Genomic DNA, 60,948 nt, shown 5'->3' with positions numbered 1-60,948 from the left:
AGAGAATGCGACCAGAGTCTTGTCTTACCACACAGACCTAAGGGTTGACAGTGTAAAGGATAGGAAGTACCCTTCCAAAATTCCTGTTGAGCATGAGGTGCGGAACAAACCTGCCAAGTTTGCAGAACCTTGAAATAAACCATCGTCAGTATGTTAATGCCTCCAAGGGGCATACTGATGAAACTGGTTAGATTCTAGCACACACTTCAGCAGGACAAGCAGTCAGCTGCTGGCAGAAGTACAGACAGCTCTCCTTTGCATACCCAGTGGGTGATGCTGAGAGTTCAAAGCACCTTGGAGTTAAGAGTGCTACCCTGAAGAACAACAGCTTATAAACAGCAACTCTTCATACTGTCTAGACAGGGAAAAAGAAAAAAATTCCTTACTGGTTGCTAGGTTAGACAGAATTTTAAGAATTTATCTTGATGACTTAGAAAAATACATTTGTTTCTTGCTCTGATTTGGGTAGTACACGATCATAAAACATAAGTCTCTTTAAAAGAAAAAAAAAAAAAACAGAAGTCCACAGATGCCCCTGTGGTAAGTTTCAGGAAGTCCTCTGGGTAACAGTCAGGGTATCTTCAACAGCTCAAGGAGTGCACCAACAGCTCCAAAATAACCCTGAAAAAAAATGATAGACCACAAGTCAGATCATTTTTAAAATTATTTCTAAATACGTATGGGAAGTGTGCATGTGAGTACAGGTGCACAGAAACCAGAGGCGTCAGGTCCCCTGGAGCTAGAGTTAGTTAGACAGTTGTGAGCCACCCACCATTGGTGCAGAGAATGAAATTTAGGTCCTGTGTAAGAGCAGTGTGTACTGTCAGCCCGAGCCATCCCTCCAACCGCATGAGGTCATTTTTAACTCCCACAAGTATAATTACTATATTAAGTAAAGCTAGCATGTCCCTTTGACACCTGACCCATTTGGTCTCTGAGCACAGAGCACATGCAGTCTGGAGAGCCCTAAGGAACGCCCTTCAGGGAGGGCTGGATACTGGAAATGCCCAACAAGAAGAGTGGGCACTGCGGCAGCTGAGAGGAGCAAAGCTCAGATCTGGCAAGGATTTTGTTCTGGTTAGTTTTTTGAGCAGTGCTATCCCTGGGTGGGTAGGTGGTCCTGGGTTCCATAGAAAGCAGGCTGAGCAAGCATGAGGAGCGCCAGTACGCAGCAGCCTCCATGCCCTCTGCATCAGCTCCTGCCTCCAAGTTCCCACCTAGTTTGAGTCCCTGCCTTGGCTTCCCTCAAGGGATTGTTACCAGGGATATGTAAGCCAAATAAAACTTTCCTTCCCAAGCTGCTTTCGGTTACAGTGTTTATCACAGCAATAAAACCCTAATGAAGACAGATGGTGGCTGTCTGTCCTGGGGCAAAGGCTTGTCCATTTCCAACAGCCAAAGACTGAAGGAGAGAAAAGACACTTAGGCTTAATCCCAGAGGCTGAAAGTCTGAATGGTCTGAAAGGGAGGGGGAAGTGGAAAGAGTGCAAATCTGCCTGGACAGGAGGGCATCAGGGTGGAAGGTGAGTTCAATAACCTGGTCTACAGAGTTTCAGACCAGCCCCACTACTTAGGGAGACCAAGTTCAAAAAATAAAAATTAAAAAAAAAAGAAGGCACATGCCCTACTGTCTCCAGCAGTAAGGAGTGGGCTCAGACAGGAACCTGAAACAAAACCAAAAAACAAAGGACAAAAAATATTAAATGAGACAAAACGCTCAACAACAGAAAGCGAATGGCAGCAGGAATCGGAAGAGTCACACAAAGGACAGACTGCATCAGTCTCCAAGCAGGAGGTCAGACATTAAAGAGTTGTCAGAACAAACAACTGAATTGGGCTGTGGCTCAGTGGCAGGCCATCAGGCCAGAACATAAAGCTAGGGTTAAATCCCCAAAACAACAACAAAAACGGAAAGAGAAACAGGAAAATCCTCAAGTCCTGGTGGTGGATTCTAAAGAACACATTAAATATTATACCTAAAAAGGTCCCTGTCTCTCTATTTCTCAGTCTTTAAAAAAGGAGGAAGGCAACAAACTGTAGGAGTCACTTAACCAAGTGGGGACAGACTCAGCAACGGTCAGGATCCCATCACTCCAAACCCAAGGGACGCTCAGTGCTATGTGATGCAGGTTCTAAGTAAGTAGGTTCCCTGTGTCTGAGATTTATTTTATAATGAAATAACAAAGTAACAAATTAAAGAAAGACAGACAACACAACCAAGTTCTATGACGCTGAGTTCCACGGAAAACACAAGACCTACTACTGAGTAAAGAAAAAGGTCCTGGAACTCACTGTGTCTGGAACTCACTGTGTAGACCAGGCTGGCCTTGAACTCACAGAGATCCATCTGGCTCTGCCTCCCGAGTGCTGGGATTAAAGGTGTGTGCCACTACTGCCCACCTTGCAGAGTGCTAGAGAGGTATCCAGAAATCCACAGATACCTCCATAATAGACTTCTGGCAATGGTCGAGAGTGTGCCTGAGCTGACCTACTCTGGTGATCAGATTGCCGAACACCCTGTCATGATAGAACTCTCATCCAGTGACTGATGGAAGTAGATGCAGAGATCCACGGCTAAACCCAGGTGGAGCTCCAGAAGTCCAACCGGTGAGAGAGAGGAGGGATTATGAGCAAGAGATATTGAGACCATGATTGGAAAAAACACAGGGACAAATAGCCAAACTAGTGGAAACACATGAACTGTGAACCAATGACTGAGGAGCCCCCATGGAACTGGACCAGGCCCTCTGGATAAGTGAGACACATGGATTAGCTTGAACTATTTGGGAGGCCCCCCAAGCAGTGGGACCAGGACCTGTCCTTGGTACATGAGCTGGCTTTTTGGAACCTAGGGCCTATGCAGGGACACTTTGCTCAGCCTTGGTGCAGGGAGGAGGGGACTAGACCTGCCTCAACTGAATGTACCAGGCTGGGCTGACCCCCCCCCCAGGGGAGACCTTGCCTTGAAGGAGGTGGGAATGGGGGTGGATTGGGGGGGAAGGTTGGGGGGTGGGAGGAGGGAGGACAGGGGAATCTGTGACTGATAATGTAAAATTAAATTAAGTATAAAATAAAAATATTTTTTTAAAAAGAAAGAATAAAAAAGAAAAAGGTCACAGTAGGCTATTCAGCACTTGGGAAATTATTAAGTAAGAAAGGGGAGGCTTGAGAAGAAGCACACCACACCTCCACAACTGCTGAAGCAACCGCTGTGTCCTGTCAGGAGGGTACACAAGTGTCCCAGGACCCAGAGGGGCTGAAATCATGAAGGACAGGGATCAACATGCAAGTCCGAAGCCTGACTGTAAGCAAAGATGCCAAGAACAAACGGCCCAAGCTGGTGGAAGGGACAATGAGCAGGCAGCAAGAACAGCAGAACAGAATCCCGTGAAGGTGTGGCTACAGGCTGAATCCCCTTATCCAAAGGGCTTGGGACCAGACACGGTTCTGGTTGGGAATCTTCCAGACTTTAAAGTAGCTGCATAGACTTACTTGTGTACCACATCTAATCAAAAAACCCTCAAAGTTTCAAATTTGCTGCCCAGAGATTGTTTAGCCTGGAGGGGATATTATCCTATGAAACTAATTTCCATGTTTTACCTAGCAAAAGGTTCAACCTTTTGGTAGAAATTGTACAAGAGATAAATTACACTAAGATAAAACAAACTTTTTTTTGAGACAGAGTTTTTCTGTGTAACAGCTCTAGCTATCCTGGAACTCACTACAGAGACATAGTCTCAAAGTATAGACTAGGTTGCCCTTGAACTTGCAATGATTCCTGCCTCCTTTCCTGAGTGCTGAGATTACAGTCATGTGCTACTGTGCTCGGCATTTTTAATTCATAAAGTTATTATATTAGTAAATTGGTACTAATTGCTGTTAAGTTTCTTACAGTTTATAATCCTTCCCATATTCCTATTTCTATGATACTTGACCTATTTTATTTTGCTTTACATTAGAATAAAAACTGTTAGCTGGGCAGTGGTAGCACACCTTTAACCCCAGCACTTGGGAGGCAGAGGCAGGCGGATTTCTGTAAGCAAGTTTTAAAATAACTTTAGAACTTTTATCAAGCCATAAAACATTTAAATATGCACATATTAAAATCTCACTAATGTGCCGGGTGGTGGTGGCGCACGCCTTTAGTCCCAGCACTTGGGAGGCAGAGGCAGGCGGATCTCTGTGAGTTCGAGGCCAGCCTGGGCTACCAAGTGAGTTCCAGGAAAGGCGCAAAGCTACATAGAGAAACCCTGTCTCGAAAAACCAAAAAAAAAAAAAAAAAAAAAAATCTCACTAATGTTTGTGGTCACATTACTATCTAAGCTCCAACAACACATGAACTAAAACAACTACCAACCCACCACAGGGAGGAAGAGAAGCACCCATCCAGGGCTGCTGTCCAGCTGTCCCCAAACAGGGAAGAAGAGGCAGAGAGGCACTTCCCAAGACTGAGTTCATGTTGAACACCCCAACTCCTTTCCATCCTGGTTTCTAACCGTCTGTGTGTCATGTCTGTTGTTGTTGTTGTTTTTCTTGTTTTGTTTTGGTTCTGTTTTCAAGACAGGGTTTCTCTGCATAGCCCTGGCTGTCCTGGAACTCTGTAGAACAGGCAGGTCTTGAACTCAAGAGATTCACCTGCTCTGCCTCCCAAGAGTACTGGAATTAAAGGTGTGTGCCACCCGGCCTGGCCAGTGTTACATTCTCATTATAGTGTGGTTCCAGTGTGGAATGCTTTTATTATCATCTGTTCACTTCTAGAATATACATACATATGTAAATGATACTTGACATTTAAGAAAAAATGTCATGAAAAAGCAGAACAGAACAGATGGCTTGTTTAGTGCATTAGCAACACAGGGCAATGTCCATCAGTATCACCTTCCTTTGGCCTAAGGGTATAGCTGAATGACAAAACCCTTGCCTACCTAGTACAAAGCCCTGGGTCTTACCTGACACCACCAAAAAAAAAAAAAAATTTTTTTTTTTCTCTTTTAAAACCACTTAAACTGCTCATGCCCGTAATCTCAGCACTGGGAGGCAGCAGTTAGGGAGACTGTAAAAGTTCAAACCAGCCTGATTTATATAGCAAGTTCCAGGACATCCATGGCTACATAGGAAGGCCCTGTTTCAAACAACAACAAAAAAATTGCTTAAACTTAAACTAGCTGAACACCTACCTCATTACATTTGGTAAGAAATAATTTTCAGAAACAACAGTAAAAGCCCAAGACCACTGCACAGTTAGACTACAGTCCTTGTATTGATGAGAAAGTCCCTGGAAACAAGTCACTCACCTCATGCTCTGAAAACAGTGCTTTCAGCTGCCCCTTAGACCAGTAATCCAGAGCATATGCCAGAAGCCGCATGGCGATTGTGTTGACTCTCAGGAAATTGCCGACAAACACGACCTGGTTAATGTTCTGAGCACAGAAAGGTGGCAGTGAGTTCACACTCTGACTTCTGTTCTCTCATAAAGCTCCACCCAGCAGCATCATATAGTTCTCAGAGCAACTTGACTGGATCCAATTCAATCCAACTGGTTCCTATCTAATGAGATTTGATATTCGGACAATTCTGGGCCCACCCCAAGCTTGCCCCACCGAATGATTACGAAAAAGACTGTGTTAAATGTGATAAACAAGGAAAATGTAACAGCAAGCTGAAGAAAATGAGTAGAAGCCGATGACTGATTCTGTCCACCTGATTAGATTATAGACACCCTAGGGCATAGTGAGCACAACTCTAAGTTTGTGAAGGCACTCTGAGGGGAGAAAGCCAGCTGAGCAGCAGTATTTCCTCTCTCCCTCTCAGTCCTGGTCCATCCACTTGTGATCAAGAGCCTCACATTCACACTGCCACAAATACAAGCAATTCCTATGGCCATGCCTTCCCCACCATGAGTAAATTTTCTTCCCCTAAGTTGCTCCTGCCAGGATTTGGTTTCAGCAACATGAAAAGGACACCAAGGGCTGGGGAAACAGAGAAGGTGCTTATTCTACAAGCGTGAGGGAGGGCCTACACAGCATCTACATGAAAAGCCAGACTGGCTGCACATGCCTGTAACCACAGCACCAGGGTCCAAGACAGTGGAACCTGAGAGCTCAGTCTATTTCAGGGCAGTAGATGTAGAAAGATAAAGGAAGACATGCAGAGTCCTGCTCTGGTCTCCATGTACACAAGCATGGGTATGCACATCTGCACATTCACATATATAAGCAGAAAGCGAGAGAGACACAGAGAGACAGACAGACAGACAAGAGGAGAAAAGAGGAAAAAACAAAGAGAAAAGAGGGAGAGAAAAAAAGGAAGAATATCTGTTTTCTAGAGAAAATGAAACAGAAAAGCAATACAGAAAATTGGTACCAATGGGCCAGTGAAATGGCGTATCAGGTAAAAAAATGCTTACCTCAAAGCCTAATGACATGGGTTCAATCCCAGAACCCACATAAAACTAGACCAGATCTGTGGTATTGATTTTATTAATAAGAATTTTTAAGATTCATGCTACACAGAACCAATTCCACAAGTTGCCCTCTAGCATCCACAAGCATGCCATCACACACGGGCACTCCACCCCACATATACAATAATAATTATATTTTAAAAGAAATTGGTACCAAGAAATGAGGCCATTATTGTAATAACACTGTGGTACACAGGCCTTCTAGACCACTGGAGGGATGTAGAGGAGTCTGGAACCTGAATCACCCAAGAGATGTAAAAAATGGGCAATTTCAAAGAAAGGAGCATGAATCCAGGTAAAATGACTCTAATTGTTAAAGAGATTATTACCATTACAGAGAAACCAGGGATAGTGCACTAAGACAACAGAAAGGTACTCTGAGGTTAAAACCCCACCTTCAAAAGCTCCAGGGCACAACGGTGCAAACTTATTTGAAAAACTTTCATTTAAAAGATGAATGCCTGAACAAGGCCTCCAAGGGCTGCCCAAGACAGTGTTTTCCTAGGTTTCAGCCATCCAGCCACTCAGAGACTTCTGTCACTATTAGAGATGAGGCACAGCTACATCTAGAGCTGAAGGCAGGAGGCAGCAGGGTTCCATATAGTACTGTTTTGCAGGCATCACCATCAGAGTTGGGTTGGTAAAATGGCTCAGTGGTAAGAACACTTGCCTGATAAGCTGAGTTTGATTCACCATGTTGGAAGGATAGAATCAATTCCCAAAAGCTATCCTCTGATTTTACACAACCTTTGACGTGCAAGCGCACACACGCACACACACACACACACAAGTAAACAAACAAACAAACAAACAAAAGTTTTTGGGACAATCTAAGAGTTATGAGGTCACTGAAGTTTGCACCACGGCCCCAGAAAGCTAATGAGGCCAAGCAATGTGGGACTGGGTTGAATTCCCTCCCTACAAGGAGGCTCCAAGAGGTGACTATGTGAAACAGTTAGGTGAAGTCTAAGTTGCAATGTAGACTCAAAAATACTGGAGATGCCAGGAACATGGGATATTTGCCAAGGAAAACTAGATTCCATGTGAAGGCAGCTCAAGAGAGAAACTACAACCGCCGCCACCATAGCTGGAAGAGAATTCTGAAAGCCTGCAGAAGCCTAAATGATGCCATCAGGAGCCCGGTGCTGGGCACGGAGCTGCAAAGGTTGAAATTTATCCTGTTCTGTTACATAGTCCAATATTTCCCTGCTATGCGCCTGTATCTCCACTATAGAATGGAAATGTTTATTCTGCCTCATTATACTGGAAACTGTACTCTACATTTTGATTTGATAGAACCTCACCATTATGAGGGAAGTCTCAGAACCAACTTTGTTCTGCTTTGTTTCTGAGACAGATTCCCATTATGTAGCCTCAGCTGGCCTGGAAATCACACTGTAGACCAGCCATCTGCCTACCTACCTCTGCCACCTGAGTACTAGGATTAAAGGCATGGTTCTCCACGCCCAGCTTCAGAACCAAGCTGCCGTACTCAAGTAAATAAGGCCTTATTCATGCAAGCAACTCTGAGTAAATGCAGTGGGCCACAAACAACAACAATTAAAAAAAAGACATGTGGTAGATGGGGGATATGGGGAAAAGAAGGGAGGGGTTCTGAGGAAGACAAAATTGTTGACAATAAGGAGCATATGTAATGTGAAAGGAAGACTCTGCTGACACTCAGATGAACATGAGAGGAAAAAAAGACATTAAGGGTAAGGGGTGGAATGTTAGATTTAAAGTGAGGTGCTTGGGCGACAAGTTGACAAGGGATAACCTCCAAATGGGCAATACTAATTGTCAGCATTAACTGGAGTAGGAAGCATTAGTGAGGCACACCTTTGGTCTACAAGGGCATTTCCAGAGGACTAATTAAGAAAAGACTTGCCTTGAGTGTGGGCAACACCATCCTATAGACTGAAACGTCAGCTGAAGCAGCCTTCGTCTGTCTCCTGGCATACCCAGATGTAAATGAGCAGCCCCACTCCACACAGGTCACCCCTACAACCACGCCTTCCCTACCAGACAGACTCTCAATCTGGGAGCCAACATCAATCCTGCTCCTAAGGTACTTTGGTCAGGTATCTGGTCAAGAAGAAAATAACTAACCCCAAAGAGGGCTTGACACAGAGAAGCAAATTATGCAAGGTATGTGACAGCTAATAACAGTTCAGCTTCAACTGTGAACCAAGGAAGCAAAGTCTCAGAGCTGTCTAACAGAAATTCCACCCTTACATTCAGTAAAGCTGTCCAGCCATCAATGCTAAAGATTCACAAAAGGGACATCCCTGTGCAAAGCTCCTCAGCAATCTCTACCAGGATCCATAAGTATAATCACAATGCAGGATGATCAGAACAGTCACCCCCAAGTCAGCCCTGGATCAAGAATGAAACAACCAAAGAACAAGTTCAAACTTCAAAATACTTACCAGTCACCACTTCCAAAAAAACCAAAGGCCCAGCTCTATTTGAATAATTTATGACAAAATAAGAATCTGATCAAATATACAGCCGTGACCGAGGCAGGTAGCTTAGTCAGTAGAGTGTTTGCCATGCAAGTGTGAGGAGCTGAGTTGAGTTCCCCAGAATCCACCTAAGAAAGCAGGGGCAATGGCAAGTTTATAATCCCAGCACTAGGGAGGCAGAGACAGTCAGATCCCAAGGACTCACTGGCCAGACACCCTAGGCTAATTAACAAGTTTCAACCTTGTCTCAAAAATTAAGGTGAGCCAGTCATAGTAGCACACAACTTTAATCCCAGCACTAGGGAGGCAGAGGCAGCCAGATCTAGAGACAGCCTGGTCTTGATAGCCAGTTAAAAACAAAACAAAACAAACAAAAACCATGGTGGACAGAACCTGAGGAACACCCTAAGTTGTCCTCTGACCTTCACACTTGCACAAATACACACATGCACTTACATACACAAAATTCAGCTACAAACCATAATTTCAGGTTAAAAACATAATGTATGCACATCAACTAAAACTTTTAAAATACTTAAGCACGCCGGGCGTTGGTGGCGCATGCCTTTAATCCCAGCACTCGGGAGGCAGAGCCGGGCGGATCTCTGTGAGTTCGAGGCCAGCCTGGGCTACCAAGTGAGTAGAAAAAAAAAAAAAAAAAAAAAAAAAAAAAAAAAAAAAAAAAAAAAAAAAAAAAAAAAAAAAGTGAGTTCCAGGAAAGGCGCAAAGCTACACAGAGAAACCCTGTCTCGAAAAAAAAAAAAAAAAAAAAAAAAAAAAAAAAATACTTAAGCACAAGAAAAAGTACGTGATAAAAGGAAAAAATAATGTTACTCAAATGAAGTATTTTTTAAAATCTGGTATATAGTATCTTCTAAATTAAAATTTAGGCAAATCCTTTGGGCCTCGAAGTCTCCTTTTAAGGTACATGTCTATATTATTTGAAGAGTAACTTTAAACCAAAGTGTGTCAACAGGGACAAGCCATAACGCTGCACCAACTGGATCCTAGATACTCCTTCCTAAGGGCAGCCCATTCTTGGTTCTTTCATAGCCCTGTACAATGCTGCTTGACCTGAATGCTACAAGGCAGCACTGTAAAGAAGCTGAAAGCACGAAGACAGCTCTGCTGAGGTGGAGGGAACCAAGGTGGGCCTTCCTCTGACCGCTCAGTCTTCTCCCAGCGTCAGTGGCTTCCTGTGAATTCCTTTCCACACCTCAACAGCACCCAATAAACACAGCATCTAGATTCAGCATTGTTACCCATGATTCATTGCATCCCCCAGCTCAACTCTGGCCTCCTTTCTGAACCCCTTCTACTTTTTCCTCAGAAGCCATTTGCTCCTAGCAGTAAAGAGCACTCCTCTTCAAGAAGAGAAAAGATGGGGGGCGGGGGTGTCAATGAAGATGAATCTGTTCCTCAAGAGTGTAAAGTTTATATTTAAAGTCTTCCCCATGTAACTACATTTGGGCACTACTGTAAGAAGACAGACACTGTGTAAGGCTGAGGGGGGACGCATTTAGGAAAGTCAACATTTCCCCTTAGAGTAACAGAACAATCTCATGTTCCCTTACTTCATTAAGGGCACACATTCTTGCTATGGAGCCAATGTTGTTGGTGATGGTGATCAAAGTTGCTCTGGCAAGGTCCTCCTTACTGGCAGACTCTCTCTTCTCCTTGCTCATCATGTTTCCAAAACTGTGGTAGAGGAAAAAAAAATTCATTGCTGAAACAAAGGCAACACAGTCCAAGAGAACTTCAATGTTACGTTACTGTGACAAAATGACTTTACAATAAGCCTTTCCATTTTTTATTACAGAATGATAGAAGCATCTACTGAAGAGAGCTCAGCTTCAAACAAAAGTCCACAAAGCGCTCTAAATGAACAGGTAACATGCCCTGTCTTCTACTGAAATCCAACTTTAGTACCAGATAGTTTACTATCCGAGCAGCATCCTGCAGATCCACTGAGAAGCAACACTACCTGATCTGCCACTAGACTTCCATCCAGGAAGACCTCTCTTATCGGCAGGTCATCCCTACTGTGCAACTGTTCCACTTAGATAGTCCAGTCACATCTATCATAGAAACTTCATTTTATCAGCACACAGTACAAAATAGCTGAGTCCCACAGTGAGCTACTGAAGTTCCAGGCTGCCCTAGAAGGTAAATAAAAAGCTTCAAATTTATTGACCAGCAGAAGTGCTACATTAGTAACTGTGACCCAAACCCAAGAATAAAAAAGTGATGAACTGTGATCAAACGCTACAAACAAAACAGAATTTACATGATTTACTCAGCAAATACTTGCACATGAATGCTTTTTCTATTATTAAAACCCAAGTGCCCTTCTGTGCATGAAAACTTACACCTCTAATACCAGCACTTAAGAGGCAGAGGCAAGTTAGATCTCTAAGAGTTCAAGGCCAGTCAGGGTTACATAGTGAGACCTATCTCAAAAACAAAACGACACACATGTGCTCTAACACAAAAACAAAAATTACATCCCCAAGGGGGCTAGAAAAATGGCCCAATGGTTAGGAGCACTGGCTGTCCTTCCAGAGGACCAATTCCCAGAACCCACATGTCAGCTCATAACCATCTGTCAGTCTCTAACTTCTGTCCCAGGGAATCTGATGCCTTCTTCCGGTCTCTGTGAGTACCTGGAACGCTCATGGTGTACAGACATACATTCAGGCAAAATACTCATACACAAAAAAGTAGTTATTTTAAAAAATTACAACAAACAAAATTAAGCAGGTCCCAAGCTGAGCATAGTAGCACAGGCCAGCATCTCAGCACCAGAGAGACCAAGGCAGACCTGACCTTCACAGTGAAATCCTGATTCAAAAACAGCAAGAGGAAGAGGAGGAAGAAAAGACTTCCATATTCTGCAGAGAATTTAAAAAACAAAAACAAAGCCCACCAAACCCTAAAGTGTGTACTTTTTTTTTTAAAGATTTATTTATTAATTATGCATGCAATGTTCTGCCTGCATGTATGTCTGCAGGCCAGAAGAGGGCACCAGATCTCATTACAGATGCTTGTGAGCCACCATGTGGTTGCTGGAAATCGAAACTCAGGACCTATGGAAGAGCAGTCAGTGCTCTTAACCTCTAAGCCATCTCTCCAGCCCATCTACAGAGAATTAAAGAGAAATATACTTAACAAAAGAAACAGAATGCTTGTGTACTGAAATCTTTTGCAGTTGAAAGACAACCGCCACCTAAATAAATGGAAAGAAGCCCATCTTCTTGAACGAAAGACTTTACAGTGTTAAGTTGGCAATACTTAGGTCTACAGAGATAGCTCAGTGGTTAAGAGCACTTGCTCTTGCAAAGACCCAGGTTCAATTCCAAGCACCCATACATGGCTCACGATGGTATGTATTTCCAGATTGATATCCTCTTCTGACCTTCATGACCACCATACATACCCTGGGTACATATACATACATCCAAGAGAAACACACATATAAAATTTTAAAATAATAATTAAAAATAAAAGTTGGCAATACTCCTGAAACAGGTAAATAGATTCAACACTGTTCCTATCACTGTCTTCTTTGCAGACATTGTCAAGTTGATCCTAAAATTCATATAGGAAGTCAAAGAATTCAAAATAATCTTGGAAAGGAAGAACAAGTTAGAGGGTTGTGTCCTGTATGTTTACCACTTCTCCCTTAAAAACTTAGTACAAGGCTGCAGACATAAACAAGGGAATGTGGCACTGTTCTAAAGACAAATGTACAGAATAGAAGGAAGTTAAAAATCCAGAAATAAACTGAAACATCCAGAGTCAACTGATTGTGACAAAGGACTCCAAAGAATAGGGAAAGAACAGTCTTCAGCAGATGGGTCAGCTAGAACAAGAGAAAAATACCATGCAAAAGAGACTATGGAGCTCTATCATGTACCATACAGAAAAGCTAACACAGAATGGGTCATAGACATAAATGCCAAAGCCCAAACTATAAAACTCTTAGAAGCTGATCTTTACAATCTTGGATGAGGCAAATGACACTAAAAAAAAAAAAAAAAAAGCACAAGAGATAAATAAGTAAGAGGCTTCTGGCAGGGTTTGATAGCACTCACCTATAATCCCAGCACTCCGGGGGCAAAAGCAAGAAAAGGAATAAAAATCTGAGGCCAGCCAGGACCACACATTGAAACTCAGTCTCAAAAAAACAAAATGAAGGCTGTAAGTGTAGCCTCAACTGGTAGAGTGTTTACCTAGCATGAATGGGGCCCTACACATGATCCCTAGCACTAAATAATCTGGATGTATTGGCACAGACCTGTAATCCCAGTACACAGTAGGTAGAGGCAAAAAGCCAGGACATAACTAGGTCAAGGCCAGTCTGAGATACGGGAGACCTTGCCCGCCTCCCTTACCCCCCACCCCAAATAAACGTTAGGTATGTACTGCAAACACCATCAAGGAAGTGAAAAGAAAAAAGGGGGAGGGGTGTATCAATTATACGTGTGTGTATATATATATCTGTATATATGTGTATGTTATATGTGTACACACACACACACACACACACAAAGAACTTTTATCTATAACATGTAAAGAATACTTGAAGCTCAGCCAGTCAATTGTGGCAAAGCAGAGGCAGGCAGATCTCTGTGACTTTGAGGCCAACCTGGTCTACAATACAAAGTAAGTTCAAGGACAGCCAGGACTCAAAAACAAAAAACAAACAAAAAATTCTTGAAGCTCAATAAACAGAAAAAATAATTTTAATTAGCAAAAGGCTTCAACAGACATATTCCTTAAATGATAAACAGAAAAACAAAACTCAAGATTACAATGAGCCGCAGCCTGGTGGCATATCCCTGTTATTTCCAACAGTCAGGAAGCTGATACAGAGAGGATTACCAATTCAAGGCCACTCTGGCCTCTGCAGAGGGGAGACATAGCTCCACCAGAGGAAGGAAAAGCAAAGGCCCAGACATAGAGATGAATGGAAAATTCAGGGAGTAGATGAGAGACATTAGGAGAAAACTGAAGGAAGCCACAGTGGAGGGACTGTCTGTGTATCCTTTTGTGGGAGTCCTCTACTCTCAATGACCATCAGGATGAATTCTGCTTATGTATGACTTCTGCTATTTTTCCAGGCAACTGACACTGGGATGGATTCCCATGGTTCTCTTTTTCCTTATACCTTGCCGCTATGCCAGCTTCGAACCACAGGCTGCCTTTGTGCCCAGTGTCAATAATACAGTTTTAACCATCTGCATAGGGAAAATGAAATTACTAAAGTAGTTTATAAAAAGGGGTGGGTGGGGGCGAGTCCTAAATAAAAAGACAAAAATGTAGAATAAATTAATCTCTCTTAAGATGCTGGGGATGTAAAATGGTATGGTCACATTGGATAGTCTAGTAGTTCCCTCAAAAGACTAAGGTTACCATGCAGCATACCAATTTCAATTCTAGGTAGAAATAAGAAAATTAAAGCAGGTTATAATAGCACAGGCCTTTAACTTGGGAGGCAGAGGCAGAGGCAGACGGTTCTCGAGTTTAAGGCCTGCCTGGTCTACAGAGTGAGTTCCAGGAGAGCTAGGACTACATAGAGAAACCCTGAATCAAACAAACAAACAAAATAAAATAAGAAAAAAGTAAATGTCCATACAAAGACAAGTACACAGGTCTTCAGCACTATTCATGACAGCCAGAAAAAAATGGGAACATCCAATGTCTATTAACTAATAAATACATAAATATGGTATATTCACATAATAGATCACTCAACAATAAAAAGAAATAATTCTGTAAACATTGCACTAAGTGACATGAACCTTGTCATGACAGATCATACTATATGATACCATATATATATGAAATGTTCAGAATAACCAAATCCATAGAGACAGGGGGAAAAAGCAGCTTTGGGAAGGATAAGGAGTAAAATGGAAAAGTGACAGCTAAAGGCTGCAAGGTTTCTTTCTAAAAAGATGAAAATATTCTGAAATTGAATTATAGGAATAGCTATAAAATTCTGTAAATATAAAACAAACCACTAAATTACATATTTTTTTTTCAAAGACAAGTGCTTGTGTATACCAGACTAGCCTCCAATTCACTATGAAGCAGAGAATGATCTAGAACTCCTGATCCTCCTGTCTCCATCCCAGGACTGGGATTATAGGCATTTACATACCCAGTTTATACAGTGCTGGAGATCATACACACTAGTACATACTCTACTAGCTGAACTACCTCTTCAGCCCCAAATTAAATACAGATAACTTTATACATTACATATCAATGAAACTGTTTAATATAAAACATATACCTAATAGGATTTTAGTCCCATGTTTCTTATTAGGTACATATTCCCTTACCTTGAAGCCACAGCCCAGCCTGGCAATCCAAACCTTTCATAGTCTCCTCCATAAATGTCTCGAACTAATTTGTCCACTTTGGTGCTATCCCCACGAGATGCCATTTCAAGAGCTTCTTCAAAAGTGCTACAGCCAGTAAGAAGACAGCAGAGACCAAAGAAAGTTCCTCCTCCAAGACTATGATTAAAAGCAAACAATGTAGTATTTTTAAAACACAGGAATGGGATGTTAAGACTTATGAACCCCAAAATGATATTCATGTATCAGTCTACTCTTGCCCCAATTAAATCATGCATGATACAAGTAAGTTTGCAAGAAGATAAATATAAGTGCCTCATGAACATAAAATGCATCTATCCACGCAAGCTAACAAAGTAGAAAATATATATAGCCCATCTCCCCGTACACATTCCCAGTACAGTTTACTCTTGCAGAGTATGAAAAGCCTCAGGTACACATAAGTAAGGCCAACATACCCAACATCATGTTGGCACCTACTTTCTGTCTCCAAGTTGAATGACCTCTGACGTCATTCAAACACCTGTCACTCTAACCCACCAGACTCCTCTATTGAAATCACTTTCTTCTCCAAACTACGCTCATTTGTTAGCTAATACTATTAGGTAGAGTTATTCAAATCCTCAGTTCCTTTTTTTCTTCAATCTTGGAACCTTAGCCAAAATATTCATTCTCTTCTTTCTCCAATCCTCCGTTTTCAAATCATTTTTCTAGTTATAATACCTCAACTTCTAGATCCATACTGTCTTTGTTATTTTTCTATTGCTGTGGTAAGATACCATGACCAAGACAACCTATAGAAGAAACAAGCTTATTTGGGGCATACAGTTTCAGTGCTAAGAGTTCATGATCATCATGGCAGAGTATGGCAGCAGGCAGGTAGGCACTGAAGCAGTAGCTGAGAGCTCACATCCTGAGACACAACCATGAGGCAGAAAGAGCTAACTGGAAATGGCTTGGGTTTCTGAAACCTCAAAGCCCACCCCCTGTAACAAATCTCCTACAATGAGGCCACCCTTCTTAATCCTTCCCAAACATTGCCATCAACTGGGGATCAAGCATTCAAATATATGAGCCTATGAGAAGGCATTCTCTCATTCTACCCTGGTCCCCATAGGCTTGTAGCCATATCATAATGCAAAATGCACTTAGTCCCCCTCCAAAAGTCCCCATAGTATTTCAATCTCAATACTATTTCGAAGTCCATCCATGTCTCTTCCAAGATTCAAGGCAATCAAATAACAAAACCCCATGTAAAAGCAAAAGCAAAAAAAGCATATCACATACCCACAACATACAATGCACAGAATATGTATTACCATTCCAAATGGAAGAAAGGGGGCATAGTGAGGAAATACTGGACCAAACCAAGATTGAAAAACAGCAGGGCAAACTCCAAATCCACTATCTCTGTCTGATGACAAAGGACTTAGATGGCTCTCCCCTTTTACACACTTCTCTCTCTTGGGCTGGTTCCACAGCCTGTCTGTAGCCCTCCTTAGCAGGTATCCCATGGCTCTGGCATCTCCAACATCTTGGGATCTCCAAGGCAATCCAGGTTTCACCTTCACAGCTTCACAAAATGGCCTTTCAGGGCCTCCATATCCCTACTCCCCTGACACATGCCTGGCCTCAAGTGGTTTCCCTTAATCATGAAGACTCCACAACCACTTTACTTATATATTCTTCTTGAGTCTAAAGCCAGAACCAAGTGGATAACTCCGCCAATTTGGGCTGCCTGCTTGGGAAGAGACCTGGCCCCTTCTTGAATTACATTTGCAACAGCTTTCCTTTGTTGTTGGTTTTTTGTTCTTGATGCTGGTGGTTTGTTTTGAGCAGAAAATTTCTCAGGCATTTCCTTCTTACAAGTTGAAAGCTTAGCTGGGCAGTCTTGCCCTGAGGGCACCCATCCCTTTTATTTTAGTTACCACCAGGTCTCACCTTATCTTTCAACAGAGGCCTTGGTTCCAACATTAAATCTCCTAATGCTATTTTTCCACTTCAAACTGTGCATTTTGTATGTTTTTGTTCCCTTATTCTTTTGCACTCTAGATCTGCATAACAGCTATTGCTAATAACCACATTACATAGTATTAGGCTGTCTTGAAATCTTCTCAGAAAATTAAGCCATTATTTTTCAATTTTGCCTCAGACAGCTTTTTAGGACAAGAGCAGAAAGCAGCCACATTCATGCCAAAATATCACAAGAATGATCTCTAGCCCAGCTGCTAATATTGTTCTCCTCTGAAACATTTTTTGTTTGGTTTTTTGTTTGTTTGAAACAGGGTCTCTCTATATCAGCATTTCTCAACCTGTGGGTTGTAACCCCTTTAAGAGTCAAATAACTCTTTCACAAGGGTCACCTAACACCATGGGAAAACACAGATATTTACATTACGATTCCTAACAGTAGCAAAATTAGCATAGAAAATAACGTTATGGTCAGGAGTCACTACAACATGAGGAACTGTACTAAAGGGTCAGACAGCATTAGGAAGGTTGAGAACCACTTCTATAGTTCTGACTGCCTGGAGCTCTGTAGACCAGGCTGGTCTTGAACTCAAGAGATCTGCCTGCCTCTGGCTCCTGAGTGCTGGGATTAAAGGCATGCGCCGCCACCACCTGACTGACTCCCTCTCTGAAACCTCTTGAACTGGGCATCCATAGTCAACACTGCTCTCTGAACTAGTCTTCCAAGCTCTTACTAGGTTGGCCCTATTCAGCCCTGCTTACAGCATTTAACCACTTTCCTAATCCAAAGTCCACATACCACAAGTCTGTCACACCAATAGCCCAGCCCATTCCTTGGTACCAACTTCTGTCCTAGTTACTTTTCTATTGCTGTGGTAAGACACCATGACCAAGACAACTTTTAGAAGCATTTACTGGGGGCTGATAATCAAGAGTCCATGACCATCATGGTGGGGAGCATGAAAGCAGATAGGCAGCTTTGATACTGGAGCAGTAGCTGAGAGCTCACATCTTGAAACACAACCATGAGACAGAAACTTGGGAATGCTGGGGTTTTTGAAACCTTAAAGCCCACACCCAGTAACACACCTCCTTTAACAAGGCTGCAACTCCTAATTCTTCCCAAACATTTCCACCAACTGGGAGCCAAGTATTAAAACATATGAGCCTATGGAGGCCACTCTCATTCAAACTATCACACACACCATCCCATGAATATCAATATCCCTTGCCCTGTGGCATCCCCTGGTCACCTTATACCATCTTCTGGTATAAATGCATGTATGCACATGCTAAAGCATGTACGCATGAATATATACAAAGTCTACAGGTTTCAAAGAAAGGATTTCTCTTCCAAAGGTCTACCTGGTTAACTTCAGCTACTTTATATATGCACACCATAAACTATGGATGCAATGAGTCTGTTGAGGCAACGCTTAATGAAACAATGATAACAAAAATCCTAAGCAAAAGAGATTAAAAGAGCTCATGATGTCAGAACGTTTAAAGAGAAGCAGCATGTGCTTGCATAGTGTCAAAAATTTAAATCTTTCACAAAATTTTAATGGATGCTATAGGTATAGTTCTGTGATACCTGAGAATTCAGTAAACCTGTATCAAGTATAAACAATGACTTATATGAAGGATTTACCTGGTGCCTGTGACCCTCTTATAATTATCTTTGGAATACACTGCTAAGATGCTAACTCCTGAACCGATGTTCACCAGAAGCAGAGGGTATGGATTTTTCAAATCAAATGGCAACTTCTGACATTTTTCAGAATCAGCAGGATTTTCAAAGTAATAGCATTGTGACCGTCCATTGAATCCAACTGAGTCAATGTACAAAATTCCTTTTATTAAGCAATCCAGTTCATCCAGTTTGTGAAGTTGAAGGTCACCTATCTGTAATAAAGTAAGAATGTGATCAGACTTTCTAATAAGCCAACAATTTTTTAAAATATGGTCTTCTGAAACAACGTCTCACTGTAACCTAAAGCTGGCCCCAAATCCTCTTACCCCATCTTTCTAAGTGCTAAGACTACAGGTGTGACCCACTACATCTGGCAACCAACAGAAAAATTTTAAATTCCACTTAAAAAGACATCTCTACCCTGAAGGAACCATAAAAGCATGCCCATGGATGTGTAGCAGTTATACGTAATTTGCAGCAGATCTGGAGAAGGGAAAAAGGAGGAGGGACCGCCAAGACAAACTCTAGTTCCACAGATCCAAAGAGTCACCATCCAAACCACTGCAACTGTGGGGCTGTGTGCCAAAGTCACAAGTGAGCAGCAGAAACAGAACCTCTGTTGAGAGGGACGGTGAAGCAGAGATGTAGTTGAGGCCATGGCTTATCAGAGTACCCAGCACCTAGTAACAATGGCAGAATCCATAAAGAGTGACATGCTGGGATGGAAAGATAGCTCATTTGGTAAAATTTTGCCATTTCCACACACTCAGAAAAAGCCGGGTGTGGTGGCACACACCTATAATCCAGTGCTGGGAAGGTATAGATAGGGGAATAGCTGGAGCTCTCTGTCCAGATGGCCTAGTCTAATCAAGAAGCCCATGTGGATAGCTCCTTAAGACCAACACTAAGGTGGACCTGGAGATCAACATCAAGTCTTTCTCAATAGCTCTCTAGCTCATCTTTGGAGTCAAGGTCTCTCTTACTGAAGCTAATATTTACTGACTACCTAGACTGGCTGGCCAGCCATCTCTATTCCCTGCACTAAGGCCACAGGCACACACTTGGCTTTCTCATGTGGGTGCTAAGGATTCAAACTCAGGTCCTCATGCTTGAGCAGTAGGCACTTTACCCACAGGGCCACTTCCTAACATCCTTCTTTCCATGTAGTTTTCATCATAACATGGGAACATGACAAGGAGAAACCCACTGGGAGACTCTCACAAAGGAGTACTTGCTATTCCACTCCTTACCTCAATTCACAAATAGAAAAGAAAACACTGAAAACCAGCAAATAAGAAAAATCAAGGAAAGAGCATAAAACCTGCTGGGCATGTTGACACACACCTTTAATCCCAGCACTCTAGAGGGCAGAGGCAGGTGGATCTCTGTGAGTTCAAGGCCAGCCTAGTCTATAGAGCGAGTTCCAGGACAGGCTCAAAGCTACATAGAGAAACCCCATCTGGGGGGGGAGGGGGGGAGAGAGAGGCAAAAATCAGAAAAGACATAAAAACAGTGTAAACTCAAGTTCCCTGGAAAAGCCAGGTACATGTTAGAGATTCTACATATGCTACCTGGTTAGTTCTTAATTGTTCTTTAGTCCTCTCAATAGCCATCACCAACCTTTAGACTTAACATCCCTTAGACCTTCAGCTAAAACCTTTGGAATGTATTGACAGACCACTACTTAAGCTTAAGAATGTCATTAGACAACATCTAAAACCTAGAGCACCTGCCGACTGACTTCTCCACCAACGTATTTGGAAAGGCCCTGCTTTATAGCTTTTGTTCTGCAACCTCTTCCACAAAAAGATGTCATTCACATCGTGCAGGGCAGCTCAAATTTGTGTTGCCAAGCCTGGCTGTTCGTATTTGGTTCAGAATAAACTTAATTCCTGTGAAGCAAGAGCTATGCTTTATGTTGACAAAGTTAAAGGAAAACCTGCCTCAGTCAAATATCCTCATGTGGTAACATGGAAAGAGGTTACTGAAGACATTTTAAGTCTGTGTACATTGCACCCTTAAGGCTTGTTAAGGTCTCACACCTTTGCCACATCAACCCTCAAAAGATCTAGCTCAAGACCTTGCAGTGTTCACAAAAGGAAAACAAAACCTAATGCCCAGTGGTATACTGGCCTTAAGAGTTTAGATATGGTTGAGAAACTTGGTTAGCAAGCATATCACAGGCTGGGGCTGTATTTGCCTAGTTTGTGCACCACAGCTCTGCTGTCAGCTCTAATGCCTAAAAAGAACCACTTTAAAAAAATTGGAGCGGGGGAGGATGGGGATTTAGCTCAGTGGTAGAGCACTTGCCTAGCAAGCACAAGGCCCTGGGTTTGGTCCTCAGCTCCAGAACAAAAAAAGAAAAAGACAAAATAACAAAAAAAAATTTTGTTTTTCTTCATTTTTCAAGACAGGGTAACAGCCCTGGCTGTCCTGGAATTCACTTTGTAAACCAGGCTGGCATTGAACTCACAGAGATCCCCCTGTCCCACCTCCTAAACGCTGGGATTAATGGTGTGTACCACCACTGGCCGATCACTTTTAAATTTTTATTTTAAATTTTATGTATATGAGATTTTGCCTGCATGTATGTATGTATGTATACATGTATATAGCAGGATCCCCTGGAACTGGAGTTACACATGGTTGTGAGCTCCATGTGGGTGCTAGAAATCAAACCTGGGTACTCTAGAGGAGCAGCCAGTGGTCTAAACCACTCAGCCATCTCCCCAGCCCCCCATACCCCCAAAAGTACACTTTTAACCAGACATGCTGGAAAATAACTGAGGTGGCAGAAGAGAAACTATGTGGTATACAGATTAGAAGCATTTTTGTGGCCAGATAGTGTGCATACACATGTGGAGATCAGAGGACAACTTGTTATTCCTCAGGTGACATCTACTTTTTTCCTGATTCTTCACTGGCCTGGAGTTTTCCATGGAAGCTGCCCAATGAGCCCCAGGGATCCATTTGTCTCTGCCTCCTTAGTGCTGGGAAAATATCCAGGTAGTTTGCTTCTGAGATGGGGTCTATGTATCCCTGACTGATCTGGAACTTGACATATAGACCAGGCTAACCCCAAACTCACAAGAGATCCGCCTGCCTCAGACTCCTGAGGACTGCTATGGTGATGTATTATGTCCTCAATATATTATGCACCCTAATAAAGTTTATCTGAGTATCAGAGGAAAAAGCCAGCCACTATAGTAAACATAGAGGTCAGACAATGATAGCACATACCTTTAATCCTATCACTCGGGAAACAGAGATCTGTCTGGGTCTCTGTGAGTTCAAGGCCACACTGGGAACAGAGCCAGGTGTGGTGGTACAGACATATCTTTAATCCCAGCACTAACCATAAAGGTCTGGAAATCTGTACAGACAGACATGAAGTGACAGAGCTGGGCAGGAAGACAAAGTGATGTAGCTGGGCAGAGAGAGGAAATGAGATGCAGAACAGAAAGGAATATAGGCGTGGGTATACAGGAAGTAGGTCTCTTTGGCTGAGGATCTCCAAGTGGTGAGAATATGGCTGGCTTCTTTCTGCTTCTCTAATCTCTCGGTTTTAACCCCAATATCTGGCTCCGGAGTTTTTTATTAATAAGACCATTTAGCAATTCGTCTACATACTGCTGAGATTAAAGGCATGGACCACCACAGCCAACTTAATTTTTACGTTTGTGTGTGTGTGTGCATTTCCAAGAAGACCACAAGTGGGATCATACACCCTGGCACTGGAAGTGCTGGCAGTTATGGGCTGTTTTAACACAGGTGCTGGGAATAGAACTCAGGTCCTTGCCAAGCTACTTCTCCAGCCCACACACAGCCTTTTAATGTGGGTTCTAACGAACGAACTAAGGTGCTCCAAACACTTTACTGAATGATTCATCTCCCTAGCCCAGGACTAAATTTTTAATTTTTATTTTTAACTCCTTAATGAGATGTAATAATGGTACTCCTCATAGACACTTACTGTGCTTATCCCATACTCAAAGTTTTCATACTAAAGAAATGGTAAAATGCTATGCTGATACACATCAACATATTTCAACCAGATAAGAAGCACACTACACAACAATTGCCAGATAGCTAACACCTGACTGTCACTAGCTTATATATAATGTTCATTTCCCTCAAGAATATTTAAGTTCCATTAAAAATAAAAATGATTCTACCACTTGTAATTGGCATCATTTTAAACAATAAAATTACCATAAATTGTATATAAGCTAAAAAATGCATACTGTGAGAAAATCCTGCTCAAATTTGTATGATCCACCTCCAGTGGCACAAAAGACAGTGTGGAGACTTGAGAAGTTTTTATCTTTGCCCATTTGAATAAAAGCAGGCATGTCATGAGTGGGAAAGCGTATAAAGTGCAGATTGCCTTTGCGTCCACACAGAGTCAGGTCCTTCAGCTCAAGGTGCACGTCCCGAATTCCTGTGGATCCATAAGCCACATTGGAGGTCAGGTACTTGCGAATGCTTTTCAGACTCTCCACTTCCTCCTTTTCTTCCTCAGCAGTGATGTCTTTAGGTTCAAAATAAACCAGCTTGACTAGGGTTCCACCAATATCCAAGCCAAACCATGGAAAAACTAAATGGGAAAGAAAAAAAAAATGTCAAAATACCTTTTTCTAAAAATAAAAGTTTATATTTACTTGACTAGTAACTTATTCCATAGGCTATGGTTTCTAAGGAATAAAATTCTAAACTAAAGGTTTTGGGGAGAAGAAATGTGAATCAAAAATATCAAAGTATTAGGACAAACTAACTTTTCTGTATGCCCAAACTATACTATAAAGTACTTAAAAGCTAACAAATAAGTTTCAAACCTGAAAAACAAAGACTGTGAATGAAAATCTTCACCCTGCCTCCTGCACAAAGGAGGGAGTGCTGAGACTTTACAGAGCTCTAGTACTCGCACAAGAGCAAGGCCAGCCCCAGCCCTACCCAAGACTCTCCAGGGTCAATTCCTCTCCGCACTACCCTGGGCTAGTTGTACAGGTTAGGGATAGAGTACTTACCCACTTATTGCAGGCCCTAGGTTCATTCTCTGGGTAGACAAAAAAGGGAAACACTGGCAACTTAAAAATAAAAGGCTTCAAAGGACTTTAAATCCAAGCTATCTGCTGCCCAAAAACACTTTAAAATTAAATAAATAGGGGTCAGAGAGAACACCCACTTGGTGGCTCAACTCACAACTGTACTTAACTACAGCCCCAGGGATCTGATATCCTCTCTTCTGGCCTCCATAGGCTCTAGGCACATGCCTGGTGCACAGACATACACGTAGGCAAAACCACCATACATATGAAAATTTTAATTAAATCAACAAATAACTAGTCAGTAGCTTCAGGAACATAAAGATAGACATATATGTGTCTTCCCAAACCTAAATCCAAAAATGACTAATAAAAGCTTAAGTTTACTAACATTCTTCCCTAAAATAATTCTGGAAAACACACACACACACACACACACACACACACACACACCTAGTCAGTGTCTATTCTGAAGCATCCAAAGGAACACTAATAAAGTTGGAAGCAGCTGTGAAGGTGAGAAAGCACACAGGGGCACTCTACTCGAGCATGAGGTGGAATGGCTGCCAGGATGACACAGGAGCAAGTTTCAGCAGCCATGTTGATATGGTCAGGAAATAGATTTGGAGAGACTCAACAGGCTACCACCAATTCCTCTCTACCATCACAAGAGTACTTCTCACCATCACAAAGGCAAACAATCTCTTCCCTGAGTACATGGACCAGAGACACAGAGTCAGGATGGCATCCAATTAGGTGCTGCCACCCAAAGGAAGGACAGCCTCCACACCTGTCATACATACATCCCATCTCCCCACTACACTCCATCCCAGGAGACAATAAACAGAATCTACAGCCACTGACAGATCAATAGCAATTCTCAAAAGTATCTGAGGAAATTGTTCAACAATAAGAAATAGTAAATGTCTTCAGACACATTGCATCTTTGAAAAACTAGAAACTAGAAACTACCAAAACTACAATTAATGCATGATTTTAAAAAGTAAACAGAACCAGATACTTATAAGTTTGTGTAAAACTAATGAACAGGAGCTGGAGGGATGGCCCAGTGGAAAAGAATGTACACTGCTCTTGCAAAGGACCAGAGTTCAGTTCCCAGCACTCACATCAGGCAGCTCACAACTGCATGTAACTACAGCTCCAAAAGAGTCAACACTCTTCTGGCCTCCTCTGGTATCCACAGTCACCTGCACATATTGACACACAAACATGCATACACATAATTTTAAAAGAAAATAAATCTTAAAAAAAAAAAAAAGATGAATAGTTTGTTCCTAATCATGGAGTGGGAAAATGCTTTCAACACTCATTCTAGGAAAAAAAAAAAGCAAAAACTTACCTCCGAAACTCAAAAACAAACTGAGTGAAAGAAGCCTTGCAGAAAAGGCTACATACTCTAGGAAATACACACTAATCACTTCTGCAGCTAGGAGGGAAAGCCAACTGTATGATCACACTGGTAAAGAGAAGAAAGACTTCAGAGGCACAGGTCAGTGGTGGCCCAAATCTTAAACTGTATGGTGGAGGAAATGTAAGAGTCCATAGAGCTACATAGTTTAAGTCAAACAAATACAGTTAACAGTAAGATGGAAGCGCAGACACACAAAGTAGAACACAAAACTAAGAAATCCTCCCGGAATGCCTCTCAAGTTTAAAAAAAAAAAGTTGGGCTGGGCAGTGGTGCACACCTTTGATCCCAGCACTCAGGAGGCAGAGGCAGGTGGATCTCTGTGAGTTCGAGGCCAGCCTGGTCTACAGAGTGAGTTCCAGGACGGGCTCCAAAGCTACACAGAGAAACACTGTCTCGAAAAAGCAAAAACCAAAAGAAAAAAAAAAATCTTACTGAAATTTCAGAAAACCCTAAGAACCAAAGTTTCTAGGAATAGACAGAAATTACACAAAGGTAAGCAGTGCTCTTCATCAGCAACATGAGTGTTAGAAGACAAAGGTACACACACAGGCTTCAAAGAAAGAAGGAAAAAGGTTTAGAAGTGTTATCTAGGCAACCGGCTTTCAAGCAGGAATCCAAAAGAAACTTTACACACAAGGACTCAAAGAGTCTCTGAATCACATAGATGCACAGCAGCATAATTTTACATTTCTAAGAGCTGTAAGAAAGATTTTAATCCATAAGCTATCAGCAGAGGAATAAATGCATGCTGACTTTAAGATCTAAAATACTTACACAATTTCAACAAAGGGCATCAAGGAGGAAAGGAGTAGGAAGTGAACGCAGCACGTCTGTATTGTAGGAAAAGGAAAGAGGACAAGACTGAGCAGCTGGAGACAAGAACAGAAAAGGGATGCTTTAAAACAAAACAAAACATGTAGTGGTAGTGCATAGCTGTAATCCTAGTACTCAGGAGGCAAAGGCAGGGGGATCATTGCAAGTTCAAGACCAGCATGGTTACGTGTCAAGTTCCAGGCCAGCTACCACTTCACAATGAGACCCCCATGTCAAACATAAGTAAAAGCAGCCCTGGAAGAGAAAAGGAACATAAGATTTTTCAAATAACTAGATACGGGCAATAAGTCTACTGTTTGGGAGTGGGGATAGCCTGGGAATCCAACCCAGGGCCTCACATACTGTGATGTACACAACCCACCACTTAGATACATTCCCTGCCCTAAAAGATTTTGCAGGTTTTCACCACAAACTGTTTAAGTAGATATGCTAACTAACATTAATGATTTAAACATACAATGGATATGAGTCAAAACATTACATAGGTCTCTGTAAACAGGAATAAAGAATTGCTGTGGGATGGTCTGTATGTCAAATCTGTTGCTCTGATTGGTCAATAAATAAAACACTGATTGGCCAGTGGCCAGGCAGGAAGTATAGGCGGGACTAACAGAGAGGAGAATTAAGGGAACAGGAAGGAAAAGAGAGTCACTGCCAGCCGCCACCATGACAAACAGCATGTAAAGATGCCGGTGAGCCACAAGCCACGTGGCAAGGTATAGATTTATAGAAATGGATTAATTTAAGCTATAAGAACAGTTAGCAAGAAGCCTGCCACGGCCATACAGTTTGTAAGCAATTAAGTCTCTGTGTTTACTTGGTTGGGTCTGAGTGGCTGTGGGACTGGTGGGTGACAAGAGATTTGTCCTAACTGTGAGCAAGGCAAGAAAACTAGCTACAAAGAATATTTTTATACACAGCTAAAAGCAAATTTTAAGCTGGGTAGGGTGGCACAAGCATGTAATTTTAGTGCTCAAGAGGCTGAAGCTGAAAGATGACTACTGTAGGACTTTTCTTTCCTGTTCACCAGTTCCCAAATAACCAACACAGATACTTAATTATAAATGCTCAGCTTAAACAAAAAAATTACTATTAATCTCAAAATATTTTACACTGGTATGGATTTTGGTTTATTGATACAAATTTAAAGTTATTTTTACTATACTACATGTATATTTCTACTCTTGTCTGGGGTATTGTGCTTATGCAACTCAATTAAAAATGTAATGTATAATTAAGAAATGCTGATTAATAGTCATCTATTATAGTCAAACAGTCATGTTAGGTATGTTTTCAAGGTCATACACAGATATATTTAGATAGATAGATAGATAGTCTTCAAATACTTCAAAGACCTACAGAATATGGCATTTAATATGTTTAATAACCTAAGGCTTTTCATGACAGTGAGACACATTTGCTCCTGCGGCACCAATCTACTTCAAAGAAGAGGATGAGCATCAAAGAAACTGAGTTTACTTTCTTTATGGCAAAAGCTAAAAAACTGCCCTTGCCTCAACTGCTGACAGTATACTGTCCAAACTGGACCAGCAGGATGCAAAAAAGGTGACAGCCAAACTTTGCCAAGACAAGGTAGGACAGTCCTTCAAAATTCCCTGCTTCTCAGAAATGTCTGTCAGATATACTAGGCCTGTTGGCAAAAGATGGGTACCCCAATGTTACAGAAGAACCCAAGGTGATGATCCAGGCAGCCTGATGTCCCTGCTGTTAGTAACATTTCACCTTTCTGGGGTCTTTGAGAGTTGAAGACTAGATAGTCATAGTTAAGTTCCCTTAGTTATAATAAAAGGTAAACTAGGTATAAAACTTTAGAGTCATAAAAATAAGATAATTTCTCTAAATTTGCCAAATACAAATGGACTGAATATTGTAACTGTAATTCTTACTTTATAACTGCTTTGTTGCCGGGCGGTGGTGGCGCACGCCTTTAATCCCAGTACTCGGGAGGCAGGGGCAGATGGATCTCTGTGAGTTCGAGGCCAGTCTGATCTACAAAGCGAGTTTCAGGAAAGGCGCAAAGCTACACAGAGAAACCCTGTCTCAAAAAAACAAAAAACAACCCCCCCCCAAAAAAAAAAACCTGCTTTGTTATATATAGTTTCACTATGTTAAGGTTTAAAACCTTCCTTTTTATTAGACAAAAGGGGAGAAATGCTGTGGAATAATCCTTCTGTACACTATAAATATATATTAGTCTCATTTGTTAAAAAGAACTGACTGGCTGGTAGCCAGGCAGGAAGTATAGGCAGCCAAACTGAGAATGCTGGGAGAAAGAAGGGTGTGAAGTCAGTGGAGTTGCCAAGAGACACAGAGGGAGCAAGACATGCTGAAGGACAGGTAAGGCCACAAGCCATGTGGCAATACATAGATTAATAGAAATGGGTTAATTTAAGTTGTTAGAACTAGTTAGTAATAAGCCTGAGCTATCAGCCGAGCATTTGTAATTAATATTAAGCCTCTGTGTTGGTTATCTGGGAACTGGCAGGTAGGATAGAAACTTCTACCTACAGACTACAAGTTCAAGGACAGCCTGAGCTACATAGTGTAAGATTATGTCATCAAATAAAAATATATGCATATAATGTCATATACAACTTCAAATGCTAGAAAAATAAAGAAAACTAGACCTAGAATAGGCAGAAGCAAGCCAGGCATAGTAATGCATGTCTGCAGTCACAGCACTCAGGAAGCTGAACAGGAATATTGCCACAATGTCCAGGCCAGCGACAGCTACAAAGCATAACTGTCAGAAAAACAAAAACCAAGAGCTGGAAAGATGACTCAATGGTTGGAGCACCTGCTGTACAAGAGGAGAATATGAATTAGTATCCCAGCACTCAGGTAAAAAGCTGGTTGTTGCTGCATGAGTGTCTATTCCCCCATCACTGTGGAGGGTAGAAACAGGATACTGAAGCTTGCTGGCCTCCAGCCTAGGTCCAAGTTCAGTGAGAGACTCTGTTTCAAAAGAAAAAAGCAGGGAGTGTAGAACAAGACACCTAGTATCTTCCTCTGGTCTCCATACTTTGTAGAGGCGCATGTAAGCACATGCATGCACACACACACACACACACACACACACACACACACACACCAAAAGGAAGATATAAATGAAAACAGAAAAAAATATCCTGCATGAAGCTACAGTATTGCTGATCAATAAACAAAATGAAGTCTTGGAAAAGCCATTAAAACAGGAAAAAGGCTTCTGAGTGCATGCATTTTGTAAGCCTACTAGCCCACTCCCATTCTTGAGACTGTCTTCTCTTTCTTAAACTGTCTCTATTTCTACTGACCTAAAATTAATAATAATAATAATAATAATAATAATAATAATAATAATAATAAACAGTACTCAAGAGGCAGAGGCAGGCAGATCTCTGAGTTTAAAGTCAATTTGGTTTACAAAGCAAGTTCCAGGTCAATCAGAGCTACACAAAGAAACTCTGTCTTTAAAAAGCAAACAAACAAAGCAAGCAAGGAAGGAATAACTGGGCTGGGAATATAGAGCTCAGTGGTAGAGTGCTTGCCTAAAATGCATGAGATTCTAAGTTCAATTTACAGCATAGGGGTGAGGGTGGGATATTCTAGTAACTATTAGCTTCATATGTATGGCTGGGTATGCACATGGGAGCCAGGAATCAACACTGAGTATCTAGCTCAATCATTTCTCCACCTTACTGTATGAGTCTCACTAAACCTAGAACTCAAACATTCGGGTATGCTGGCAGGCCCAGAGATCCTCTTGTCTCCACCTCTCTAACCTTAGTCCTATATCATGCTTTTAAGTGGGGGCCAGGGATACAAATCAGTTCCCCATCTCCGTACAAGCACCTTACAACTGAGCTATCCCCAGTCCTTAACTTTTCTCTATAAATTAATTAATTTACAAAGTCAAAGATGAAAAAGTTCATATGGAGAGACATTAAAATTAAGTATCTTTGTAACCAAAGTTTAAAAGGAACACGAAGATCAGCTAGTGGGGGGTAGGGGGGGAATCCATAAAAAGTTAGCTCAAGGGACAAAAGCTGACTCCATGGGTAAAGTACTTACTGTAAAAACATGAAGATACAAGCCTTAGTCCCCAGCACGCATGTAAGGAGCTGAGCACCTCAGCTCCCATCTACAAATCCAGCATTCCTAAAGATAAGTGGGAGGTGGAGACAGGAGAATCCTCAAAAATTCATAGGCCAGCTAGCAAACAAAGGGAACCTGTCTCAACCAAAATGGAAGACAAGCACCCAACCTCAAGACTGTCTTCTGACCTCCACCCCATGTCAGTCTACACATCTACACACATGTGCATATGCACACACACAAATCATATACAAAAGATTTTTGGTTTTGTTTTTTTCAAGACAGGGTTTCTCTATGTAGCTTTGGAACCTGTCCTGCAACTCACTCTGTAGCCCAGGCTGGCCTCGAACTCACAGAGCTCTGCCTGCCTCTGCCTCCCGAGTGCTGGGATTAAAGGTGTGCACCACCGCCAGGCCACAAAAGATTTTTAAATAGTTCATAATGAGGAAGAAAAAAAAAAACATGAAAATCAAAAGCACTGAGAATCACTGGGGGGAGGGGAGGAAAGGCAAGCCCTTTTGGTTCCAAACAAACCTGGGGACACTTAAAACACACCAGCTCCACTCGACCAACACCAATGTTCCCCAAAAGCCAAGGAACCTCTTTTCCTCTTTTCTAAATTAGTATCCACAAGCTACAAAAAAAGTTTTGTTTTCTAGACATTAATGAAATTTAAGGATATTCCATGATTGGCAATGAGTCCAAAATCACCAAGTTCCAAAGAGCTCCGTCATGTGCTACATCATACAAGGAGCCATCTTCAAAAAGCTTTCCCTCCACAATACTAAGGGGGACTCTGATCCCAGTGTTCCCATACTTCCCACACACCTGTACATTTTACCGTGTATATATTGCCAAAATGATGTTTTACTGTATGCCATTATATCTCAAACAATTTTTTAAAGATTCATTAAGCCTTATTTTTCCACCTGGAAATTGAAAGGAAGGGGAAGATAGCTCAGTAAATGAAGACTTACGCTCTGAAAGCACAACTCCCTAGATTGCACATTAAAAAAAAAACTCAGCATAGCCATACATGCATGTAACCTCAATATGAGGGGATAGAAACCAGTGAGTCCTCAGAATTCACCGCCCAGTCATCCCTGCTGATAGGGTAAGCTTCCTGTGGGTAAGAGACCCTGACTCAAGCAACCACACAGAAATAGTAGACATCTAAGTCCTGCTCAGGACCATGAGTACATTTTGAGCACATGCACCCCAATTCTCACTTGCACGCACCACACACACACACACTCTCCCTCACACAAAAACCCCTACCTCACTGAATAATGAGACCTAAATACCTAAGGCACGCTGTCTAACAACTACCTACAGCCAACTCCTGTAACTTATCCTGACTTCCACGTATGAATGACAGCACATGTGCCCAAACACATACAACACTGTTATTCTTCCAGATTTATTTTATTATTTCATGTTTATGGATGTTTTGCTTGAATGTGTATAGGTGAGCTTCATGTGTGCCTAGCGCCCTGAGAGTTCCAAAGAAGGCAGATTCTCTGGGGCTGGAGTTACAGACAGTTGTGAACCACCATGTGGGTGCTAGGAATCTAACCCAGACCCTCTGCAAAAGCAACAAATGCTCTTGACTGCTGAGCCAACTCTCCAGCCCAAATTAAATGTAATTTTAAAAATACTTTACATTTCTTACACAAGCCCCTCATCTCCCTTCTAATTCAGAAATCTAGGATGAAACCAGTCTGGAAACCACACTGTTCAAGCAACACATGGGCTAGAACATTACTATAAACCAGGATAACAAGTTATAAAACAAATTAGTTCCTACTAATTTCAACTGCCTTAGAAAAGTAATATAAGGCCGGGCATGTTGGTACATGCCTTTAATCCCAGCACTCAGGAGGCAGAGGTTCTAGGACAACTGGGGTTATATAGAAAGACCCTGTCTTTAAAAAGAAAGAAAAGTATTAAAGACAATAAAACAAGGGTTTATAACCTCTGATGGCTTTTCCAATAGAAATAAAGAATTATTTAGTTGTCAGTGAACTCTCTCAGAGCGAGGGGTAAAGTACACTCTTGGAAGGGTTCATCAGCCAACAAGCTGCATTCTCCATGTAGCAGGGTATCCTTGGGTAATACAGAAGATCAAATGGATGTAACTTTGTTTGAATCCTGGAGTGGTCTTGCTTGTAATCTTAGCACTCAGGAAGCTGAGGTGGGAGAATCACGAGTTCAAGGCTAGCCTGAGCTACACCTGAGACCATAACTCCAACAATAACAAAAAAAAAATTGTTTCTTCAGCAGGCTCATTATCTGAAACACAGTTTTTCATGATTTATCAGACAATCAGAGAAAGCAAAGAAAAGGAATAGGGTTAATATCAGACACCATATTAAAAAAATAAGTCAGAGGCTGTCAGGATAGCTCAGTGGGTACAGACACCTGCTTCCAAACCTGACCCAGTTCAATCCCCAGGACTCACCAAGTAGGAGAAAATCAATTCCCACAGGTTGTCCTCTGAACTCCCCATATGTCCCCTCACATGCACACATACAAATACCAACACACCAAAATAAGTAAATAAACATAAAAATAAGTAAATAAATGCCTGTGGTTTGTTTAAACTTGGGGGGAAAAAAAGAGGATGTAGTTCAGTGTGCAGAGTGCTTGCCTAACATGCAGAAAGCCTTGGGTTCAATCCCCAGCACCAGATAAAGCATACATAATGACAAAAATAATCCCAGCCTTCAGGAGGTAGAGGATCAGGTTCCAGCTCTTACAGCTAAGGATTAGCTTGGGAAACAAGAAACATGGTTCCTCCCAAAATAAATAAACCCGTTTGTTTGCCTAGTGCCTTCAAAAAAGTTCTGAGACAACTTGAATATAACATACACAGCCCAATGTTTTTCAGAATTGTCTGGATCTGAATGTCTTTTGTTTATAAGGCAGCTTTTTTTTTTTTTTTTTTTTTGGTCTTTTCAAGACAGTGTTCTGGGGGCTGGAGAGATGACTCAGAGGTTAAGAGCACTGGCTGCTCTTCCAAAGGTCATGAGTTCAATTCCCAGCAACCACATGGTAGCTCACAACCATCTGTAATGAAATCTGGTGCCCTCTTCTGGTGTGTGGGCAAAAATGCAGGCAGAACACTATACATAATAAATAAGTAAATCTTTAAAAATTCTTAAAAAAAAAAAAAAAAAGACCGTGTTCCTCTCTGTAACCCTGGTTGTCCTGGCACTCACTCTGCAGACCAAGCCAGCCTTCCAACACAGGGATCCACCTGACTCTATCTCCCAAGTGCTGTCAACTAAAAGCATGGACCACCACACCCGGCTAAGGCAGCTTCTTCAACACCTCTTCAGATTCTTTTTGTTTTGCTTTGTTTTGTTTTGAGACAGAGTTTCTTTGTGTAGCTGTCCTACAGAACTGATTCTGTAGACCAGACTCGCCTTAAACTGTCTGCCTCTGCCTCCCGAGTGCTAGGATTAAAGGCGTGAACCACCGCCTTTCCAATTCTTATTCTAGCCACTGAAATGGGCCCTGAAATCTGTTCTCTCTACATCATTCATATATGAGAATGTGCAAATACAAAGTAAAGTTCAAGTGTGTGCATGGGTGTAGTTCCTCAGAAGCCTTCTACTTTTTGAGACAGTGACTCTCATTGGCCTGAAACTTTGCCAAGTAGGCCAGGCTTAACTAGCCGATGAACTTCTAGGAATCTGCCTACATGGCCATCACTGTATTACAGGCACACGCCACTGCACCCAGCTTTTTACCTGGGTTCTGGTGATTTCAACTTGGGTCCTCATACTTCTGAAGCAAGCAATTTATAGACCGAGCCATCTCCCCAGCCCTGTAGGTTAATTTTTATGTTCAGTACTTGGTAGTGACAATTTTTTCCCTCAAGACAGCCTTGAACACAAAAGATCATGTTCGTGTTTGGCCTAAAGCAATGTAAAACAAACAAACAAACAAACAAAAATAGTAAGATGAACAATTCAGTAAAATAGAGCAGAAGCATAAAGGCTAAAATTCCTAAACTGCATTTATATTCCACCAGAGTAACCACTTGTCACTGGGCACCTTTTCTCTGATCAGTGAAACAGACTACCACCACATACCTCACAGGTGCTCTGAAGGCTGAAGTGTGCTGGACCCACACAATTGATCCTAAAAATACTCCAAATACTGTAACCAGTGGCCACAAACAACCATCTATAAATGTTAAGCCTCTAAAATTGACACTCATGTCAAATAATGTAATACAAGCCCACAAAAGAACTAATGTTTTTGTGTTGCTTAAAATCAGGTGCTTGGTGCACAGGCCTGTAATCTCAGCATTTGGGAGGTAGACAAGGGGATCAGGAGTTCAAGGCCATCCTGGACGACTGTCTCAAAACAACAAAACTCGGGTGCTTGGACTGGGGATATTATATATAGGCCAGTGGCAGAACATGTGCCAGCAGCATATACAAAGCCCTGTTCTCAAACCCACTATTGGAAGAAAGAAAATGAAAGTCTAAGAGGAGCATGGTAGTGGCGCATCTGTAACCCCAGCACTAAGGTGGCTGAAGCAGAAAGACTGTCCTGAGTATGAGGCTAATTTGGCTATAGAGCAACTCCCTGTCTTAAATAAAAAAGCAGGGCCTGCAGAGATGGCTCAGCAGGTAAGAGGACTGGCTGCTCTTCCAGAGGACCTGGGTTCAATTCCCAGCACCCACACAGCAGCTCACAACTGTCTGCAATCCAGCTCCAAGTGATGTTACACTCTCACACAGACATGCAAGCAGAACACCAACGCACATAAAAATAAATAATAATAATAAAAAAACAGGTACATCAGGGTCAGTGAGATGGCTCAGCGGGTGACTGCCCTCCATCCCCAGAACTAGGGTAAGTTGTCCTCTGGTACACACTACACACACACACACACACACACACACATTCACATGACATATAATAAAATAATTTAAATCATGTAAACATCATTACAACAGAAATAGCTTGAAAAGTTGCTTTCCTTTTTTCCTTCTTTTTTTAAAAAAAAGACAGGGTTTTAAACTTCAGATCCCTCTGTCTTCACCTCCCAAGCAGCCAATATTATCAAATCTCTTGTAAGGTGTGAATGAATATATATATCGAAAACTCCCCAAACTTTCCACGACAAAACAGAGCTCCATCCATTCACTCAAATCACCGATAAAAGCAACTGGGCAGTTGGGCTGGGCAGACTACTCAACACAGACCTCACAGGCCACTTTCCGTAACTCTCACAGCCTGCATTCGTCATACAGTAATCTGACAATCAGGTCTTAACCACATGTAAAATACAGCTATGCTGTGAAGTTCCCATCACCGTATCAGGACAACCGACACTTTAAGCAACAGTGATGGCTGCTGGACAAGTCTTGGAGGCCTTGAAGGGGAGAAAGTACACAAGGCAAAACACAACCACAAACTGGTAAAAGCGAGAAACCGATTCTCTACAAAGAGTAACTCCCTAGGCAAAAATGAGGAGCAAGTCGACACCCCTCCAAAGAAAAGGCCTTAATACACAGAATGCTACAGCGGAAACCGAAATTCCCGGGAACTGGAGGAAGGAAAAATGGGGGAAAACCTCTGGGTGCGAGATGACCTGAATTCTCTCGGGGAGAAAAGCAAGGAAGAGGCGTACCGAGCCGAGTCGAATTTTAGGCCCGTGGCGCTTCCAGGAGGGGACAGTTAACCATTTTTCTAGTGAGCTCGAAATCGCCTAATAAAAGGCTTAGTTTGTGAACGCGACTGGGGGGCCAAAGGGTCTGGGAGAGGAGGCGCCTCCTCGGGAAGAAAACGCCCCAGGAGGTGGGGAGAGGGGACGTGGCGGGGACCCCACGCGCGGGCACCGCTCGCGCGCAACAACGACGGCCAGCCGGGGCACTTACGCGGCCGCCTCTTCCGGAGGCCCTCGCCGCGCGGGCGGGCGGCCGAGGCGGTGCCGCTGAGGGAGCCAGGCCGCTCCCGTCTCACGCCCTCCGCCGCCCCGGACCCCGGCGGCGCCGCGCTACTCGCCCGGCGCCTGAGCGGCTCCCGCCTTCGCGCCTCGGCGTCCGCGGACGTCGACTCGCCGGCCGCGGCTGAGGTGGCGGCATCCCTGCCCTGGCGCTCCATGGGCGCGCCGAGCCGGCCCGCTCCCATCCGCAGCAGCCGCTGCTGCCGCCCGAGCCAGCCCCCCAGCGCCGCCTCGCTGTCTTCGCGCAGCCGGCTGAGCGCAGGCGCACGCGGGCTGCCGCCTCTTCCGTTGCGCCAACGTGCAGCGAGCCAATCCGAGCTGAGTGCCGGCGAGTGACAGGGCTGTCGTCCAATCGGCTGCCCGACTCGAGCCGAAGGGCCCGCGCTGCCACCCAATGACAGGCTTTCAGGACAACTAAGTGGAGCAGGTAGGGAGCGATGGCGGCGGCGCCCAGGCGATTCGGGTGAGGGGCGCCCCCTCCTGCGCATCCACGAGAACGGTGGCCGGTCGGCTCCTCTTCCTCCCTAGACCTCTCCCGGGACGTCGCCTAGTCTCTGCTCGCTGCCGGGTGCCGGCCCTCGTGAATCGCGCCTTCCTTCGGCCCGGTAGAGCCTCCGAAGCCATTAGTAGCCAGTGTTAGCAGAAGGAAGGACTTTGAGCCAAGACTAACCTTAGCTTTTGTCTCTGGGTCTGGGTCTGTAGCTGTAGTAGGGGCCCCACAACCATCCGTACTGTACGGGCACCGTCTCTTCCTTTGTGTTTGGGCTACTACCCTTCATTCCCGGTACCAGAAGGAATGAAAAGACTGGGGTTGGTCTCCATGGCAACTGGCGGGAGGAGGTGGATTCTAAATCCTTCGCTTACCTCCTGTCTGAAGGAGGCTGTGTGAACTGTGTGAAGGCCTGGAAGCTGGCGTGTGTGTGTGTGTGTGTGTGTGTGTGTGTGTTTTGCATGCGCGCGTGTGTGTGAGCTTTTTGCATGCCTGTGTCCCAGGTGCGTCCTAATGTTCGCTATGGGCAGAAAAGGCCAAGGGACTCACCGTAAGGGTCCCAGGAACCTAACCCCTGCCATTTGCAAAAATAGCAAGTGCTATTAATCACTGAACAGTAGCTCCAGCCCGCTGGTTTGTCTTTTTGCAGAAGACAGGGATCATGAGGTCCACTCATACCAAAGGCTCTTCCCAACATCCCCCACTACCAAAGGCTGCCTTGACCCCCGAAGTATCCCCACCCAGCTATACCCCTAAGAGAGTCCCTCAATTTTAAGTGACTGGGGCTTTCTCACAATTTCCTAGTGCCTTTTCCGAGAGGCGATAGTGTCCCCTGAGTAACAGCCCCCTTATCTTCACTTCCTCCATCATTAATAGTACCAGGCTGAGCTTCTTTTGTGCCTGTCGATTAATACTCCCATATTCACTCCAAACTAGTGCCCCACGGTGTAGGACTAACTCTGGAAACCGTATTTCGTAACTTGAAATTCCAGCTGCTGCAGGAAAACACTCCGTACAGATCTAACAAGAATCAAGAACACCCATAGCAGAGCTGGAGAGACTCATCAACAGTTAAGAGCAGAGGACCAGGATTTGGTTCCCAGCACCCACATGGCGCTCACAACCTTCAGTAACTCCAGGGGATTTCACTCTCCTAGCCCCTCTGGAGTACCAGGCACCCACATGGTGACACTAAGATGATGCATGCTGCCAAGACACCCTGTCTCTGTCCCATGTGTAGCCACCATGCCAGCCCAAAGCACTGGGCTAGGGCCTGAGAAGAGCTCCTTCTAGACTTTAGGCATCACCACTAGAATCTTCAGACATAATTGGAAGGAATTCTGAATTATGTGCAACCAATAAAGACAAGACGTAGATGAGACACAATAAGAGCCATCAAAGCCACACTACTGAACATAGCATGCCCCCTTCCTCCTGATCATCCAGCTGGTGGTGTTCATTGGATCTACAAGCCGGAAGTGCTTGCTATCACAGAGGAAACTGCATTCTTGCTTCCAGTGTTGTGTGCAGATTGGTTATCTGACTGTTGCCTCCATGCCTGGCTTCACACCTCCCCACTTGCTGATAAGGTTAAGGCCTTCTTAGCTAATCCGTCTACATTTGTGGTTGCTGCCCCTGTGGCAACAGCTATCGCTGCTGCTCTTGCTTCTGCGGCCTCACCCAAAACTGAAGCCAAGGGAGAGTCAGAGGAGTCAGGCATGGCTATGGGATTGTGACTAATTACAAAGTCTCGACCAATTCAGCCAGCTTTATTTGTAAATTATGGAAATCAAAGGCTTAGATTTGGGTGATGAGGCAATTATCTAAAAACACATAGATTTAAAAGATAACAAGAGAACTGGGGATACAGCCCCATTAGGGAGTGCTTGCTCAGTGTAGGGAGGGAAGCCTTGGATTCAGGCTCCCATCACGGGAGAAGGAGAAGGTAAGCTATTCTCTGCCTTTGTAATTAAAAGAAGGCACAGATTGGAGCCAAACGTGGTGGTCCGTGCCTGTAATTGCAGCACTCAGGAGGCTCCTAAGTTCAAGGCTACCCTGGGCTATAAGGAAGACCCTGTCTCAAGAAGAAAAGGAACAGCACAGATTGAAGTTTCCATAAATTACCAAAAACCCCAAGGTTTTTGAAACAGCCAATTTTTTTTTTTTTTTTTTTAACTACATGGTTCTGGTGGCCTCAAACTAAGTACAACAGGCTAGCCTTGAAATTGCAATGCTCCTGCCTCAGCCTCCTAGAGCTGGAGTGTGTGTGTACCACCACGCTCAACTTTGTCTCTTAAATATATTTCTCAACATTCACATTGTTGATATTTGTGAACTTGCTGACAATCTATGGCATCGTCAGATTTAATGACAACGAAATAGGATGTTTATAATCTTAAATCAAAAATGCAAATTGTTGGGCATGGTGGCACATAACCTGTAATCAATCCTGGCACTTGGGCAGCAGAGATGGGTAGATCTCTGTGAGTTTGAGGCCACCCTGGGCCACATAGTGACATCCTGTTTCAAAAAGAAAAGAAAAGAAACGAAACAAAGAATGTGTACTCTTAAGATTCTGTACTAAGTTCAGAGGCTGGGATCTATCTCAGTGGGACTTGCCTAATATTCCCAAGGCCCTGAATCCTCAGCACTGCAATTAGTAATTAGTTAAGTATTTTGTTTTTTTTTCTTCCTTTTTTTTTTTTTTTTTTTTTTTTTTTTTTTTTTTTTTTTACACAAGGTTTCTCTGTGTAGCGCTGGCTGTCCTAGAACTCACTCTGCAGCCCAGGCTGGCCCCGAACTCAGAGATCTGCCTGCCTCTGCCTCCCAAGAGCTGAAATCAAAGGGGTGCACCACCACTATCACTACCTGGCACTAATTAGTTAACTAAATTGAATAGGGCTGGACACAGTGGTGCACACCTAGAATCCTAGCACTTGGGAGGTGGAGGCAGGAGGATCAGAAGTTAAGGCAGGTAGTCTCCCTTATATAGCTGGAGGCCAGCCTTTTTGATATTAATGTAAAATATGATATTAATGTAAAATATGAGGAAGATGATGGCTACTTTGGGGGAAAGCAGAAAGGGAAACAGAGGCCTCTAGGAGATTAGTAACTTTTTTTTTGTTATTATTATGGGGGCATGTGCCTGTGCCATAGTGCCCACGTGGAAATCAGAGGATGATTTTATGGAGTCACTTCTCTCCATCTTTTATGTCCCAGGAATTAAACTCAGGTCATAGGCTTACAAGGCAGATGCTTTGCCCACTGACCTGTGAGACTGGTAATGTTTCTTGGTCTGAGTGGTTACATGTGTTTACTATGTAATATTTCATCAAGTGTTCATTTGTGATTTGTGTAATAGTCTCTGTGTTAACATTTTTAAAAAGAGAAGTTGAGTATTAGCAATGGAATAAACAAACCTATGATTAAGCATAGCTGTTTACCTCCAAAAAGTAAAATGAAATTAGCAAGTAAGAGCTGGGCAGTGGTGGCACATGCCTTTAATCCCAGCATTCAGGAGGCAGAGGTAGGAGGATCTCTGAGTTCCAGGACAGCCAGAACTTTACACAGAGAAATCCTGTCTTGAAGGAGAAAAAAAAAAAGACGCTTCCCTTCTCTGTGGGTAGGATGGGTTTTTTGGAGAGAACATTATTGTGGTTTTTATCACTCTCGGTCTCCCTTAGTTTTCTATTGTACAAGCCAGAGCAAGCAGCACTGGGCACTTGGTAAACACTGCAGAGGAACTGACCAAATTCCAAAAGAAGCGACTTGCTAAACTAGAGCTATTTCTGTGCTGAAACACCATATTAGTTGTTTATTGCTAGGTTAAAGGAATGTTTAAACAAACTGTCGGTGATTCCCAGTTTCTCTGAGTAAGGAAATTAGGAGTAACTTAGCTGGCAGGTTCAGTCTTAGGGTCTTTTAAAGGTACAGTTGGGCTGGAAAGATGACTCAGTGGTTAAGGGCATTTGTTGATCTTGCAGAGGACCAGGGTTCAGTTTCTAGCACCTATGTGGTAGTTCACAACCATCCATAACTAATTCCAGGATATAGAATACTCTTATGACCTCTCAGGCATCAGGCACGCCCATGGTACACAGACAGATGTGCAGGCAAAACACCCATACACATAAAATTAAGAAGAGTAAGTAAGTACTGTAGATGAAAACAGGCTGGCAAGGTAGTACTGGTGATTCACAGTGTGGGCCTCTCTAGGGTTGCTGAATTGCCCTCACAACATAGCAGCTGGCTTTCTCCAGAGCTAGTGTTCTGTGAGAAAACAGGCAGAGGTGACAGTGTCTTCTATGACATAGGCTGGGAGGTCATACTCCATTATCTATGCAATATCCTGTTACTAAACAGGCCAACTATATGGATTGGTATCCCACAAAACTACCAGCAAAGAGAGAACTCTTAGAAGCAACTTAGAGCCCACAGTCTGCCCTGGGCTTCCAATGAGTCACATCCTCATCTCTCTTCTAAGAGTGATGAGACAAACCTCTTAGTTTCCACTAAGTTTTCTTGCAGCTAAATTAGAGCATCATTGTAGAATAAAAGGTGATATTGTCTTAATTACTGTTTGTTAGAACCAAAGCAGCATTCTCCAAAACAGCAGTGTTGGGGACAATGTCCTAAACAGGACTTTGGCTTGGGTAAGCAGAAGCCTAAAGACCCTTATCTTTCTGCCCAAATAAGCCCTTCTCTCCATAAGTTTCCTTGGTCCTGCTGTTTTATCATAGCAATGGAAAAGTAATACAGGGTTGCTCGTCACTTCTAGACCCTTCTACAGATAGAATATATGCACACACAAATATTCATGTGTGTATGTGGTGGAGTGTATGTGTAAGCATGTACATGGGGACAGGGAGGCTGAAGTAGACCTTGGATGTCTTTCCTCAACTGAGCTCCACATTTGTTTGGTTTTTGAAACAGTCTCTCACTGAACCTGAAACTCACCGATTCAGCTTGGCTGGCCATCCAATGAACTTCAGAGATCCACCTGTCTTTACCTCAACCCCAAGGCAAGGCGGATAAAGACCCAGCACCATGTCCTGCTTTTTCTGTGTGTTCTAGGGATCTGAACTCGGGTCCTTATGCCTGCATGACAGGCACTTTACTGACTAGGCCATCTTGGAGGCCCCAGACTCCATTTTTGAATAGAAAAACACATCATAAACTTATGCTAGTGTTTCCCCATTCATTTTTATAGTTGCTGACTTTCACTATATTTGACTTTTATTTCTCTTTTATCTCACCCTAAACTTCAAGTTCTAACAACATTAGCACTTAATCTGGTTTATCAATAAATAGGTAATGGTTTCAGAATTAAAATATTAATATTATTTGCAGTTCTTTGCATCCTTAGGACATACCACAGAGAGGATTGTTATATTTGAAAGTCACTTGAATTAATTCCTCTTCATGAAGATCAGCAATCAACACAAAATTGTTTTCCATTTCAACTCAATTCAGTTTGATAAGGAGTTAATGTTTAAATTTAATTCTGGGAATGCAACTCAGTTGGAAGAGTGCTTGCCTAGCTTGCCTAAAGCCCTGGGTTAGATTCCCAGCACCACACAGATCAGGCATGGTGGAGCACATCTGTAATCCCAGTACTTGAGAGATAGAGGCAAGAGGCTCAGAAGTCCAATGTCATCCTCCACTATATAGTTAGTTCAAGGCCAGCCTGGTATACATGAACTCCTGTCTCAGTAAATAAATGAATGAATAAGTATATAAATAAGTAAACAATATTTAAATTTAGTTTTATAATTATGTAGAATAGTAACATGGATTCCAACATAAAATCAATATAGAAGTGTTATATTCAGAGAAGCCCAGTTTCCAGACTCGCTCCTTCTCCTCTTTATAGGAAATTACTAAGGTTAGAATGTGGTTTGTTCCCCAAAGATTCCTGTATTAGAAGCTTGGCCCCTAGGGTGACAGTATTAGGAAGCTCTGAGACCTTTAACAGATGGAGTCAAGCTGAGATGTAAGTGGATCCCTTTCCCCATCATCATCTCTACCTCCCGTACCACGTGATGATGACTCTTTCTTGCTCCCACCGCTGTTGTTTGTCTGACACAAATTGATGCAGCCAACGGCGCCTTCCAAAAGCCCCTGAGCCAGAGGACTCAGCTAACCTGCACCTGAAATCTTAACCCATAAAAACTATTGGGGTACTAATTGTGGTGTTTTGGGGTTTTTTTAAGGGGGAAGTTGGCATAATTTCCAGTGCTGTAGTACTTACAGGTACACCTCTACTATGGTTTGAATGAGCAGCCCATAAAGGCTGAGATATTAAAGACTTATGCCTGATGTGTTAGTTAGGTAGCATCTCACTGCTGTGGTAAATAAGATAAATAGTTTACAAGAAGGTGATGGGTGATATTGCTCTGTATGCTGTGAATGTGTTGCACTGATTGGTTGATAAATAAAATGCTGATTGGCCAGTAGCCAGGCAGGAAGTATAGGCAGGATAAACAGACAAGGAGAATTCTGGGAAGAGGAAGGCTGTGTCAGGAGTCACCAACCAGATACAGAGGAAGCAAGACGTAAGGACAGAACTAAAAAAAGGTACCAAGCCACTTTGCTAAACATAAATAAGAATTATGGGTTAACTTAAGTATAAGAGCTAGTCAATAATAAGCCTGATCTAATGGCTGAGAAATTTTAATTAATATAAGCTTCTGAGTGATTATTTTATAAGTGGGCTACAGGATTGTGGGGGCTTGGCAGGACCCGAAGAGAAACTTTCCAACTACAAGAAGGAATGATTTATTTTGACTTTTGGTTTTAGAGATCTCAGTCTAAGCATGAGTGGATCCATTGCTTTGAACAGGAGACACGACAGAATGTCAAGTTATGGGGGGAAAATGTGCCTTAGGGAAGCCAAAATGAGAATGCCTGTCCTCCTCCCACGTTATTCCCACAGGTCCCCGCCTACTGAACGGTGAAGCCAGTGCTTCAGTCTTCTCCCTTCTTAAGCCTCTTGGAAACTTCCATACGAACTGGTGGCTGATCTTCATTGTCAACTCCAATAGCTTGGGAACATCCTGTGGTAGTCTGGATGTAATTGGCCCCCATAAGCTCATAGGGAGTGGCACTATTGGGAGGTGTGGCTTTGTTGGAGTAGGTGTGGCCTTGTTGGAGGAAGTGTGTTATTGTGAAGGTGGGCTTTGAGGTCTCATATATGTTCAAGCCACACCCAGTATCTCAGTTCACTTCCTACAGATCAAGATGTAGAACTCTTAGCTCCAAGGTGTAGAACTTCAGCACCATGTCTGCCTGCACACTGGCATGTCCCACCATGATGATAATGGACTAACCCCTCTGAAACTATAAGCCATCCAATTAAATGTTTTTTCTTTATAAGAGTTGCCATGGGGATTGGCAAGATGGCTCAGAAGTTAAGAGCACTGACTGCTCTTCCAGAGGCCCTGAGTTCAATTCTCAGCAACCACATGGTGGCTCACAGCCTCTTCTGGTATGAAGGCATACATGCAGGCAGAACGCTGTATACATGATAATAAATAAATCTTAAAAAGAAAAAAGTTGCCATGGTCATGGTGTCTCTTCACAGCAATAGAAACCCTAAGACACACTCATATAAACTGATTGCTGATAATCATTGTCAACTCAAATAGGTTTAAATCACCTAGGAAACACACCTCAGGTATTATCTGTAAAAGTGTTTCTAGAAATGTTTAACTGAGAAGGAAAGACCAGTACAGAATGTGGGTGGTGCTAGCCCATGCACTGGAATCCTGACTGAATACATGGGTGAAATCTAGCAGAGGACCAGCATTTATCTCTTTCTCCTCACTATAGACACAGTATGACCAGTCACCTCACACTCCTGCCTCCACACTTCCCTGGCCACTGCACTCTCAAACTGTAAGTCACAATGAACCTTTCTTTCCTTAAGTTGCTTTGGTCAGATATTTTGCCACAACAATAAGAAAAGTAACTAATGGACCAGAAGTGCACTTATAGCAGCTCTCAGCCAAATCAAAGTTGACAGAGTTGACCATCACCTTTGGGGAGATACATGGGCAAACAGGAGGTAGGACCTCTGACACATATTCCTCTCATGATGTGCCATCTGACCAGAGGTCCAAAGCAATGGTGGCCACTTGATCATGGACTGGCACCGCCAAAGCCATGAGCCAAATGAACTGTTAGTTTTTCTTTATAGTTGTCTCAAGATTGCATTATTGTGATGGGAAGCTGACCAGTGTAACCTTGATACAGGTGTTAGGAAGGGTATTATATTACTGAGGGAAAATGCTGATTTGTCAGTTCAGGATAATGTCACATGGCCAGTGGGATACTGGCTCTGGTTTGCCCTGTTCTCCATTTCCTCAGTGGTTTAGGTGGTTCATCCTGCATATGGTTAACAACCCTAAGCCACAGGGTTCTCAATCAACTGAAACAGAGACCAAATTTTTTGTATGTCATGACATTTATTGTCAGAAACTAAACTCAATTCAACCAAGCTTGGGAAGATCTCATCATGGGGTGCTATAAGAGATAAATCCATGCAGGGTGGTGGTAGTGCACGCCTTTAATCCCAGCACTCAGGAGGCAGAGGCAAGTGGATCTCTGTGAGTTCAAAGCCAGCCTGAGCTACAGAGTGAGTTCCAGAAAAGATGCCAAAGCTACACAGAGAAACTGTCTCAAAACAAACAAACAAAAAAATCCATTTCTTTTTTTTTTTAATGTACGTTGGTGTTTTGCCTACATTTATGTCTGTGTGAGGGTGTCAGATCTTGGAGTTACAGACAGTTGTGAGCTGCCACGTGGGTGCTGGGAATTGAACCCTGGGCCTCTGGAAGAGAAGTTAGTGCTGTTAACCACTGAGCCATCTCTCCAGCCCCCGAGATATATCCAATTTCAGTGGGATAAAGGACATCCACTTTCTTTTTTTTTTTTTCTTTTTTTTTTTTTTTTATCTTTCCATCACAGGCAATTTATTTTGTTCTATTCATTCACAGTTAATACAGAAAATACTTGGAAACATTTCCATATAATGTTTGACACAGAAATCATCAAATAGAAGTGTACAATGTTGACAGGAGGCAGTACATTTATAATTTATAACCCCAAATGTATTTATAAATTAGAAATGGAAAGATCTACAAATGAAATTATGAAGGTTCACCAAAGTCATTTAATCTGTCAGTTTCTCATTCATTTTTATGTCTTAATAGTATTCTATTGTATGAATAAGCCACATTTTATTTCTCTCCAGTATTTGATAGCTATTTGAGTTGTTTTAACTTTTTTACTATTAGTAACACACTGCTGTAAACCTTCATATACATGTTTCATAGGTGCACATTTTCAGTAGTTTGAGGATATATTCCTAAGGGTAGAATTGTTGAGTAACAGAGTAACAATGTTTTGCATTTTGACCAACCACCAAACTGTTTTGCCAAAGTGCACACCATTTTACAATCTCACCAAATCCTTGTTTTTAAGGCTCTGATTTTTGTACAAAAGCATTCAATCATTCTGTCAGACCAAACCAGGAAAAGTAAGCTATAGTTCAGAGCTGTTCTATTCCATTTACTATGCAAAGCCATTCTTGGCGTTTGCAACTCTCAGCCCTTTTGAGTATTCTTGCAGTGTTCACCTTTTCCTCCACCACTTTTTTTTCTTCTTTTTTTCTGGTTTATTCCTATCTATTACAAATGTATAAAAAAATCCTCCATCAACGCTGCTGATAGCAGCAGAACCTTGAGAAATATACCTTTGGTTTGCCTCAGAAAAGGAACACATATTGTACTGTAAAGTTTATAAAATTGGCGCAAAACATTGTGATAATGTTACAATACCAGTTTTAAGAGTTCAGTGACTAATGGGGAGCCGATGGGATACATGCAGAACTGTGAAAGCGATCTCACTTAGCCAGCTGTACACGTAGACTGTAAATCTACATTCAAATCATTTCTGATCTAAGACTATCATCTCAGTTTATCTGTTGAGGTCAACCAGGAAACCCTAGAATATACCTTGAATTTTTGCAAAAAACAAAATAGGGGGAGGGTTTTTTTTCAGCATTTCAGTCCACGAGTAACAGTATCCTAACAGGCAAAGTGTTCTCTCACTGTCAACATAGAATGAACTGCTGCTGGAGGTCAACTTGGGCTTTAATTTGCATTAGCGCTTACATGCATAGTAGTCCAAGTTGTTGACCTCATGACTTTAAAAAGTAACTCTAAAAAAGTAAAATGGCCCTTCTTGGAAGACTAAAGAAAGACATCCAGCCATAGTTGTAAAAAGTCTCATCAAAACAATATACCCTTTTATGAATTACGCCCCAATTAACCAAAAAAAAAAAAAAAAAAAAAGTAGCCCCAAATAAGAAGCAGCTCTGAAAAAGAAAATACAACTTAAGATATTTGAAAAAAACAAGGTGAATACAGGTTCAAAAATAATTAAGATACATTTTCTTAAGGCTACCTAGAATTAGGCTTTAAAGAATTCTACCATTTCAAGTTTACCACTAGTTACTAGATACCTATTTACAAACAAGATATTCACCTTTTTTGTTCCTTTATCAAGAGAAAAATCTACCTTCAGATTATGAGGGTGGTGATGGGGAGGGACTAGAAAACAAGATTCAAACAATCCCATGTAAATACCACATTTTTCAAATGGAAGAACTCCAAACTGCACTAGAAGATCTAATCACTAAGACACTTTCCATTGAAATGATTTAAGTACAACTACATGACACCAAGGTTTAGGCCTAATATAGGCCTGACAACCAAGTCCTTGTTTTCTGGAAGAAAGGCCTCAAAAGTCCCACTCAATTCCATATAACAATACTTCAAAGATCAATTAAGTTTTCCTCTCCTTAATATTTTTGTTTTTGACTTCTAATCTTAAAGACTAGATTAAAACTTAGCTCATTTCCCAGAAGGCATTGCTTCCCTTTGCTCTATGAAAGAGTCCACCAAGACCTCTTCCTCAAAACCATCTAGCCCCCAGCCTCCAGCCTGTGCTTTCTCAACATCCTGAAAAAGTAATGTAGGTAAAATATGCTCATGAACATTAAAACTAGTTGTTAGAAAGACGTAACTAGCTTTATAATTTAAGTTTTAGAACATAAATACTTGCAGCTTAATCTGCACTGACAATGATTGTCGAAGCCTAGAATTCAACATTTACAAATTCTCATTCACACACACACAAACCACACTATTATCACACAACTTATGTCTTGAGAGAATCTTCTGCTTTTTAAATCTTTGGCCTCCCAGTCAATCCCAAGTTCAACCAACTTTTCCGAGTTCTGGTAGTTACCTGGACCACTGAGCATTGCCACAAGACTTCTTCTCTTTTGAAACATCCTTTTTCTCTAGATATTAGGATAGCTACGCCAGTTTGTTTCTTCTATGGTGTATGTTGGTGTGGGATTATCTATTGCTTGATTTTTCATGGATGTGTTTAGCTTCTTTGGGTTAAATTTTCCCTTCTAGTGCTTTCTGTAGGGCTGGGTTTGTAGACAGGTATTGATTAAATCTGGTTTTATCCTGGAATATTTTGTTTATTCCGCCTATGGTGATTAAGAGTTTTGCTGGGTATAATAGTCTGGGTTGGCATCCGTGGTCTCTTAGTGTCTGCATGAGATTTGTCCATGATCTTCTCGCTTTCATAGTCTCTATTGAGTAGTCTGGTGTTATTCTGATGGGTTTACCTTTATATGTTACTTGGTCTTTTTCCTTTGCGGCTCTTAATATTTTTTCTTTGTTCTGTGTGTTTAGTGTTTTGATTATTATGTGGCGAGGGAAAGTTTTTTTTTGGATCCAGCCTATTCGGTGTTCTGTAAGCTTCTTGTATCTTCATAGGTATTTCTTTCTTTATGTTAGGAAAGTTTTCTTCTATGATTTTGTTGAATATATTTTCTGTGCCTTTGAGTTGGTATTCTTCTCCTTCTTCTATCCCTATTATTCTTAGGTTTGGTCTTTTCATGGTGTCACAAATTTCCTGGACATTTGGTGTTATGACTTTTTTGTCTTTAGTGTTTTCTTTGACTGACGAATCTATTTTCTCTATCATGTCTTCAGTGTCAGAGATTCTCTGTTCCATCTCTTGCAATCGGTTGGTTATGCTTGTTTCTATAGTTCCTGTTCGTTTTGTCAGGATTTCTATTTCCAGCATTCCCTCAGCATGTGTTTTCTTTATTGTCTCAAATTCATTTTTCAGATCTTGGAATGTTTCATCTGTTTAATTGCTTTTTCTTGGCTTGATTTGATTTCTTCCCATTTTTGTTCGTTTTTTCTTCCATTTCTTTAAGGGAGTTTTTTATTTCCTCTTTAATGGAGTTTTTCATTTCCTCTTTAAGGGAAGTTCTTATTTCCTCTTTAAGAGAGTGTTTCATTTCCTCTTTAAGGAAAGTTTTTATTTCCTCTTTAAGGTAGTTTTTCATTTCCTCTTTAAGGAAAGTTTTTATTTCCTCATTGAGGGAATGTTTTATTTCTTCTTTAAGGGCCTCTATCATCTTCTTAAAGTCATTTTTAGGGTTGATCTCTTCTGTTTCTTCTGTCATGGTATGTTGAGGTCTTGCAGGTGTAGAATCACTAGGTTCTGATGTTGCCATATAGGTCTTTATGTTGTTGCCTGTATTTTTGCACTGGCGTCTACTCATATTTTCCTCTGTGCGGTGCAGGTGGTGTCTGTGTCTGAGAGTGCCTCTCTTGTTCTAATTTTTAGTCTTGGTTTAGTTCTTGGTTAAATTGGTGCTATTGGGCTATTTCTTCAGGGGCAGCAGATCTCAGTCGGTGAATTATATACTTATGATTCTGGTGAACTGGTTTAGTGGCTGGGTAGCGCCTTCTTCTGTGTTCCCAGGTCACGTTTTGTTCATTTGTCAACTCCTCAGCTGATCTTGTTTCTTCAGACTTCAAACTGTAGGCATCTGAATCCTCTCCCAGATGGGTTTCAGCTGAGCAGGGTAGTCTCACCAACACCTCCAAGTTGTTGGGTTTCACAGATCAGCAGTTGGGCCCTGGGTTGTCCCCAAACGGAGTGCCCAGACTCGCCCTGGTTCTGACCCACAGAGATAACCTCTTCCCCAGGTATTGGGGCTAGGGGCGTCCCCGTTCCAAGCTGCGTCCGCCCCTCTCCGTCCCCGGGCCTGTCCACCCCTGTGGCCCGCCACCACAGGCCCACCTGGGTCCACTTGTCTCCACCGCAGGGCCTGTATGTCCCTGTCAGCTGCCGCTGGGTCTGTCTGCCTCCGCGGGCGACCAACGGGCCTGTATGTCTCTGCCAGCTGCCACCGCGGGCCTACCTACCCCTGCCCGTCACTGCTGCAGGGCCCATCCACCTCTGCGAACTGACACCAGATGTGTATGTCTCTGCTGGTTGCCGCTGGGCCTGTATGTCCCTGTCGGCCGCTGCCACCGGGCCCGTCCACCTCCGTGGGTCGCCGACCTGCGTCCGCCCGTTTCCGCCCAGTGGCCTGTCTACTTCTGTGGGCCGCTGCCGCCGGACCTGAATGTCTCTGTTGGCCGCCGCTGCCAGGCCCGTCCACCTCTGTCTGCTTATCTCTGCCGCAGGGCCTGTCCACCTCTGTGGGCCGCCGCTGGGCCTGAATGTCTTGGCCGGCTACCGCCAGGCCTAAATGTCCCTGTCGGCCGCTGCCGCCGGACCCATCTACCTCCGCGGGCCGCTGCCACAGGCCTACCTGCGTCTGCTTGTCTCCGCCATCTTGAATCTCTCGGACATCCACTTTCAATCATTGTTCTTTGCTTTTATTTAAAAAAAAAAAAAAAAACTCTTCAGAAATGCAGTCTCAGTCCCTACCCAAGACTCAGTAGTCAGAACCTGCATTTCCCAAAGGACTTGCATTTCTATCAAAATTTGACAAACAGAATTTTACATGCTTTCACATATTATCCATGTGATTATGTCTTAGTTGTTGTTCTAATTTGTTTTGTTTGTTTTGTTTTTGTCAACTTGACACAAGCTTCAGTTACCTGGAAAGAGGAACCTCGATTAAGAAAATGCCTCTACCAGATGGCCTGTCTGCTAGTCTGTGGGGCATTTTCTTGATTAATGATTGATGTGGGAGGGCCCAATCCACTGGGGTGGTGCCATCTCTGTAGGTGGTTCTGGGTGGTATAAGAAAACTAGAGGAGAGACTAGAGAGAAGACTCAGTGGTTAAGAGCACTTGCTCTCCTCCAGAGGACCTGAGTTCAGTCCTAGAGCCCATATCAGATGGATGACAACCATATATAGCTTCCATTCCCAGGAAATCTGATGTGAGCAAGGGCATCTGCACTCGTGTGCACAAACCCACATGCACAGACACACACATACCTATACATAACTAGAAATAATAAAAAATATTTTAAAAACCAACATAAAAAAGAAAGAAAGCTGGCTGAGTAAGACATAAGGAGCTTCTGCCTAAGTTCCTGACTCTAGGTTTCTGTCTTGAGTTCTTGTCCTGACTTCCCTCAGTGATGGAGTGGGACCTTAGAATTGTAAGACGAAATAAACTCTTTCCTCCTGGACTTACTTTTGGTTATGGTCTTTTAGCACAGCAAAAGAAACCCTACCTAAGACAAAATAAAACAATTTTTTTTTCTATGAGTTCGAGGCCAGTCTGGTCTACAGAGCAAGTTCTAGGACAGGCAAGGTTACCCTTGTCTCAAAACCTTGTCTTGAAAAACCAAAATAAGAATAAGGAAACTGGGGAGTGAGCCCACCTCTCTTTTTCTCAGGCTGCCGGGAAGATGGCAGACATTCAGACAGAACGTGCTTACCAAAAGCAGCCCACAATCTTTCAAAACAAGAAGCGTGTCCTACTTGGAGAAACTGGCAAGGAAAAACTTCCTTGGGCTACAAAAACATCAGTCTAGGCTTCAAGACGCCCAAGGAGGCCGTTGAGGGCACCTACATGGACAAGAAATGCCCCTTCACTGGTAAGGTCTCCATCCAAGGTCGGATCCTTTCTGGTGAGTGACCAAGATGAGGATGCAGAGGACCATTGTCATCCACAGGGACTACCTCCATTACATCCGGAAGTACAATCGCTTTGAGAACGCCACAAGAACAAGTCTGTGCACCTGTCCCCCTGTTTCAGGGATGTACAGATCGACGACATTGTCACTGTGGGAGAGTGCAGGCCCCTGAGCAAGACAGTGCACTTCAATGTGCTCAAGGTCACCAAGCTGCTGGCACCAAGAAGCAGTTCCAGAAGTTCTAAGGAGACTTTGGACAACTCCCCAAAACAAATAAAGTGGTTTTCTAGCGCACACACACAACTCACACACACACACACACACACACACACACACACACACTAAATAAATAAACAAACAAACAAATTGTTTTAAAGGGACTAGCAATAAAGAAGCTAAGAATTCATTGAAGAAAACTGACTGCCCTGGGCTATATGGCAACGAAGGGATCCACCAAGCTATCTTAGGATGCAGATGACAGCCCAGCCTGCCACACCCTCTAAGATTCAGGAATTTGTCTTTGAGTAGAATATTCTAATCCCATAAAGAACACAAGAGTGCAAAGAGGAAGAGGTTCCAGACTTTGCCCCCCAGGTTGAAACCCCATTGCAAGCAGCATTTGGCCAGAGTGGACATTCATAAGTACAGGTAAACAAGTTTTAGCAGTAATAATGGCAGAATTGCTGCACGTGAGTGGCCATGGACTAACGATTCTAAAACCTTCGTTGTAACAGTAAGTCATGGAAGATATTTGAGTTGGAGGATATGTGGTTTGAATGAGAATGGCCCATAGGCGCTTATGTCCTAATACTTGGTCTCTAGTTGGTGGAACTGTTTGGGAAGGATTAGGAGGTGTGGTCTTGGAGGAGGTGTATCCCAGGAGTGGGCTTTAAGGTTTCAAAAGACTCCTGCACTCCCAGTGTGCTCTCTGCTTCCTGCTTGCAGTGTTTGAGGTGTGAGCTCTCAACAGTTCATGCTGCCATGCCGTCTCTCCATCATCCTGGATTCTGACCCTTTGAAACTGTAAGCTCAATTACACACTTTTCCCATTGATAGGAGCTCAACTGCACAATCTGACTTAATTGGCTAATGGGCACAAAGGGGAAAGGGGAGGTTCAGGAAATACAGACCCTTGTTGAGCTGTTGGGTAATAACTTCAGTTCACGAGAACAGCTTAGCCCCAGACTGACAGACAGTCTTGTTCCACCTACAGAAACAATATGCCCAGGTATCGAAAACAACCCACCCTGCTCCCAGTCAAACCACAAACATAGATGTAACTTCCTCCTGATACACACACACACACTCATGTGTATGCATGTCCATCAGATCCTCTAAACGCACTCAGCCTTCATCCTGTGGAAAGGTTGGGGTCTTACACTGTTAAAATAACGCAGTCTCAGCCTGTTAAGATCCAGTCTATCTGCTTCTCCGCCTCACTTTTCTTACACTAATTACTTTTGATAGAGAAAAAAAAACCTTTTTCATATTGGGGATCAAACATAGGGATAGATAAGCATTCTACCAATTGTGTAAAACTTCTGGGGAAACACAGTGCATATCTACTCACCCCTGTTAGGAAAACCCTTGGGAGACCCAAGTCCAACTTAGTGAAGCAGTGAGTTTTTATTGAACTCACTCACAGGAACATGGATAGAATGACTAACAACAGAGCAGAGATGGCTGAAGTGCAGCAGCAGCAGCAGCATTGGAAGCCCACCTCAACGCTGATGAAGCTGCATCCCTGGAGTACACACGTGCAGAAGAAGAGTTTCATCGTCTCCTCCTGGCTGCTCAGACGGCCCTGGCACTTTTCACTGCTTCCATAAGTTTGGGGCTGAGCCCGACAGAACCTTGTCAATTTCAGCTTTCCCAGACAAGCAAAGTTTGTTTGCTTCCCGAATCTCATGAAATTTCCCCTTCTTCCAAGAGGAAGTGGTTCAGTTCTAGAGAAACTGCCGTACAACACTAAGTTACATCAACAGCCAGCCAGGTTTGCTGTTTTGCTGTGTTATGGTTTTTGGTTGGTTTGTTTTTTGTTTGTTTGTTTGCTGGTGGGGGTTGTTATTTATTATAACTAAAAAAAAAAGCCCAAAACAGGTCAAGGCAGGAAAATTGCTGCAGGTTCAAGGTTAGCCTGTGATACATAATGAGTTCCAGGCCAGCCTTAGCTACAGAGTGAGACCCAGCTGAAAAAGAAGGGTTAGGGAGGGATGTTAGATTTCTCAGACAGCTTAAAGAGATGAAAGGCAGAGAAACAGAGGTATCTGACCTTCAACAGATAGGCAGGATGCAAAATCTGTTGGAGGAAAAAGATGACTTGATCCTTATGGGGGTGTGTGGTGATGACTGCAGTACTTAGCCTTCCAGAGTTGCTTGCCCAAGGCAGGACAAACATTCTCAGCAGATAACCAAGCAAGGTTCAGCAAGATTTTAATGAGGAAACACTCCACCATTTCAAACCCTAAAGGGGTGGAGAGCATAGATTCTTTCTTAGCTATTTCCTGCTGAGGAGGGCTGTGGTCAGAGGGGGTTATTTCCAGGTTGTTGTAGAGGAGGTCCTCTGTCAGTTAGCAGGAGGAGAGTTTGGGGAAATCTTTACAGGGCTGTAAGCAGATGATTTGGTTAGAGTGAACTGAAAGCTAGTTCAGGAAGTTGGGGAGAGGGGGAGGAGTAGAAGCGAGAGGTAGAGAGAGCCCATGAAAGGAAGTATTTCTAGAATTGATTCAGGGCGACAGTGACTAGTCCCATTGCCAAGAGTGCTGCACCAAAGTGAGCCCGCAGAGCATCAGGAGCTACAGAGCATTGAAGGGAGGGAAGGGAAGAAAACAGGGGACTGATGTAAAGAATTGTAGCTGGCCTGGGATGCAAGGGATGCAGGGCTATTGTAACCAGAGTTTCTCCCCAGCATCCGAAAGTTCCTTTGGCAGATGAATCAGTAACAACCGGAGCAAATGGAGCTGTTGTAGGGTGAGAGCCACTGGGAGAGCCTACGTGGAACATTTTGTTTGGGTTATACCCAAAGGGGGAGTTCAGTAAGTAAACATTTAAAAGATAGGGTGAAACCTAAGTGTGGGGATAACAAGGAGGAAAGTGATCAGGGGAGGAGCCAGAGTGGAGGGCACCAAAAGTCCATCCACGGGAGGAGGCTGGGGGTTGAATTTCTGTCTGGTCCCTGTGTGATCTGGACCAGCAGGCCATTCTTCAGTGACAGGCTCCTGATGAGGAGGAGCCAGGGGATGATAAAGATAGAGAAGATAGAAGCTGAGGTCGGGAGGTCTTGCACAAACCTTTTCTTTTTTGGGGGTGGTATAGTAGTCTTTCTCTGTCCTACCTGTCAGCTCCCAAATCACAACACAGAGACTTATTATTAATTATGAAAGCTCAGCCGGTAGTTTAGGCTTGTTTTTTAACCTAGATCTTATAACTTAAATTAACCCGTTTCTATTAATCTATGTGCTACCCTGAGGCTCATTTACCTCATCTACGTACTGTCTATTATGTCTATTATGCTTTCCTGTTTTCTCTGTATCTGGCTGGTGACTCTGCCCTTCTTCCCAGCATCCTCTGTGCCTGGAAATCTTGACTAGCTATCGGTTGTTCAGCTCTTTACTAAACCAATCAGAGTGACACATCTTCACAGTGTACTAAAAGATTATTCCACAGCAGGGTGGGGTGTTTGAGACAGGGTTTCTCTGTGTAACAGCCCTGGCTGTCCTTGAACTCTCTCTATAGACCAGGCTATCCTCAAACTCAGAGATCTGCCTGCCTCTGCCTCCTGAGTACAAGACATTCACCACCATGCTTTGTTCACAAACCTTTTATACCAAGCAAGTTTATTAAGAAGTACACCAGCTGGATGTGGTGATGCACACCTTTTGATGCACACTTGGGAGGCAGAGGCAGGCAGATCTCTGTAAGTTTGAGGCCATCCTGGTCTACTTAGCCAGGGACATATAGAGAGACCCTGTTTCAAAAAAAAAAAAGAAAGAAAGAAAGAAAAGAAAAAAGAAAGAAAGAAGAAAAAAAGTACAGCATCTTCTATACTGGGGGGGGGGGGGTCGGCAAGGTCAGCAGGGAGCTAAGCCAGACAATTTTGGCAAAGAGAACACGAAATACTCAGACATAGCTGCTGCCTTAGGACTGATAACACAGCCCAGGGGGAGGATTTGTGTCTCCAGAAACCACAGCCTCAACTCTTCTAAGGCACAGGCTCCAGCGTCAGACCAGCCTTGCCAAAGCCATTCCTGGACAAGGACACAGAACTGAAGTTTCCTTTGTCCTTTCGTCGGGGTCTCTGAGAAAGTCTTGGGTTGGTCTGGCTCTGCACACCTATGTCTTTGGACCCTGTCTTAGTTGGGGGTTCTGTTGCTGTGAAGAGACACCATGACTGCAGCAACTCTTATAAAGGCAAACATTTAATTGGGGTGGCTTACAGTTTCAGAGGTTCAGTTCATTATCGTCATGATGATAAGCAAGGCAGTGTGCAGGTAGATATGGTGCTAGAGAAGGAGCTGAGAGTTCTACATCTTGATCTGCAGGCAACAGGAAGTGAACTGAGACATTGGGTGTGGCTTGAGCATGTGAGACCTCAAAGGCCACCCCTGCAGTGACACACTTCCTCCAACAAGGTCACACCTACTCAAAGTCACACCTCCTAATAGTGCCACTCCCTATGAACTTATGGGAGCCAATTACATTCAAACTACCACAGACCACCCCCATCTCAAACCAGTTAGGATTTATTTATTGGCACAGACACAGCATCATTCTTGGAGGAGGACACAGATCCCATCCTCAGTAGTCCCAGCTAGTCATGGAGTACTGCAACTGCCAACGAATCCAGCTGGTCCTGAAGGATGTTAAATCGATCTGAGATGTCTCTAAGGTTTCTCTGAGTGCTGGTGAGACAGAAAGGTTATCGGTTGCAGAGACGGCTTCAACCCAGCTGTTTTAGTTCTGAGTCTCAAAAAGCAGTGCCTGGAGTGGCCAAAAGGGTGATGAGGTGAATGGCCCGTTAGTCCCCCTTTTAGAGGTCACCCAAACTGTTTTCAGAGGTTTGGGGGCCCCGATCTCTCTTTAACTATTTCAAGCAGCAAAGAGCCTCAGAGGAGAGTCCATCCAGGGGCTATAATAAAACATAACAGATGCAAAGATCCAGAACATAAGTCAAGAGGTAATAACTGCACAGCCTTGTGGAGAACATTAAGAGACAAAGTTAATGAGGAAAAAATGTTTACAAGATTAACAGTGTATAAGGTTAAACAGCCAGTTAACATAAGGTTGCAATTGTACAACTAGCTGGACCACGTAGTATAGAAGGATGATGTAACTGTAATTAGTCATTTGTTTACATCAGACTCCTGCATAAGGAACAAGCACCTGAAAGCTTTGTAAATGAAGTCAGGTAAATCGGCGTCTAATTGACAATTTAAAAGAGAAATAGAATCCTATTGAAGCTTTTTTTTATAGGCTTGTCTAGCAAAGTTCCAAAGACACTGCGTGGATAGTCTGAGCAAGTTTCCTGGAATTAGCTTTCCTAAAGAGGAAGAACTGTAAACTAAGGTAAAGGGCGTGACAACTGAACTAGCACACAGGTCCCATACCAGCCAGGTGGTAGCCTCAGGTACAAGCTTTCCTTAATCACAGAATCCTCATATGTTAGTTTGGAGACAATGGGTGCAGAGTAATTGATATTTGCCTTTCTACTGTTTGAAGCATTTAGGATATGGGTGTGGACTCTAAGTAGCTGGAAGGAGAGCCTGCTGGCCATAGACTCATTTGCACAGGCAGGCACCTCTGACCTCAGGGAGGAGTGAAGAGCTTGAGGAAATGGGGATGTGCCATCTAGTCCAGCCTTGCAGCCCTTCTAGATGCTCATGCCCCTCTGTTTCAGAAAATGAACCTGCCAAGTGGAAACCTACTGTTTCTACTGGCTATAGAAGTTGGATCCAAATCCTGGCAGTGAGCATTCTGGGAAGCCAAGGAAGCTGGACTCAACCTGTGCAGAAATCAATACAGAGCTAGAGATGTCAGCTCCCAGCCTCCAACCAACAGCTTCTCCACCTTTTACAATCAGGACCAAGTGAAAAAGCCAAGTATGTTCCCCAGCCAGTCGTGAGGTGTCATTTCTGTATTCCCCATACCAACAGCCCCCAGGATAGGACCTTAATCTCCCTCCCCCTAACATTTCCCAGCCACTGCCTACTTTTGAGTCCCTGCCAAATACAGAGACTATCTTAGGGTTTTTATTACTATGATTAAAAAAAAAAATGAACAAAATCAACATGAGGAGGAAAGGGTTTATTTGACTTTAGAGCCTGTAGTCCATCATCCAGAGAAATCAAGGCAGGAACTCAAGCAGGGAAGGAACCTGGAGGCCTACACTGATACAAACTGATGGAAGAGTGCTGCTTACCGGCTTGCTTGCTCCCCACACCTTACTCAGCCGCTCACAGTGAGCTGGGCCCTCCTGCGTCGATTACTAGTTAAGAAAATGCACCACAGGCTAACCTGTGGAAGCATTTTCTCAGTTGAGGTTCCCTCTTCCCAAATGACTCCAGCTTGTATCAAGTTGACTTCAAACTAGCCAGCACAGTGACTGTCTCTCAAGCTCTGACTAAATGACTTCTCTGTTCTTGACCGGTCTTTACTTCCACAACAGGGAACTGAACACAAACAGGACACAGCACACAGATGAGGAAATAGACCAGCACCCAGAATGCCCTGTCCTTCCTAGGCTCACCATTCTGACTCCTACCCCCACAGGTCAATTTGCTTGTTTCTGTACTTGGTAACTGACTGCTCTTTTGTGTGTACTGACTCCTGCTCAATATCACATCTGGAAGATTCATGTACAAGTGCTATATGTACACTGCTGTGTATGGCAAATTCCTTCATATTCATTGCTAAATATTAGTGTGACCGTTAATGTTCTCATAATGGTAACAAAATACTTGTCTAAACAACTTACAGAGAGAAATTACTTACTTCAACTCAGTTTCAGAGATGTCAGTCCACAATCCTGACTCCACTGATTCCCAGACTGTGTTGAGGCAATGTGCTGGATTAGTTCATGTCAGCTTGACACAAGCTATAGTTATCAGAGAGGAGGGAGCCTAAACTGAGAAAATCGCTCCATAAGATCAGGCTGTACGGAAGCCTATGGAGCATTTTCTTAACTGGGGATTGACAGAGCAGGCCCAGCCCATTGTGGGTTGTGCTACCCCTGGGCTGGTGGTCCTGGGTTCTATAAGAAAACAGGCTCACCAAGCATGGTGGCACACACCTTTAATCCCAGCTCTTAGAAGGCAAAGGCAGGCGGATCTCAGTGAGTTTGAGGCCAGCCTGTAGAAGTAACCATCTTATTCAATAAGAAACACAGAACCAATACAAAGAAGAAAGCCAAGAGGTCAGAGCAATAGCTAAGAGCTAAAAACCTTACCCTTCCTCTCGCGGTGGTCCTATCTCTCCGAAAGAGACCTACTTCCTGTGTGTCTGTCTTTATAAAGACTTTCTGTTCTGCTTTCTCATTGGTTGTAAACCCAACCACATGACCGCCTCGTCACTGCCTGCCCGTACAGACCTCCAGGTCTTCTGTGGTTGGTATTGAGATTAAAGGCGTATGTCTCCAATGCTGGCTGTATCCTTGAACACACAGAGATCTACCTAGCTCTGTCTCCCAAGAGCTGGGATTAAAGGCATGCACCACCACCGCCCAGCTTCTGCAATGGCTTGCTATTAGCTGTGACCCCCAGGCAACTTTATTTATTAACATACAAATCACATTTCAGTACAAATAAAATATCACCATACCAGCCTGATCTACAGAGTGAGTTCCAGGATAGCCAGAGCTACACAGAGAAATTCTGTCTCAACAACAACAAACAACCAAAAAACCAAACCAAACAAAAAAACCCCTAGACTCTCAAGAAAATAGAACAAGCCATGAAGAACAAGCCAGTAAGCAACACTCCATAATTTCTGCTTCAGCTCCTGCTTCCAGGTTCCTGCCCTGTTTTAGTTCCTGTCTTGACTTCCTTCAGTAATGAACAGTGATATGGAAATGTAAGCCAAAGAAATCCTTTCCCCTTATCTTGCTTTTGGTCATGGTGTTTCATCATAGCAAAAGTAACCCTACCTAGGACAGGCAGACTGTCTCACTGTCATGGTGGTGGGAATGCGTGGAGGAGGAGAATGTTGACCTCGTGGTGAACAGAAAGATGGTTTGGGAGGGGGACTGGAATAAGACACAGGAACCAGGGGCAGGCCCCTAGTGACTTCTTCCTCCAGCTAGGTTCCCACCAGTTGCAGACGAAGCATTCAATCCATGAGCTATTTTGTGGGGGCCACTCATCTCCAAATCATAACACCATTTTACTGTAGATGGCCATTTGAGGTTGTATCCAGTTTGGGGCTATTATGGATAATGTGCTGGTTAGAAACATTTTACACTTCTTGGAGAACACAAGTGCTTACTTCTGTCATGAGCATACCAAGGAATGGAATTTCTGGGCTGTAGATTAGGCCTAGTTTTCCAACAGGGTTACATCAACTGTCTTAGTCCACTTGTACTGTTATCAACAAGCACCTTAGACTAGACAGTGTATAAACAACAGAAATTTATTTCTGACATTATTAGAGGTTTGGAAGCCAAGATTCAGACACCAGCAAATTCAGCTTACTCTCTGCATTCCAAGATACCATACCCTCTCCCTGCTACCTTATATGGTAGCAGGGCAGAAGAGCTCCATGCTTCTTTTTTTAAAATTACAGTGTGCTTGTTATACATGTGTGCCATGTGCATGCATGCCACGGTGCATGTGTGCCATGTGCATGTGTGAAGATCAGAGGAGATGGCTCTGTTCCTCTACCATGTGAGTCCTGGGATCAAACTCAGGTCACTGGGTTTGATGGCAAGAGGCCATCTCACTGGTCTCTAAGCCTCTTTAAGAGGATGACTTCCATTCATAAGTGTGGCACCACCATGATCTAGTCATATCCCAAAGGTCCACATCCTAATACTATGACCTTGGTACTGGGTTTCAATCTATGAATTTGGGGAGAGGAACATTCATTCAGACCATAATAGCAACTTACGTTCTTCCCAAATTTATGAGTGTCAGTTGTTTTATGTTTTTCT

The 60,948-nt window shown here is 43.0% G+C and overlaps 1 protein-coding gene and 1 pseudogene across 3 annotated transcripts; one reads left to right on the top strand and one right to left on the bottom strand.

Annotated features, from left to right (window-relative positions):
• Positions 1 to 393: 393 nt before the first annotated feature.
• Pank2 (pantothenate kinase 2) lies at positions 394 to 36,580 on the bottom strand. Of its 3 annotated transcripts, none has more exons than XM_028878602.2 (7): positions 36,267 to 36,574; positions 23,205 to 23,557; positions 18,919 to 19,172; positions 15,279 to 15,455; positions 10,503 to 10,626; positions 5,295 to 5,420; positions 394 to 621 (listed from the first exon to the last, which is right to left on the bottom strand). In XM_028878602.2, exons 1-7 carry the CDS (start codon positions 36,517 to 36,519, stop codon positions 571 to 573), a joined length of 1,338 nt encoding a protein of 445 aa, XP_028734435.1. In that variant the 5' UTR covers positions 36,520 to 36,574; the 3' UTR covers positions 394 to 570. The 3 variants fall into 3 exon arrangements, with proteins under 3 accessions (XP_028734435.1, XP_028734436.1, XP_037061125.1); XM_028878603.2 differs by having other exon boundaries at positions 36,394 to 36,566; XM_037205230.1 differs by lacking the exon at positions 15,279 to 15,455 and having other exon boundaries at positions 36,267 to 36,580.
• Positions 36,581 to 51,506: 14,926 nt separating this feature from the next.
• On the top strand, positions 51,507 to 52,110 carry LOC114699466 (annotated as a pseudogene).
• Positions 52,111 to 60,948: the final 8,838 nt, after the last annotated feature.

The sequence above is a fragment of the Peromyscus leucopus genome, chromosome 4 (assembly GCF_004664715.2).
Source record: "Peromyscus leucopus breed LL Stock chromosome 4, UCI_PerLeu_2.1, whole genome shotgun sequence".
Classification (NCBI taxonomy): domain Eukaryota; kingdom Metazoa; phylum Chordata; class Mammalia; order Rodentia; family Cricetidae; genus Peromyscus; species Peromyscus leucopus.
Note: the sequence above shows the minus strand (reverse complement) of the source record. Positions and strands in the feature narration are given on the sequence as shown.

Excerpts from the sequence above, each read along its gene's own strand:
- Pank2 (XM_028878602.2), bottom strand. The coding sequence starts at position 36,519 with ATGGGAGCGGGCCGGCTCGGCGCGCCCATGGAGCGCCAGGGCAGGGAT. Across the intron at positions 19,173-23,204 it reads TTGAGCAGGATTTTCTCACA|ATAGGTGACCTTCAACTTCA; the intron begins GTATGCATTTTT and ends ACTTTATTACAG. Across the intron at positions 622-5,294 it reads CACTGTTTTCAGAGCATGAG|GGTTATTTTGGAGCTGTTGG; the intron begins GTGAGTGACTTG and ends ATTTTTTTTCAG.